The 72,089-nt window shown below is 43.6% G+C and overlaps 1 long non-coding RNA gene across 1 annotated transcript; it reads left to right on the top strand.

The window, feature by feature from the left end:
- The first annotated feature begins 14,419 nt into the window (after window positions 1-14,419).
- Window positions 14,420-49,685, top strand: LOC140685914 (uncharacterized). Its single transcript, XR_012059374.1, has 3 exons — window positions 14,420-14,492; window positions 48,193-48,648; window positions 49,432-49,685. It is a non-coding gene; the product is annotated as an uncharacterized lncRNA (long non-coding RNA).
- The last annotated feature ends 22,404 nt before the right edge of the window (window positions 49,686-72,089 follow it).

Here is a 72,089-nt window from a genome sequence, read left to right as displayed (position 1 = left end):
GACCCACTGCAACCATTGGGGTTTGCTTCAAAAATGATCTGAAAGTAACCCAGGGATGGCCCAGCCAGGCATCCTGGGCTCATGTGCACAAAACCTGGATCTTGGCGTCTTGTGACAGCAAGTCCCCGAGGACGTTTGGACTCCTCCTGGAGACCCAGGAAAGAGTCTATAGCAGCATCAGACAGGAATAGCTGACCTTTTTGTTTAAACAGGTTAAAAGTGTAAAAGATAAGTTTTTAAATCGGAAGAACTCATCTCACTCTCTAACACAATTTTTAAGAACATTTTTCTGTGAAAGTGTCTTATCTCTGTCCACATACATATACACCTTTTCAAAACTCTAACCATGGTAAAAGATACATTGAGTATCACGATTTTTCATTCTTAATATTATCCTAGAAATCATTTAAGAGTGTCATAATGACTATTTTTTATGACTGCACAGTGTTCAGATATATGGATGGCACCATCTTCCGATGGGGAGCATTTAACACTTAGATACAATTTGAATGAAATTTTATCTTTAATATACAATTTCAGAAAAGAAAAAAAAATGACATAAAGGGCCTGATTACTTTTGTAACCTTTGCAACATGTTGTAATATAATTTTCTAAAATTTATAATGTCATCAGAATATGAGTGTACACCTAACTTTGCCAGCATTGGTGATTCTCAATTTTTTGAAATTATGCTGGAAATTTTCTAAGAGAGTAGAAGCAGGTGCTCTCACCACACGTATCAAATGGTTAACTAACTTGAATGTGGTGATCCCTTTACTATGTAATTATTTCCTATATATATGTATAATTTTTATTGAAAAATAATGAAAAATTTTCAAAAGGAAAATAAATTTCAACTAAAAACACCTATTATCACTTATTTTAAAGATTTTAGCACACACAGAACGTGAGAAGTAAGTGCTTAACGGAAGTCACCAAACCCACCCATGAGCTAAAAACAGGCATTTGAAGAAACAGATGTTCAAGGATTAGAGAGTGAAGTCAGGGAGTTAATGAATTAAACAGGATGGAAATAGTTTCAGATTAAACCGAACCACCGCTGCTCCAGCTGACTTGGGCAGAGTAAACGACTCCCCCCTTCAGAGAAACAACACAAATGTCTGGCTGGATGAGAAGGATTATCAGTCCAATGTACTGGAGGATAATACATCAGCCTGTCATTTATCTATTATCTTCAGGGAACCAGATATATCATATAAATGGATATGGAACACAGAGGTGGAAATGCCATCTTCGTTCTAACGTTTTTGATCGAAGTCATCCTAACGATCCATAACACACGTCCTCTCCAAGCTCCGTCGCTTCTTAGCTCTGTTGCCTTGGGTGAGTTATTTAACCTCTCTCTGCCGTACTTCCATTCTCAGGAAAACAGGACTGAATCACCTCTACCTCCACTAGAGGTTCTGAATGTGAGATAAGTTAAGACGAGTAGAACAGAGCCTGGCGGTCAGCAGGCACTTAACGCACGTTAGTTGTTACCACTATCGTCATCATTACACGCAAGGTATTGAACTGAATTTGTCCGTTGCTAAGTGATTTCACGTTGGAGGAAGGGGGAAACAAGGGTTTGTGGACTTTGTTGGGTCTTATTTTGTTCATCTGAACTATGAGGGTTTGGACCTAAGAAACTCAAAGGACCCTACCTGGACGTGCCACGTGTTGTGTCTGCCCAGCACTGGTCACAGCATCCATTATTTCACTGGGCTGCTGCGCCTTTGCATCTTGGTCAGGGCGGGGGTGGGGGAGGAGGCAGGGAATTTGAGGAGGGTGGTCCTGAGGTTTCCCCCACCTCTTGCTCTGGCAAGAAGTGACCCCAGAGTGTTGTCTTCCTTGCTGGCGTTTCTTCTACCTCCTTTCTCAGCGTTGGTTGCCTCTTCTTGGTGGTTATGTCACCCCCACCCCCCCGCCGCCCACGCCAAGACTTCCTGCCTCCTTTTAAGTTGCCCTTTCTAAAAATATCATACAGCTTTTAACCTCTGGCCCACTCTAATTTATTAAAGACCTGGACATGATGGAGAAGTCACATATCAATCACATATAAGCTTATTAAATGACATGTATGTGTATAAACATATATTGAGTTAGTTGTATTTTTAGATTTATGAGATAGAAAGGGGGAGCTCTCTGGCTGAAGGGGGTCTTCAGCCCTGTAGACGGGTAAGGGATTAAAGATGGATGATCTGGTGAGAATCAAAAGTGAAGTCTATGAAGGCTGGGCTAACCTAGAGGGCCATTCACAGCCTTATAGAGACACGGTGATGAGACCAGAGATCAGGAAGAGACTGTCAGGTTCTTAAATCTTTGTAACCTCTTTGTATTAGTTAGTTTTGCCAGTTAAGGCTTGTCCAGAGGACATTATTAACACTCCTGCCCACCCATGTTACATGCACGGAAACCAGCTCTTAAAGCAATTGAGTTCCTTGTCCAATAATTGCTGGGCTGGAATGCAAACCCAGGTCTGACTGACATCAAGCTAATAATGATCTTTCACTCTACCAGGCAACCTTTAATATTCCCCTAAGGACAAGGATTCCACGCGTTTGTTCTGGAGATGGTGAGAAACATGGAGTTGGTGAGATGGCTTATTCTGTAGTCATTCTTGGGTATGCACGCCAAGGAATAGCGGGGGCGAGAGCAGAGATCGCTCTTAGTGAAAGAAAGAAAGAACAAGCCTACTTCCTTAGGGAAGTTACAGTAGGGGGATAACCAGCAAGAATTTTCTGGGGTACCTGAACACATTCAAGCCCCTGGATTGCAAAGAGAATGCTGGCTGCTTATGGGATGTCAGGGGCTGGAGTCTCTTGACTACTGCCCATCAGGAACTGGTGGCTGTGCTTGACATGGGAGGTTGGCCAGGAACTTGGATGCTTGATAAGCGATGCCAGTTGTCTATCCATAGCTTTGTTTCTAAAGGCAGAGAGCTCTACGTGCACAAGTAGAATAATAAGATCTTGACTGAGCTGGTTCCTGGTGGAAACCTTAACCTGGCAGGTAGTGCCAGGTGAGTCTGGAAGGTACATACTCCAAAACACCTGATGCCAAAGGAGCCAGTAAGGGCTCTTCTAGCCCAAAGGCTTCAGAGCTGAGTCCTTGCTTCTCTCTCTAGTTCATATTTTGCCCCCACCCTATTCTTTCCCTCCCTCTATTCCCTTCTTTCCCCAAATATTTATTGAGCACCTTCTCTGCCCCAGACCCTGCATTTATGATATAAAACTGAATAACACAGAGTTCCCTGCCCTCAAAGTTCTTACACTCTCTTGGAAACAATTCTCAAGTCTCTAGAGGTGCAAAAAACGAGGCATCATATCCTATGGGAGCACCAAGGAGAGGGTTCTAGTCTCCCCCAGGGGTGGTACCAAGCCAAGTTGTGTGGTATTAATTGGCTAGATTTAGCTAGAAGCAGATAGAAGGAGGAGGATGTCTAGACAGAAGGCAGAGCGTGGGCCAAGGCATCGAGGCAACAAAGCATGAGACCTCCAGGAACTACAGAAATTCATTACGACCAGCCTGAGGGATTGGATGCCATATTGGTGGGAGAGGTTATGGGTAGGGCCAGACAATAGAAGGAACTGGATCCTATTCTATAGACGATGGGGAACCAAGTGCACAAAGGAGGGACAATGTCTGATTTGCTGAAAAGATCACCGGCACTGCTTGTTTGGCAGCTGGATCGGAGGGAGTGCAAGCAGCCTGTAGAGTGGGAGTATTCCAGTGTGCCTCCTGGTTAGGGGTGTCCTTTAGAGCACACTGAGGCAACTTCTGGTGTGATTGCAGAGCCCAGGTAGTGAAAACATGGCCTAAAGCATCAAAATCCTTTTGTGGGACTTGACTTGCAGGACCAAGAAATCCATTTGCAACGGCATAAAGGCATCCTGGCAAAACAGGTGACCACAGTGAATGTCACCCCAAGGTTTTCAGGACTGAGCTGCCGCAGAAGTTAAGTTCGATTTACAAAGAGCAATTTTTTAAATGCATGACCTCTCTAATGCCCTAACTGCTTCAGGATCTCCAGAGGCCTGCCAGAGAAAATCTAGCAGGTCAGAGGCCCAGAGACATCTGATTACACCATGAAAGACAGGTATATGCAAAGCTTAGTTTTTTCCCAGGAATTCCACCTTTATAATTAGTATTTCTTTTGGCTAAAGCAATTACCCACTGAAGTGCTTCAGTGAGGTCTCAGGACATTGTCAGCTCCTGGGGTGCAGAGGTAGGTCCTTTACTTCCCTCTGCAAATCGTGGGCTCACTTGTCCTATGTTCAGACTCTATTTGCTACATGCTGGCTATGTGTCTAGGTGCTTTGCACACTGTCGTTTAATTCTTACTTGAAACCTCTCAAGATAGGTTTATCATCCTCATTTCCCGTTTGAGGAAACAGATCACCAAGGTTAAATCTCAAGTTCACAGAGACAGTGAATGGTGAAATCAGGACTTGAGCCCAGCGGGTGAGGCTACAGCCGGGGGCCTTCCTCACCACAGCCTGCTTACCTGGAGAGGCAGAAACACACTGGAGTTAAGAGTCTGGGGTGGGAGTCAGATGCTCCTGTACTGAATTCTCGCTTTGCCATGTATTAGGTATAGAATTTGCTCAGGGGATCACAGATTGAAGATTAAATAAAATGAGATGATGTAGGTAAAGTACTTAGCACAGGACCTGGTTCAAAATAACTGATTAATGCCTCCTACCATTATTAGTAAGAATTACTAACAGTTCTCTTTTCCAATGATGAAAATATTTCAGGTGCGTGTGCCAGGGTCTTTGGAGTCTTAGGGTCATTTCTTATGCAGATTTAGAGAAAGCACTTGTCAAATGCCAGACACTGTTCTAGTGGATTAATTCATTTACTCCTCAGCCAGGAACGATCCAAGTCAAGATTTCATCTCAGGCAGTTGACTCCGGAGCCAACACTTTACCCATCATGCTGCGCTGCCTGTCTTTGCTTTGTGCATTGGTGGGCAAGTTTGGGACAAAAATAACCTTATCGATGAGACATCGAACTTGGACAGAGAAAACTTGCGTCTCACTAATTTGAAGTTAGCTCAGAAAATGCTGGCCTTTTAAGGGATTGCTTTCCATGTAAGATTTCAAATGACCCACATTTGTTCTGAACAATTAACTTTGCAGAGAATGGGTAACATAGATTATTTGTAGCAATATAAACAAAAGCAAGATGTTAATTAAATAGCTACTTTTAAGAGCTATAGTCTTTTAATGGCTTAAAAAAACCCACTACCAGCTGCATTATTCTCTTACCACTAATTCAAAAATTTCTAAAGAGAAACATTGAAAGGGAATGATTGTCCTGAGTGTCGAGATGTATATAAACTCACCACTGAGCTAGCTCTTTAATATCCTTAAGCCGTATAAACTGCACTACAAACTCATGATTGTCATTACCATTCCCGTGGGTGAGGACAAGGAGGTTCAGAGATGTTCTGTAGCTTGCTCAAGTCCTCCAGACAGAAACAAAGAAGTGGGGACATAGAGCCAGACTTCCATGACTGGTAGTGTTCTGTCTACTTTTCCACATTCGAATTTGAACAGACATAGGGATGCTGAGATTAAGACCAGTGAACGCTCATGGTCTGAATCCCAACTTTCCCCACCTTGATAATGACACTGAGCCCATGACCAGCCATAGGCAAAAGACACCAAAAATCTACCTAGAAGTGGACTAATTCTCAAATAATTGCAGTTTGGAGTTATTTGAGGTCACAACAGGCAGGATGATGGGCATTCAGGTAAGTAAGGGACAGGAATGTATCTGAGGACAAGAGAGATTTACTATTCCAAACCATTAATAGGATCAGACACCAATAATTAGAGAGTTGGGATTTGAGCCTGGTTCTGAATTATTCATTGCCTTAAGCAGGAATCTTTTCTGTATTCTCTGCCAGGAGGGAGGCCAGTTCTTATGGTTGGACAGACTGGAGTGTATGAGCTTAAGTGAGGATGTAGCTGTACTTACTGAGCAGAGGATGAGAAGTTGTAGTGAAGGTTGATTCCAAGAGCAGGGCTGTGGGATGAGAGAGGTCAGGGCCATGGAATAAACCTCTATAACAGAGGCTTGTGGCATAGTTAAACTTCTCAAACTGGGCTGAGCAATAGAACTTTCTGTGATAATGGAAATTTTCTGGATCTGTGTTATCCAATACGGTAGCCACTACCTACATGTGACTATGAAATACTTCATATGTGATTAGTGTGAATTAACCACATATTTGACTGAAACACTGAATGGAATTTTTAACTTTATCAATTTTAGTTATTTTAAATTTAAACTTATATTGTCATGTGTAGCTAGCCACTACCATATTGAATGCACATCTCTATAAAGAAATTATGATGTTCTCCCGAGAAACTTAAATATTATAAATCCCTGTGCTCAGAAGCCACTCAGAACAAGATGGCAGAAACATCTCCCACAGGTTAGTTAGCAAAGCACCGATTGGGTCAAGTGAGAATTTATTTTTTGATGGATGAGACAACGTAAGGAAATACATATTATAACAGTAGAAAAGATAGATTTTTATCCCAAATAAATTCTATAAAAACTATTTTATTCTAAAACCCTGTTGGGTGATTCCATCTGCTGGGTGGGGGTTTTTGTTTTTGCTGTTTTTTTTTTTTTGGCGGGGAGGTGGAAGCTATTCCTAAGAAAGAGAAAGATAAATTCACATTTACTCCATTTTGGCAGGGGGTGGAATTCATCTCAAAAGAATACTTGAGCATTGTCACATTACATGAGAATAATTTCTTACATGGTTAACTTGGAATTCTCCAATTTCTCCAGTTCTGATCGTGAGCTCTAAAAGAAACAGGCAAATGCACACACCCAAATCCACCAAATACTGAACATAAATTCTGGCCAGTTCTCTGGTGCAGTTCAGTGTCAGCAACTCCATCTTGGAGGGGCCTGCCCCAACAGCACACATGTGGGAGTCAAGGTCATAGCCACTGTCTTGCAAAATGGTCTTCCTTGAGTACCCCAGTTGGCGATGACCCAGTGAAGGATGCCAGGGCATGGGGTGGGGGTTGGTTAGGGCTTCCCTAATCCTCCAGGGAGATGGGGTTAGGCTGGTTTCCTTCAACAGCAACCCAGAATTCCAAAGGCGGGAGACATGGCCGCTGCTCTATGGCTGATAAGCAGGGTTTTCATAATCTCACCTCTTCTGAAGTTTCCTCTGTCCTTGAGGCATTTTTGAGTCCTCCTTGGAAGACAAGTTTTTTCTGACCCTGTACATGGTGCAGCTCTTTCTTCTGAGCAGACAGAGTGACTTCATAGACCTATCACATCTTAATCTTTTTTTTTTATGAATTTATATCCTGGGGTAACAGTGGAGAAGGCATGATTTTATGATTATTAATTATTATTACATTATTACAGTTCTCCAGTCTGGCTCTTTGATGTTTACAAGTTCAGACACCATGTGATTTCCAAACTAGATTTCATAACCTTAAACTACCTTTCCATTTGGCTCAGGTCCATCCTATTCTGTTTTAGATCTTGTGTATGTTTGGCTTAAATGATGAATTGGCCGTGTTGTTTATTTTGCCACATGGCTCAGAGGCATCAGGAGAGACGGCATTTGGGATGCATCTGCACTGAAACATAGCTACAAAGCTTGGGTGTCAAAGCTTGTCAGCACCTGCCGGCTAGCTGCGCCCTGGGTTACCCATTGCATTCTGCCCCATCTATTGTACCACTAGCCTCATAACGGTGTGAGCTTCAGACCTACGGTCTAGATTGGCTGATCAAACTGGAAAGTCTCCATTTTACAGGGATATTTGGTTTCGGTAGTCACAAATATTAGGTGTATATGTGTGTATGGAATAACTTGAACTAAGATGAAAAAACTATGCTGGGTACAGATCATGAAGGCTCTTGAGGGCCTGGTACTTAAAATGTGGTCCCTAGAACAGCAACATCAACATTAGCTGGGAACGTGCTACAAATGCAAATTCCCAGGTACCATCCTAGGCCTACTGTATCAGAAACTCTGAGCCTGGGCTCATCAAGGTGTGTTTTCAAAATTCCTCCAGGTGACTCAGATGCACAGTCAAGTTTGAGAACCACTGGTGTGGGGAATGGGGAGCTATTGAAATGCTAGGCTGTGGAGAAACATAGTCATTCATGTATATGTTTTAGAAAAGGCTCTCTTGAAACAGGAGAGACATTGAAGCCAGTGGAGAATAGTAAACCACTTTATTGCCAAATTCTGAGCAAGGGCATGATGAGTGTCTGAGCCAGGATGTGGCAACAGGGCTAAAACACATTGGACTCATCTGAAATATGTCAAGGAGGTAGAATTTACAGTGCTTGGTCACTGGTTAATTATTGAATGTGAAGGATGGCTCCCAGCTTCCGTCTTAGGTGGATGATGGCATGCAACAAGATAAAACACAAGGTAAGATCCTTTTTCCTGGAACCCCAAAGAAACCAGAGGACAAAAATCCAACCTAGTTGAATTTGTATGGTTTTGGCCACTTGGCCAGAACTCCAGAGAAAGGATTCTGTTGAAAGGCGGACAATAAAGTATCAACCACATTGTCATGAACACAATGAGGCATATTGAAACCACATGCTTCATGGATCTGAATGCATGTTATGATGGTTCTGTCATCACTTCTGTTGGGCACCTGTATTTTTAGTGGTGAATGAATTGGCTGTGAAGATTCAGGCTGAGACTGAACACAGACAGGAGTGTTCTGTTGGCACACCAGCTTCGGGTGCTGGTTTATGTAGAACATGTCACACTCGTTAGCCACGTTGCGTCAGCCCTTGGACATGGGCAACTTTGCTGTTACTAAGGATATGGTTTTGGCCACGGTCTGCATGAATGCAGGCACCAAGAAGCCATGTAAGAGTAGCTAATCTGTGTGGTCACAGACTTCAAATGGCCAGAGTTCAACCCAGTCATAGCGTTTTACTGTGGAAAGAGACCTCAACTGTAAGTAGTGAATCCACTTATTTCAGAGATGGAAAAGTTAAGATCTGAGGAGAGAAATGATTCGCCAAAGGCCAGGGATCCCATTCAGGGCAGAGGGGGGATACTTTCCTGCATTATCGCTTCCTGGCAATGCTTTACATCAGCTCGCATCCTACTCAATAATAGTGATAAAGATGAACATGCTGAGTGCTTTTCTAAACCAGCAGGCACAGTGATGCGCATTTCCCATGAATCATTTCACTCAGTCTCCGTATCAACATTCTACATTGGGGACTGATATTGTATCCATTTAGCAGATGGGAAAACAGTCTTAGAAAGATTGAGTTTTTTTTTTTAATTGAAGTATAGTCAATATCGTGTTAGTTTCTGGTGTACAGCATAGAGATTCAGTTATACATATATATGTATTATTTTTCATTTTAGGTTATTACAAGATATTGAGTATAGTTTCCTGTGCTATACAGTAGGACCTTGTTGTTTATCTCTTTTATATGTAGTAGTTTGTATCTGTGAATCCCAAACAGAAAGATTGAGTCCTTGCTCAAGGTAATTCAATCAGCTAGTATGTGTTAAAGCATGATTTTGAAGCCAGACACCTGACTCTAGAATCTGTGGTTTCAACATTGATGCTATGTTTTTCCTCTTACTGTGAACCTTTCTGGAGCCCCTCCCCGCAAGAAGAGCTAACCTCTCCCTGTGTGTTCCAGCAGACTCCATGCCTCCTTCTCTCACAACCCTTCCCTCTCTTAGGTGTTATTATCCGCTGTCTCATCTGCACTGGCAGGAAGTTTGAGATTCTCTCCTCAGCACCATTGTCAAGCTTTACTTACAGGCTATCTATCTACCAGTTGATTGTAAGTTCCGAGGGGAAAGACGCCCCAACCATCTTGGTCACAGCCACGCACATGCCTGGCACCTAGTAAATGCTCAGTTAAATACAGTTTAAGAGAATGGATGTGTAGAGGGATGAGGACTCCTCAAGGGCAGGGACTGTGTGTTTGTCATATCTATTTCTCCTTCAAAGTCTACCATGCAATTGTCATGCCGTGGGAACCCATAAAAGGGTTTTAAAGCAGGAATCAGGAGGAGGATTTGTCCCAGAACATAGAACTAAGATGGGTCACAAGTGACTTCAGGAGGAATTTGTCCCTACAGGAATAGAGGAGGCAGCTGGTATAAAAAAGAGAGTTTGGAGAATCCCAGGGACAAACTTTGGTGACCTCATGAAACTTTTCCACGTGTGGAGCACTGCAAGTCTAGAAGCATTCTTGACAGGGATGAGGGAGAAGGTGAGACCGAGGGCTACCTTTGCTTAGCCTCCACGTTGTCAGCCTCCAGTCCTCCTGTCACACAGCCCACAGGGGCCACAGCTCCTGCCCTTCAGGTTGAAGAACTGTGGCAATGCACATAGTAGACATACTGTAAATGTCAAGTGAGTCACATTAGAAAAACACCGATAATCTTCCTTAACACTTATTAAGCACCTACTGCAAACCAGTCTCTCTAAGCATTGTGTGTGGGTCATGTGTCTATAAGGTATATATGGATACAGAGCTTTACCCTCAGTTTCTCATGGAGAAAACTGAAGTCCCAGGAGATAGAATTTCCTGCCTCTGTGGACACAGCTCACAGTTGGCCAAACAGGATTGGAATCAGGATTAGCACACTTCCCCACCATCTTCGACCAGCGGTGGGGGGGATCGCTGCCGCAGCCCTGATCCGAGTCACACGCAGGCTCATCCTCAGGAGCCCATCTTTCTCTGACTGCGTATTTGGGGCGAGGCTGGGAGCTTAGAGCAATATACCATTAGGATGGCGGGAGCACGGAGGGAGGGATCCAGGTGAAGGCGTGGACAGAGGCCTGGGAATCGTGGGTCGGGGTGGGAAGGGACAGGAGGCAGTTTACTTCCTTTCCTGTGGGTGACCTGTGTCTTCATCGCCTGGTGTCCCTAAAAGATGTCCCAGAAAGTCCTGCCAGTATGAGATGTGCTCTAGACTAGACAGTGGCCCTTTGGAGACCTTGAGGATGTCATTCCCTGGGGGAGGAGAGGGAGCTGGTTGGACTGCACTCGGAAGGCAGAGAATCACAGAGCCGGGCGTGACCTCAGACCCCCCTCACCTCTCCACCAGGAAATGGGGCTCAGACATTGTGGGGAGCTATTTCTGGAACCACGGGGGGAAGGCGGGCAGGGTCTGAGCCTCGTCCACTGGCAGCAGCGGGCGTCACCTACTCCGTGGGCTGCCTTGCTGTGTGGTCCCAAGGCAGCCCTTTAAAGGCCAGGCCTTTTGTCTGTGGAGAGGTTGGTGATAATGCAGCTGGGCTCCTGGGGGCCCTGAATGAGAGTCAGGGATTGAAAAGAGCCGGGCAGCCGCTCCGATGGGAAGGCGGTGACAGTGTGGTTCCCTGCTGGATCTGAGCTGCCATGAAAGCCTGGCTCCCCTGACCCAGCCCTCCGGCCACCACATCGCACCAGCCTTGCAGTCTGGGCGCGTGTGCGTGTGTGCAGGTGTCTACAGATGCTCGGTGGTTCTGATCAGGGAATGACTTCTCTGGAAATGGCCTTTGTGGGTGTCTCTCTCCCCTGTGTAGGATGGATCTGCCCCTCCCCCTCTTCTTCCTGCCTTCCACCCTGTGATCCCACCTTTCCCTGCCTGGGGTCCAGGAGATGAGCTACATCGTAGGAGCAAGGTCTCCCCTCTCCAGTGCGCTTGCGTGAGCATTTCACAATCCACGTTCTTGATATTTACCAGGAGAAGACTCCTTGAGGTGCCCTCACCAAGAGAAGGAACACTTCTTTTGTTTGTTTTTGTTTAGTTGCGTTTTTGGGGGGGGGTGGTAATTAAGTCTATTATTTATTTACATATTAGTTTTTTTTTTTAATGGAGGTGCTGTGGATTGAACCCGGGACCTCGTGCATGCCAAACATGCACTCTACCACTGAGCTGTACACCCCCCCCCAAAAAGGGAACATTTCTATCATGAGAACTAACTCTCCACCAGGCAATGTGTTGATCACTTTACATTAGGACCTGTAGTTCTCAAAAGTCATTTCGAGCGGGAGACCCTTCATGCCATCTTGCTGATGAAGATATTAAGGATCAGAGACATTGAGTGAAATATCCACACTGCACAGCTGGCAAGTGGTAGAGTCCATGGTCTTTTGTTATCCTGTCAAGACTCCTGAGGCTGACCTGGGATGCTCCTGAGCCCTGCTGTCTCCTCTCAGCTCTGGGAGGGACTGTGGGTCCTTCCCCCTTGTCGGAGCCTCAGTTCCTAAACCTGGCTTCTCTATGGTGAGTCAGTTCCTGTGTTTATTCTCCCATCTCAGCTTTGGCCAAAAGCAGACAGCCCACAGAAGTAATAGGCTAGGGGTTCTGTTGCCTGGTGTGTGTAACTGTGTGCCAATCCCAGCAGGCCTCAGTTTCCCCATCAGTGGCATGGGATCCTTCCAGAATGATATTTCAGGGTCTTCCCAGCTCTGACTTCATTTCATTTCATCGCTAGACACCCTCCCAGCGCTGAAATCCCACTGTCTCAGAAGGCTTGATCCCTTCTGGCTAGTCTGTCTTAAGGTATAGCGCCACCTTCTGGTGATCAGTTTACTCCGATTTTTTTTTTTCCCTTTGGCCAGTTCGGATTCTCTGCTTGGTTCCTCCCTTTTCCAGAAACTAGACTGAACACCTGATGACTAGGCCGAGTGCCCTGGGTGTGGACATCTCTCTGCAAAGCTGCAGGCATGGTTAGGGGTGGGTTGTGGCTAGACTCAGTTTCCTGCACTCAGGATGGTGCTGGTGGCTTTCCCAGTGCCAAGATCCCTCTGTGAGCCTGGGGACTGGCCACCAGGGCTCGGAAACCAGAGGGCCTTGGGTGGCAGCAGCTGAATGTCCCAAATTCATGAGGGACATGTTCCATCTGGAAGCCAGGGCGTGAATGGACGAGGTCCACGGCACATTTCCTCTTCCCTTTTTACTTCCTTTTGTTACTGTTTTTCTTTTGAAGGCAAAGAAGGAGGCTTCAGGAAAACAAATGGGTGGTCAAGTTTCAGAGACTCTATGAGTTTTGGGATTTTTTTTTTTTTGGTTGGGAAAAGGGGACATGAGAAGAGTGTGCGTTTAGAATTTTTCTTCTCTAAGGGAAATACAAAAGGTTTCTCTGAGTATGTGGCCTTTGTCTCTCTGATGCCTGTCCCCTGAACAGGTCTCGGGAGCCACCCTCCCCCACCTCACACCCAGCTGTGGGGGGCTCATCCCCCAGGACCTGTGGGCCCCCTCATAGTGAGCATAGGGTTTGGACTCATTTCCAGCTTGGAGAAATCCGACTGCCTCCACACAAGACAGGCTGGGGGCGGCTTTAAATTCCTGGAAGTGCACTTAGTGTTTATTTGGGGATATTTGCTGAACAAACTCTGGCAGGTAGGCGACCGGATTCCAGAGTCACCAGGAACTCACTGCTCTGTGAGATCTTAAGCAAGTACTCCCCCCCCTGAAGATGGCAGTTTCTTCTTCTGTAAGGAGAGAGTAGCCATTCAAGGTTTTCAAGAATTCCAAGCTCCATCCCATCTCATTATTCTAGGAAACCAGTAGTTGTGATATGCATTTCCTGCCGACTTCGCTCTTTCCTGTAAACCGGGTAACCTTTCTGGCGCTCACCGCGTTTGTGAGTTTGGGTGTCATCACAGAGCCCTCATGTACTGGAGGGGGCAGTGGGCAGCGGTGGGCAGGAGGCTTAGCTTACCCCCTTCCTGTCGACTCTCCCTGCCTCCAGGGTTGTAGGAGGTACAATGCTCAGCAAAGCATCCCTGCTGGGGATAAAGTGGCTCAGCACACACATGGGCGCCTGGGTCTGCATCCTGCTGGGGACCTGCCGAGAAGGCAGACACACCCAAAGCGTTGTATAGGATCCGGTGCTGAGAGTCACTACTGGCCCTGACATGGCTCAGATCTCAATTAAAATAAAGGAATCATCAGCCATTTGAAGAGCCATCTAAACAGGAATCCAAATTGTCTATGTATCTCTTTATCTCCATCCAGGCTGGTGGTCTGGCTTTGTTTTGTGCCGTGAAGCACACATGTGTACCTGCCCTGGCACATATGTTGCTTATGCACACGATGGAAAGGGCTAAACTGAACCAGGCTGGGAAGGTGATGCCCAGCTGCCAGGTCTTAGCTCTGTGGGAACCGGCAGGAGACTGTTGGTAAATCACTTGAGATTCTGCGGTACAGGCACGGTGCTCATTGAAAATATCATTAACGCCTTTTGTCAGGAGCCAGAAGCCCACAGTGGAGTCCATAGATGCCTGACTTAGCTTGTCCGGTAGTGAAATTAATGTAATAAAACTCAGTTAACAGAGATGCTCCGAGTTTAATTAGTTCCTTAACAATTGAAGAAGAATTATGAGATCTTGAACATTCCGTCTTCAAAAGCAATTTGGGTGGATTGATGTCACTGTCTGACATCGCTGGCGAAATTCCGGGCTGCCTGAGTCGATCGGGGAAATTGCTCATCTTACCCCGCATCCAGGCAAGTGCATACACTTTCCCGCCGCCTTGAAAGGAAGCACTTCCAGGTAGCCTCACAGTGGACTCCTTCTCAGAGCCTGAGGCTAAGTGGGTGAGGGTAAGGGCGTAAGTTCTGTCTTCAAGGTTCTGGAACTTCTGCTTTGTAGCGTCTGGCCTCTCCTGCCTCTGTGCTCACAACCTAGTGCCCCCGCCCCATCACCCCTTCACATCTGCAGGCTCTGAGCAGACAGGGGTGGTGTAGCAAGCGCCCTCTCATTCTTCTAACTTCCTGTGTCTAGTGTGTCTCTCCTGAGCCTGTATTCGATGCTATAAAAGAGACTACAGCCATCAGACTCTTTGTTTTTGGCTGGTGGAATTAGCAGGGCTAACCCTCCGCGGTAGGGAGAGCTCGAGAAGTCTGGGATGCTCAGTCAGGAGGCTCTCTGCTGGCTGGGCCTCTTACTTCTCTGGTTATCTCAGTCCTCATGGAATCTCTTTCACAAAGCATCCTCTTGGCAAGAGGCTATCTACAGGACCTCGGTCTCCTGACCCTGAATCAGGTGTCCTTTAGCATCTTGCTACTGTGGTCCTCGGACCAGTAGCAACTGCATCATCTGGGAGCGTGTTAGGCTGCAGAAACTCAGGCCCCACCCCAGACCCACTGAATCAGAGTCCGCCTTTGAACGGGGCGGCCAGGCATCTTGTACGCACGTGCTTGTTTGAGAAGGGCTGCTTTCTAACACTTTGTGACAAACTCCTGTGCAAGACGGCTCCATCTGGGGCTGATCTAGCTGAGGAGGCCAGGCTCTTGCGGTAAGAACGAGGTTCTTGTTGCTACAGTTGAGGTGGGGCAGCAGCCGGAGCCCTGGCTCTCTCCTACCCCAAGGAGCCCACCCCCACCCCGACGCCCACCCCTCTCTGCTAGTGGCATTGTCCTTGAAGCTTCCTTCCTTGGTGGTCTGATTTCAGCATCTTGCCACGCCAGCGAAGGCACCAGGCCATCCTGACAGATGGCCCAAAGTAGGACAGACAGGAGAAATGTATGTTTATCAAATTGGGGTTGAAAAGACCGCGTTCCCCCAGCATAGGCTATCAGACAGCTGTCGGTCAGGACCATATGGCCCAGCGGTGAGAGGGCACAAACGCAACTAATCCCACTCTTACAGAGATTAGCTCTGACGAGTAATAAGTGAAGAAAGTTGCGCTGTCGCCAGGGCGCTGCCTGGGCGGAGCGGCTGGACGGCCCGCACCGCAGTTAATTCCTGATGGTTCAGATGCTTATCTCCCAAGGAGACGCGGATGTAACATGACGCTGATCTGAATAACACGATGACAGTGATAATAATAAATCTGCCATTTATCAGTCACCTGCTCCGTGTTAAGTGACACATGAGGTTATTTCTACTATTTTATTTATTCCAGGTCTTGGTCCTTTTGGGGACTTACTGTCTCTATGTTGCAGATGAGGAAAATAGATTTCTGAGATGCAACTGTGGGTCCCCAGGTGGTGATGGTCCCTCCAGACTCGGGGCAGGTCAGATCACACTCCTGTGTTCATCTGCCCTGTTCCGGCTCCCACGGAGGAGAGATGCTGACATATAAAGCAGAGGAGGGGGTAATGCCTGTGAGCACACACAAAGGTGATGCTGCCTGGGTGCAGTGGCCTACATGGGCCAGGGTCTGCTGACATCGCTGGAGAGTCCACCACTGCGGAGAGTGGGACAGGCAAGCCATGCTCTCTCCGGTTCAGCTGGAGTCCATGGGAGATGTGATTCGTGGTGCCTTCCTCCCTACACAGAGCTCCACACCTCAGCATGCCCTCTGCAGTGAGAGACTAACTAAGCTGAGATTTCAAGGGCAGGAGTGCAGACTTACTGAGCATCTACGGAAAGCCAGGCCTTCCTCTAGACACCCATCAGGGAGCCTGGCCAGGGTGTGTGGCCAGGTCCTCGCCTGTGGGAAGAGGGACTGAGGAGAGGTGGGCTGGTTCTGACCAAGCCACAGCGAAGCAGCCTTTGCTGCAAGCCCACGAGAATTCCCCACGGCAGGCATCTCAGGGTGCTTCTGAGTCCTCGAGCAAGGCTGTTCTTTAATGGATGTGTGTATCTCTCACCCTGGCTAGGAAGAAAGCTGAAGGCTTGAAACATGGTCCCCATTGAGCACCTAGAGATTCTGATCTAATCAGCACAAGGGAGAGAGTGCTGAATATAAAAGCATATTTAATTGTCTTATGTGTTTGGAAAAAGATTATGCAGGTCATTTTTTAGCCAAGTGTTTGCAGGGTTTCCCTGAATGACCGAGCAGAGCTCTTATTCCCTATAAAAGCAAAGATTTCAGTTCACTGAACGTTCATAGAGCACAACCTTGTGCCAGCCTTGCCCCCCGGGGAACTTGTAATTGAGAGGGACAAACAGGTAAGAGATCACCTTTTCCAAAGTCTTGGCTTTGTCACTCATAGTTTAAATTATTATAAGAAACCCCAAAGTTCAAGATATGTGCTTTCTTGTCACTTCCTGGGCCATGTGGTAGGCAGAATAATGGCCCCCTAAAGATGTCCACCTAAAACCAAGCCTGTTGAATTTGTTACCTTACATGGCAAAGAACAAACAAAACCTTTGCGTACGTAATTAAGTTGAGGCTCTTCAGATGGAGAGATGATTCTGGATTGCCCGAGTCAGTACAGTGTTATCACAAGGGTCCCTATAAATGAAGGGAAGGAAACAAGAAGAGGGTCAAAGTCAGAAAAGGAGATGTGATGATGGGACAGAGGTCAGAGTGATACAGGCCATGAATTAAGTCCTGTAGGAAGGTTCTAGAAGCTGGAAAAGGCAAGGAAATGGATTTTCTCCTGGAACCTCAAGAAGGGACACAGCCCCGCTGACGCCTCGGTTTTGGTCTGGTGAAACCCACTTCAGACTTCTAAACTCCAGAACTGAAAGCTAACAAATCTGTGTCATTTTAAGCCATGAAAGTGGTACTAATTTGTTACAGCAGCAAAAGGATCCCGCTGCAGGACCAGGGTGAGTCACGCACGTGAGAATGGTGAGAGGGTGTGTCACCAGAGTGGTGAGTGACCAGGTTGACCACGGACATCTGCACACCAGTAAGTGGTACAGCCCTGCTTTGTCCTCGTGTCTGTGGGAACAACCGCAGAGTCATTTTCATGACATTTTATGGGGAAAATGATACACCAGAATGATAGCTACAAATTTGGCAGGTTGCAATACTCTCAGATCCGGTCCTGGGGAATGTCCGGGCTCTGCTGCCCAGGTGAGTTCCGGGCCCCGAGGAGGGCATCTCACCAAGCTGGGCGAGTCAGAGAAGACCCCCTGGAGGAAGGACCCCGTGCTGGGTTCGGAGGGGTCACAGCCAGATGACTGTCGACAAGGACGAAGGAAGCTGCGTGAACAAGCGCTCAGAGGCGATTGAGGGCACACGAAGCAGGAGGCTGGGACTCTGGAGAGGAACCCTGCTGCCTGACCGTGGAGGATGCTTCATGCCAGGGAAGGGATTTACCTATTTTGTCAATGACAAGCCATCAAAACATTTTAAATACAGAATAAAATGATCGCTCTGTGCTGTAGAAACTCATATGGGCCTATCAAGGTTGGATGAGAGGGAGCAGAACGGAAGTCTAATTAGAAGAATTTGCGAGGAGAAGATGAGGGATTCCCTGGGAAAACGTTATCACTAAGATGCTGTCTTTTCCTTCGGAACTAGCACATTTCCTGGAGCCTCCTCGTGTATGTGTTTAGCTACTTGAATGGACTTCTCCTGCAGACCCCTGACCGCTCCAGAATAATGAGGCCCGTATCTTTTCCTAGTTCAGGTTTGGGACGGGCCCTGATGTAAGCGCTCACAAACACTGTGAATGATTTAAAGAATCCAGGCCCAAGTCCATCCTATACTGGAGGTTTAAAAGCTGCTGGAGATTTTGTCCTGGAGCCCATGTTGTCAACTGTCGAAAATTTCCAAGTGACTAAGAAGTCTGTCTAAATACTGGGGAGTGGTCTGTTTTTTTTTCCACAATGGACAAAATCAAGAATTCTGTAAGCTATGGATGGAAGAGACGGGTGTAGATTTGCTGCAGGATTCTAGAGCGGGTTACAGAGCAGACTTAATATTTTGAGGAGAGTTCAGTGATTACAAGTGTCAGTTCACCAGTTCATCAAGAATAAGATCTGCCTTTCTATCCCCCAAACTCTGAAGAGATTAGATCTAAGAATAAAAATCCAAAGGACCCACCTCCTTGGCTTGCAACAGCAAGAACAGACAAAGGAGCGTTTAATTTGAGGCTGTTGTGTGTTGGGCACAGAGTGGGTACCAGTCCTGAGAGATGTCAGGCATGGTCCTCAGAAGCCACAACCATCAGGAGGATCCTCAGGAGGGAAGTTCTTTGCTTGCCCCACTTGGGTGCCTAAAAAATGCTGGATAATCTTGCTTTGGAAATGAGCCCAGGGAGTCAGAGAGAAGGGAGGGTAGTGGAGAGATTTTAAATAAGACCTGGCGACCAGAAATGTTATAAAGATGGATAACATTTTATTCTGTGATCATATTATCACAGAATATTAGAGCTGGATCCTCTGGATGGTCCATTCTCTTGTGTATTTAATGATGTGTGTCTGAGTGACTATTGTGCACCAAATCCTGTGTCGAGCATAGAGGGTACAGAGCAGCCTTCTCTAACAGATGTTTCCCTGGCAACTGGTCTCAAGGTAGAACAAGAAACAATGATAAACAGTAATTTTGTGCCTGGTTCCTTTTCATACCTTAAATCGATGCTTCTGGTAGACTCAATGTTGCAACTTGCAAAGATTTCTCAACAACTCTTTGATAGTATTTGGCTTTGAAAGGTATTTATTCCACTGTATTGCATGAAGATGTAGTTTGAAAAATATCACAACACTGGTTTCTTTTTCAGACAAATAAAAAAATTAAGAAATTATTAAAAGTTACACCAAAATTCAGCCTTATAAGAAATCTTGGTATCTTATTCTCAATATGAACCCATACGTGTTCACACATGATTTTCTGCCCCTGAAGGAATTAGTTGAAGATTTCAAAATATTCCCAAGATATAATTCACTTCCATTATTTGAAATAATGGAAATGGCATTACTTGTATTATCTGGGTTTTGAAGAATCAGTTTTGATCGGATCCTTTATTTCAAGATTTGAATGAGTATCTCTTTCCTACACAATCAGATTCTTACCAAATATGAAAAAAAAAAAAAAACAGAATGACCCGTTTTCACTATTCCCTTAAGTCCTAAATCTAAGTCAGCGGACATACCACTGACGTTCAACTGAGGATCAGCACAGGCTGGGTTGATACTCAGGTGTAAACTTTGATTTTCACGGGGTCAAGCCCTTAACTGTGGCACCTATGGTCAGCCTTCTGCCAGCTTGGTATCTCCATCACAGCAACAGGGGGAAAAAAACTAACAGGAGACAAAAATCATGTACCTGTAGTGTGGTTTTCAGCTGTAAACACAAGTCAAAGGACACTGGGTCGCTGTGCTATACGCATGCTAAGAGCTCATTCAGCACCTTCCTCTGTGCGGTAATAATCACCGTTCTTTTGCATCGTATGCGTCTGAGATTATCATCCATCAGTATCATTTCCAAGTAAGTTTGCTGCTTTCTCTTTCTCTCTCTCTCTGAGCGCAATGTTTGTCATTAACTTTGTGGGTGCTTTCACAAGCCCCTTGGCAACTGTGTAATTGTACCTGATTTTGTGCACTATTTATTTAACTTTGAATAATGCTCCTTTGGTTTTCATATTTACAAAAAAATTTGTTCTGCATTTAGTGATACAATTCATTAATTTCCTATCGGGAAATATTTTTATTCAGTTTTCTCTGAAATGTTCAGATTGGCTTAGAAGAAATATTAACACACTTTGATCAAAACGACTGTATGATACTCTCTGAGTAATTTCTTATTAAAGTGTTCCAGGAACTAAGGATGGATGGATCCCTTATCCCCAAATTCCAATTTCTGAATATATTGTTTTACTTATTGGCCACATTTCCTATTTTTGGCTGCTTGTGCAAAAATCACCCATGGCAGTGTCCACACTCCACCATGTAAGGAATCATGTTGTGTATTTGATCCAGAATCACGTTCGCACGTTCATTTCGGATCTTGCTCTGAGTTGTAATATTTACTATTACCAACACAACCTTTATACTTTCATAAGCTACTTTTGAGCCATTGGTTCATACTTTGGGGATTTGGAGAATAATACATCAATAGAACAATAACATAGTTACATCTCATAGTGTGTACAATAGCACGGAATGAGATGAAGATACAATAAATAAGATATCCTATTAATACAATGTCGTCTTCCCTGAATTGGTAACATAATCCTTGTAGGACATGTGAAACCTTGAGTTTGATAATGATTATATAAAAAAATCAAATAATTTTTGTGATTTGAAAAAAACCAAAATTTTAAATTTCAACTGTGTGAATTTGTCGGCCAACATCGTTGTTTCAACGGGTTTTCAGTTGAGAGTAGGTGATGAATATATGTTTCCCGTCTGGGAGGTACCAACTGCAAAGCCAAGATCTCTGCCTTCACAGTCACAGGGAGACTCTGGTGCCCCAGGGGTTGAAGGCCACCAGCCTTCATCACAGGCCCCTCCCCAAGGTTGATTTTAGCCCAAGGGTCTGGGCCAGAAGAAACGCCAGCTGTCAGAACTTTGTGATGTCCTTACTGGTCCCTCCCTCTCTAATCCTGAGAATTCTCTCCATCTGAGTTCTGTGTCTGCCTCATCTGCCCCCAGGGAGGACTTCTACTCCAGCCCCACTGTTGAAAGGCCAGAGGGTGGGGCTTTGCTCCTTAGGGGCATAGCTGAGGGGTCAGCCTCCAAGAGTTTCATTGTCATCCATCCCAGGAGGTTCTTTGGTCCCATCTGCACATAAACCCCCCTGAGTCTGTTCCATCAACTGTCCAGATATCTCTGCACATGACCGAATTCGCAGTGAGGACCTCACTTCCTCCTGGCCTTTGAGATTCCACTCCGTGACTTCACTTGGAGGGCAATGAAAATGAACACAGGCTAGGGAGTGTTGCAGTTAAAGGCATGATGTATCTCCGGCGGGTCCCCAGTGCTTACAGAATCAAGCCCAGATCCTGAGTGTCGCATTCTAGGCACCTCCAGTGGGTGGCTTCTAGTGTCTTTACACTTCCCGGCACTGGCTCTGCTTCCAGCATGCCTGACCTCGGATTCTTCCTCAGGTATGATGTGCTATCAAGTCTCCAGACCTTTGCCTCCAAAATCATCTGGCTCCTCCTTCTGGAACAAATGTGCCTTTGCTGGCTACCCCCAGCTCCAATGCCATCTTCCGCATAAGGTCAACATAGATTCTTACCAGCACGAGTTTTAACGTCCGATAGACCGAGTGCAAATTCCACGTCTGCCTCTTCCTTACCGTGTGACCTTGCACTTCTCACTTAACTCTTCTGTGATTTACCTTTGCCATTGGCAAAACAGGGCCATGAGTCCTACCTCGGAGGGAAGTTGTCAAAAATCAAGGCAACGTTGTCTGAAAGTCCTTTGCCCAGATACCTAGCTGATGGGTTGCCCCCCGCCCCTCCCTCCCTCCGATTCCTTCAACATGCTGATTTTACTGCCGTATTGGCTCCATTTTAATTTTCTTTATAATTATTTATACACAAATTTGTCTTCCGCCTTAAGCTATGAAGTGTCTAAGATCACAAAACATTCTCTTCATCTTCTGCTTCCTCTCTGTGCCTGGTCACAATAGGTGCTCAGTAAATGTCTGTTCAGTGGAACTGGATTTTCTGTTCAGTGACTTTGGTTATATATATTCTATATGTGTGTAATTGATGAATTCACCTTGGAGGCAATGAAAATGAACACAGACTAGGGAGTGGCCGTTGCAGTTAAAGGCATGATATATTTAACGTGTGCCTGGCACAGTGCGGAGAAGGAGGAGGAAGTGAAACAGCTTCTGCCTCGCAAGAGCAAAACGAAAAAACAGGCAACAAGATGGACAGGCATATTGGAGGAAAAGCGAGTGCCATTCAGAAACTTCTCACTCCATCTCGGCAAAATATCAGTGTTGCTCTGGGCGAGGAAAAGGCAATGGTGCCAAGTGGAAACACCACTCTTGCAAGCTTATCTCAGTTATTAGGGGGTATAAAGGAACACACACACACACACACACACACACACACAACTGTTTTCTCTTGCAAGATTAGCGATGCATTTGCCCAAAGCCTGATTCTCCAACCATGTTCCTACGCTATGATCTCCGGCCACACACAAGACTGTCATTGTATATTCATTCATTAGAGATAATGATTTTGAGTTTCTGTCCCCACTGACCTGTGGACAGATGGCTAGCATGAATGCCACGTTTATCTGGACACCAGCTCAGCTCCGCAGACTTCCGACCGGGCTGATCACCCAGTGGCCACTGCCTTGCCCACCTCCTCTCTTCTCCTTTCCTCCTGGGGGGCTGCCGATGGGGTCCCCCGTGTGGTAAACTTCTGCAGAAATGGGCCTTTTGGTCATGACCAATTTTGCTTTCTTTTCATAACCACCTGATAAATGTCAGGCCTGCTTAGAGCTAATCGTTTCAGATTGGAATAAAAACAGTTTGAAGCTCTAGATTGTTAGAAGCATGATTCCCTTCTGAATGATAATCGCTCCCCCCACCCGTCCATCTCTGTCTGTCTGAATACACAAGTGTTCAAACAAAGCAGAAAAAGTTAAACAGAAGCGTTGCATTTATGAATCGTACCTGCCAAACTTTTGGCTGCATTTAAAGATCCAATGGCAGCGAAGTAAAGAGGGATGGAATCTCGGCTGGAATGATGATGGTGGACTCGCTTAGGGAAAAACAGGCAAACCACTAATTTGATCACATTAGACAGATTGTTTTCTGTGGCAATTACTCTCTTCTTACAAAAATTATTTCTCTTAGCAAAAAGACCTAATAGCGTAGTTTTAATGAACGGTTTCCTGTATTGCTTTTAATAAGATATTTCAATGTACCAAACTTTTAGAATTAGATTTTGATAAATGAATAAAGTAGATCCATTTTGACATGACCACTGATTGCGAGGCCTCTTTCAAGGATAGTTACACTTTGAACTTCTGACAATGGCTATTATTTCATTAATTCATTCAACAAACAGTTTCTACTTATAAGTTTCCAGAGCGAGATTTGACCTCTATATGTCAAGACAGGTTTCCCTCTTCTGGGGAAGACTGACTATCTCTCAAACTTTACCAGTAAGAAAAAAAGGGTAATGTGAGTTCAGAAATCCCCAGGAGAGATTTTAGAATTCACTTCCTCCCATTAACATGCTGCCAGTAAGTATCTCCTCTACAACATTAGTGTTTTAAAACTAAGTCCTGAGTATGTTGAAAACCTTTCGCTGGAGGAAATCTCCTTCTGCTAGCCTACCTCCTGCTCCTTTTTTGTTACCTCAGAGACCCAAAATGTTTTCCCCCAGCTCGATTCAATATAAGAAAGCCCCCTAGAGCACAGTAAAGCTAGGGCTCCTTCTAGTCAAATGGCACGCTCCGTTCAAGACCTTACATCATTGGTATTTTTCTAAATTCCCAGGTGGACTACCTCTGCTTCTAACCCCCCAAATTATTTCCAAGCTTTATGACTCATCTCAAATATCCTTCTTTCTTATGGGTGAGTTGTATTCCATGACATATATACATGCTGGATCTTCTTTATCTATTTATTTGTTGGTGTGCATTTAGGGTGCTTCCGTGTCTTGGCAATCGTAAATAGTATTCTTGTTAATAGCTGGGTGTTTGTATCTTTTGGAATTAATTCTTATTTTGTGGTTGGCTTTAGTCTTTTGATAACCATGTAAGTTTAAAAAGCTAAAGCTCTAAATGTTCTTAGAAACAATGAACAGTACATATGTGTAAATTCTTAAAAAAATGTGCAGTTAAAAAAAATGTTGTATTAGTAAAAAAAAAAAAAACTCATCTCAAGGACCATTTCCTCCATCCCCAGTCCCCTCCCATCTTCTCCTGGCACTGGATTCTTCCCTCCTCACTGGTCCTGCATCTGTCCCTCCTCTATTCTTACAAACCCTTTCCTCCAGACAGCAAACTCACACTGTGTCTTTCTGTTATCTCGCTGCTCCTCCCTGCATATCCACATGGGATCAAGTTCATGGACTGACCTGACTCTGTCTTCTGACTTTATTCTTTTTCAATTAATGTACGTAATTTTTTAAGAACAGTTTTAAATGTAGTTCCAGGTTTTTCTCACATACCCTGCACACAGTTTCTTCTCCCATTAACATCTTATATTAGTAGGGTATACTTGTTACAAGGAATGAACCAGTTTTGGTAGATGATTATTAACTAATGTCTGTAATTTATTCCAACTTCCTTTGTAATTTATTCAGATTTCCTAATGACTTTTTCTGGCCAAGGATGCCATCCAGGATATCGCATTACACTTAGTTGTCACGTCTCCTTAGGCTCTTCTTGGCTCTGACAGTTTCCCAGACTTTCCTTGCTTTTGACAGTTTTGGAAACACTGGTCAGATGTTTTGTAGAAGCTCCCTGTAATGGAATTTGTTGGGCGTTTTTTCTCATGATTGAACTAGTCATGGGCTATTGGGAGGAACACCGCAGAGAGCAAGTACCGTTTTCATCACCACGTCACATCAAGGGTTATGTGCTATCAACATGACTTCACACCATTGATGCTGACTTTGATCACCTGGCTGAGCTAGTGTTTGATTTCTCAACTTTAAAGTTCCATTTTTCACCATACCTCTTTCCATACTGTCCTCTTTGGAAAGAAGTCCCTGTTGACAGCCCACACCTACGGAGCGGGGAGTTAACACCTCAACTCCTTGAGGGTAGCATACATTGGTGATTTGCATAGATGATTTGCATCAATTGATTCTTCTACACAGATTTGTCTCTTCTCTTCCTTGCTCTTGGCATTTTCCAGGATCATTCTCAGTTTGATATCCCCCAATTCAATCTAGATGCTCGGTTCGGTATCAGCAGCCGGCCCTCCCCGGACATCTCTGCCCTCCCCTTATGCACAGTTATTCAGCTCCACAACGCCTCTCTCCTCTGCTTGCAGATAAGCCCCTCTGCGCTCTGCCGTTCCCACCTTCCCTTGCTTATCTCCGCTCACTTCCCTACCCACGCGCTGTCCTTGATCCAGACCAAATGAATCATCGTTCCCCCCAGAGCTCCACACTCTTTCAAATCTATGTCTTTCCAAATACTATTCTTTCTGTCTGGAAAGCTCCCTTCCCTCCTTGCTCACCTTCTAAGATTTAAAGGCAGCCCAGCCTTCTCAATCTCCAGGACATCTCCCTGAACTAGTCAGAGTTAATCTCTCCTTTGTGCCATAAACCTTCTCGGTAGATTCCTCTAGCACTACACTTACCAACTGGTATTTTAATTACTTGCTCATATGTCTGCCTCCCTTTGGGATTCTGACTTATTCTTCTCTCTGCTACCAGTGTCTCGCACAGTATCTGACATTTAGCATCTGTGGAATGAATGACTGGCTGAATTATTATGTGACTTTTTACGCACATACCTACAACTCTCCCACTAGCATGGTGAGCTCCAGGAGGGCAGGCAGCACAGCCCACTCTTCCTGGTAGCCCTGTACAGTGGCTAAGGGGTCACCTACACCTGGCAGGTCGTGAGCTATGTGTTGGTTGACTAATAGGTAGAAGTCCTGGGGGTGGGCTCCGCCTTGAAGGCAGGTATGTTCCACATACCCCAAGAGCTGCCGCTTATAAACAAGCCATTGAAGTAAGTGGCTGCTTCATCTGAAAGTTAGTTTTGGTTGCAGAAAAGTGCTGACCATCCTTTAATACTGAGATGGGAAAAGAGGCATCACAATCAAACATAATTGGAAGATTACAGGGGCTCAAAATTACCCTATAGTGGAATATTCTCTTTCATGCTAGGCAGAGAAACCTGGTGATTGATATTTTTTCTCCCATCTTTATGTGAGGAAGTCTCTTGCAAGTGATCAGATTTCATTGGCAAGATACAATTGCAGATTTTCCCATTAAACAAATACCTCAATGGACATTCAAAAAGACCTTTGCAGTGGTGTCAGAAATAACAGAAAATCCTTGTTGGGATAACTTGGATTTGTATGCATCTGAATTTGCAAGACTGTCATGCTGAAATTCATTTACTTCTGGATTTTTTCTTCCTCCTGCTGCTTAGGTACAAGGCCTCCAGGTGTGTGGTCGTAAGTGGGCCAAAATATCCCATAATAGACCAAGAGTCTTTCTAAAGGCGTGGTGAACTGAGAAATACACATTCCTGCATTCACCCAAGTGATCGTATAGTCTCTTAAAAATATTATATCCTCTACATTCTCATGTGGGGCTATAAATTACTACAGCTTTTGTGGAAAGCAATTTGACAATACATTTTAAATGAGTTCGAAACACTCATACCCAGTAATTTTATTTCAGGGAGCATATTGTTTATTTTTTTTTAAACTTGTCATTATGGGAAATTTCTAAGCACTACAAGAATAGAAGGAAATAGTGAACTCCCATGGACCCAGCCTCCACTTTCAATAATTCTCAATTCATGGCCAACCTTGTTTTAACCATTCCTTGCAACCCCTCCCCCAATGGATTCTTTGGAAGCAAATCCAAGACATCATATGATTCATATCATTTCTTCCATAAATATGTCAGTGTACATCTTTAAAAAAGATGGCATTTATAAAAGTAGTCACAAAACTATTTCCATACCTAAAAAAAAGTCACAATTCCTTAATATCACCAGGAATTTTTGTCAGTGTTCAAAATTCTCTGGTTATCTCATAAATAGTCTTTATGTTATGTTTGTTCAATGTAAATTCAAACAAGATCTGCGCACTTCATTAGGTCAATAGGCCTCTTAAGTCCTTCAACTTTTTCATCCCCCCCCCCTTTTGTTCTCCCTTGCAATCTCTCTGTTGAAGAGACTAAGCGCTTTGTACTATAGTTTCCCACATTCTATATTTTGCTACTTTCTGTCTTTGTACTTTTGATGTGTTTCTCTGCCCCCCCTCCCTGTGTTACCTAGACACTAGCGGTTAGATCCGGGGATCTTAGCAAATCTAGGTTTGATTTTTCACGAAGGATAAACTCAAGAGCCATGTTGTATACTTCTGTTGTCTCTCCCTTTATGAGGTTAAAATGGAGCCGTGTAGTCAAGTGACTCAGTCACTACAAGGCCTACCAAGAGAGTGGTTTTAGCGGTCATTGATGGCCATTGCCTGGATCCATGGCTTTATGAGGGGGTATGTAATGGTGATATTCCCACGTGTTATCCTTTCATAATTTATCTGTTGGACTATTTCTTTAAAAAGAAACTTTTCTTCATCAGCTCTTTGGCTACTCCAAGGTACAGTTTGTAGAGAAAAGACAGGATAAATAGCTCATCCTTTACCCACCAGTTTACCTAATAATTAATTGGCTCCCTTGTACCTTATAATAAAGAATGGTTACTAGAAAAATGAATTCCCAATGATGTCCGTATCTTAACTCCCAGAAACTGTGAACATGCTACCTTATGCGGCAGAAGGGACTTTGTGTATGTGATTAAGCTTAGGGATCTTGAGATGGGGAGATGATTCTAAAGTATCCTGCTGGACCCGATGTAATCACAAGCGATAGTATAAGAGGAAGGCAGGAAGGTCAGAGTCAGAGAAGATGTGATGGCAGAAACAGTGATTAGAGTGATGCAGGGACATGAGCCGATGAATGTGGTCAGGCTCTGGAAGCTGGAAAAGACAGGAAATAAATTTTCCCCTAGAGCTCCCAGAAGGAGCAGAGCACTGAAGACCCACTTTGGACTTCGAAACAGCAGAACTGCATGATAATAAATTTGTGTGTCTTTAAAGCCACCAAGATTATGGTAATTTATTACGGCAGCAATAGGAAACTTACACAGTGACTCCATTTTTAATAGATTCGGTACGTTTCTATCCATATTATTTTTGATGCTCAAATTATTCCATTGGCTTCTGTGTCTTACAGACAAGACCACTGTGATAACTTTCTTCCTTTTTTGTATGATAAGGTATCCCGGGTTTATCTTGTGCATTTTCTGGTGTGAGCCATTTCTTCAAGGAATCCTGGTTCCCTTTATTGGGAAATGTTATTGAGAGACTGCAGTTTAAGTGGCAGGGATGATCCCTGCTATGGGGTCCGCCATTTTTTCCCAGACCTTTCCAGTGCATAGAGCTCAGAAATATATCATGAAATCACACTAGTCCTTCGGATTCAAATTTGGAATTACTGGATTGTTACTTCTTTGCTGTTATAGTGATCTCTTTCTCTCTTTTTTTAATGCTGAAAATCTTAACAAATGTATACAATTTCATTTTTAAATACTTCTTCTGTGACCCACTTGTCTCCTCTCTCTGTCTCTATGTATACACAATTTTTTCCAGTATATTATATATTTGGAATAGATTCCTGGAAGTAGGGTTACAGGGTCAAAGGGGACACACATACGTAATTTTGAAAGTTTGCCATATTGTTTTCCAGAGAGCTTCTACCATTTCCTTTCCCGCCTGCAACTTCTTGTTTCCTGCAGATTCAAAACCTTTTGAATTTTACAGTTGGTATCTCGATGTACTTTTAATTTACATTTGTCTAATACTAAGTAAGGATGAGCATTTTTTCATATGCTGAAGGGCAATACACCTTCTGTTCTTTGTGCACTCTCTGTTCTTATCTCACCAATTTTTCTACTGTTTTATGTTTTCTTTCTTTCTTTGTAAAACCTTTTATTTAATGGGGATATCTGTGGTATAAGTTTCAAACAATTTTTTTCCAATTGGCATTTTGTCTTTTGACCTCTTATGTTGTGGTTTTTACCATGTAGTGAGGTGTTTTTGTGTTTTTTTTTAACATTTAAAAATGTTTGTATAGTCAGATGTACATATCTCATATTTCCTTTATTGCTTCCAGATTTGGGGAAATAGCTATTCCTAACTCTCGAGTTTTTTCCGCTCCCAAGTTATAGAGGAATTCATGCATATTTTTTGTACTATTTGTGTGTTTCCATTTTATTTATGACTTAAAATTATAATTAATTTTAAATTTTTTACATTTAAATGCACCCTTGCTGTACAGTGTGAGAGGCAGGTCTTATTTTATCTGTGTCCATAGAGCTACTCACCCCAACAACACTTACAAAAGTCCATTTTTCCCCCATAGATTTAAAACACCACCTTTATGATGTATTACATTTCCACATGCAATGGGTCTACTTCTGGGCTTCTGTCCTGTTCCGTTGGACTGTCTATCTAGGCAAGTTTCATACTGCACTGGCTTTATTGTAGGGAGTCTAGCAGTATGCTTTTTCTAATGCTTGTCTTTTCCAGGGTTTCTTGTTGTTATTGCTTCTTTATCCTTTCAAATGAACTTTACAATCAACTTAGTTATGACCAGGGAAAAATACAGACCCCTCATTATTTTTTGTTGAATCAAATCAAATTTAGAAATAACTTTCTTCTTCTTAAATATATGGCATATCTTTCACTTGTTTAACTTTTATGTCTTTCAGAAGGTTATTCTCATAGATTTTTCATGCATCTGAAGTTTGTGCCTATATTAGGATATATAATTAGGATATATAATATATTATGTAATATATATTCTTCCATTTTAAAAAAGGAATTCTTTCTGATTGTGTCTTAACTAGCTTTTTCTTTTAATATACGAAGTAGTTAATTTTGATGTGTTGATTTATTTAATGTGTTGATTTATTAATTATTGAGTTATCTTATGGTTCACAGTAGTTTTGAATTGATTCTTTGAGTTTTCAATGTAATTGATTAAATTTTGTTCATATTATCCAATTCTTAATCTCCAATTTCTCCTAATTTCTTTAAAATTTTGTTGAGGAAGAAGGTAATTAGGTTTATTTATTTATTTTTAATGGAGGCACTAGGGATTGAACCCAAGACTTCATGCATGCTAGGCATGTGTTCTACCACTGAGCTATAGCCTCCCTCTAACCTCTAATTTCTTATACTGTCTGTTTACATTGGTTGACTACTCAAACAACTGTAAAAACTAGTGGAGAAGAGATATCATGTTGTGTTCCTGAGTTGAGGGAGAAAGCCTCTAGTATTTCTATATTTCCTCACTAAGTAAGACGTTGGCTTTTGGGTTGAGAGGTGTGTGTGTATGTAATCATAGTATAATTGTACTCAAAATTATATTTTATCTCTTATTTTATTGAATAATTTTCCCATAAATGAATTAAGAATTTGAGAAATATAAATGGAAGATAAACATATTATTTTTTTTCTTAGCTATATTTACATCATGGTTTTCACTAATAGAGTTTTAAATATTGAGCCATCCTTGCATTCCTGGAATAAGTATCACTTTGTGTATTTCATTTTTAAATTATTTGTCTGTGCTAGTGGATTCTGTTTGGTAATGTTTTGTTTGATATTCTCAAGTGAAATTTATCTCTTTTTTTGATGAAATTTTTGTGAGGTTTTGACATTAACATGACACTATTTTAATAGAAAGAAATTAAAGAGTTTTCTAACATGACACTATTTTAATAGAAAGAAATTAAAGAGTTTTCTTTGCTTTTCTGTACTGTGAAATCCTGCTAGTTTTATCTCTAAAATATATCTTGAATTTGTACACTTTTCTCAGTTTCTAGGGACACTGCTCCATCTTCAGGCCAATATCGTCTCTCACTTAAACTTTTGTTATGGCATCCTAATGGATTTACCTGCTTTAATTCTTGTATCCTTCTAATCCATTCTTCACTCAGCAACAACAATGCTTATGTCATTTGCCTGCTTAAAACCTTTTATAGAGCCCCCTCAGCAGCTAGGATGATGGAAGTTGCCTTACCATGGCTTGCAGGAGTATGCATGATCTGACTCCTGTTTATATTCCCTTTTCTCATTACTTTCCACACATCTTGTCCCTTTTGTTTGCTTGCTTTTCCATTTCTAGGACACACCAAGATATTTGTGTCAGAGACATTGTTACTTTTCCTCTACCCAGAATGAGCTTTCTTCTCACTTGTCTTGCAATTAACTCATCCATCAAGATTCAGCCTAAATGCACTCACCTTCTCAAAGAGCCCTCCCTTAGGCATTGATCTAAAGAAACTCCTCTTCCCTTATTCTTTGGCTGTTTTTGTTTTCCATGGTACAATTATGTTTGTGCATAGAGATGGACAAACTGGTATTAATTCTTTTTTGTTTGTGTTTTTGTACTCTTTCTCTGTTACTAAAATGTTACTTCCATGAAGTCAGGCTCCAGATTTATCATAATTGATGTTGTATTCCAGAAACTAATGCCATACCTGAAACATAATTCATCCTCAATAATTATTTTATAAAAAGTAAATTAGTATTTGCTGTTTTCAGGTGATGAGAAATTCTTTCAGCTCAGGGATTTGGGCCTGTGAATCTCTGTATCCACATTGTCTAGACAATAACAAGTGCTCAGTACATGCTAACTAGATAGAAGGCTCAATGGATGGAAGCATGTAATAGCTAACATAAGATATAGAGATAAATTAGTGGATGAGTAAGTGAGTTGATGAAGGCAAGTATCACACTATGTTTCCTTAGCTTATTTTATTTAAATTGGTCTTAACTCTGAATACTTGGCAGAATCACAGCAAGACTGTTGAAATCCTCTCTTGTTCATGAAACAGAAGCAGGAAAAAAGTGGGAGACTTGGAATGTTTGATTCTCACGGGTGCAAAATCCAACCATGTCTTCTCCCCGACTCCTTGGCCATTTTGAATCTTGCTCTCTTTGAGTCAGGGTCCTGGGAGCAGTGTATGTGAGGTGGGGTGTGCCTTACTGAACTTGACAGTAGATAGTTTTTTGCTTTTTTTTTTTTTTTTTAAGCTTAAAGCAAACCTTGGTGGAAGCTTTACTCCAGTCCCCTTACTGGGCTGTTGAGTGGTTGGGTTTGAAATAGCAAGAATGCTGTTTCATTGAAATTGATGCTCAAATTCTTATCTGCAATCTCAGCCCTTTTTTCTCTTCTGTCACCATTCATTTATTAAATCTATAAAGATATACACTCTGTTTTTCATATTACTATAGTGTCAATGAAGAGCAATTAGTTTTTTGACCATCTACATTGTGCTAAGTACTTTATAGGTATTATATATTAAAGAACAAAGAAATAAAACACACACACACAGATACACAACACTCATCTCTTCTAGAGTATTGGAGACCCTCCCTGCCTTCATGGTCAGTTATTTGCTCTGCTCACTTCCAGGAGCCAGCAAGTCAGGTCTACTGTCCTCAGAGCCCTCTCACCATTCCTCCAGGCTTCCCCCGTCCTTGGCCACAGCTACTTAATGTCCCTACCTGGAAAGATGAAAGACTTCAAATCACAAAAAAAGGGACAGAAAGCGGAGGTAGAAATGAGGATATTCTGGGTAAAGAACTGATTTGGGGACATGGAGAAGAGAAGAAGGAAGGAGCAAACTCATTAAGCACATCTTTGCTGTGAAGTGAGATCTTTGTGTAGGTCTCCTGGACATCAGTGATTAAAGATTTATTCTCAAAACAGGCAGTATAGCCTCTATTCTCAAATGAGAAAATGAAAGTCAAGACAGGTGTTTTGCCCAGTGGCTAAGTGGTAGGGTGAGCCTCTAGTTTAGGCCATGGATTTTAAATCCAAAATGCCTTTCTTTTCACCATGCAGCTTCCTACTCCGAAAGAAGAATAAAGATATAAGCATATTCAGATCCGACCAGAAGCTCAGACTTAGAGGCAGTGCTCTGATCAGGAAGTGAGGAAAGGCTTTTAACCATTTAACCTTCTATGAGCGGAAAAGGAATTGCCATTAAAAGATATGCTAGAGTTAATATTGAAACATGGGGGTTATTGAGAATAAGTGGAGAAAAATTGGGAGATATTCACATCCTAGTGATCTGATCTAGTGGTCTTTTTTGAGCTCTTAAAAAAATGCTCTCACCCTTCTTCTTCTTGCCTTTTTGAGGAGTACTGATCACCATGGGACTGAGAGGCCATGCAGAGAAGGAAAATCAATGGCTCTTCTGACACAATGGAACTCTCAGGGCAGATGGTCACCAAATATCAGCAAGGAGAGGTCTCTGAGAATGGGCTGGTACAGATTTCATGAGTGAAGAAGCTGAGATTCCAAACCACTGCTGGTCATTTATCCATCCACTCATTTATCTATCCATTTGTTTGTCATTCATTTATTTATTTTTTTAAAAATGACCAAGTGTCATCTACTGTCTTCCAGAGATGGTGTGAGGTGCTAAGAATATAGAATTGAATAAGAGTAAGACTGTTTTGGAGTCTACAGTGAGTGAAAAATAAAGAAATCAAATTGTCACAAAATGATGGAAGAGGTATTATAATAAAAGTTGTATTAATGGTTGTGAGAACACATTGGAAGGAACAAATTTTTCAATGGATAGTTTTGCAAATTTCCACAAAAGAGAGGATATTTGATTTTGGTGTTTAAGGATGAATAGGTGTTTGCCAGGAAGATACATTTGCAAAGTGTATGTGTGCCTGGCAGTGAGCAGTGAGAACAGCAGGTACAAAATCAACTATACTTTAATTTAAAAAAAAAGAATCAAAAATAGATATTTAATAAGAAAAAACACAGAAGTATTAATGGACCTTAGTGGCTGTGGTGGGATCAAAGTTGTCTGTGTGTGGGTAAAGGGAGGGCGGGCCTTGAGTGGGGAGGGAAGAAGACTAGAACAGATCTTTGGAACGAGCTTATGAATGGCCATGGATGTCAGGCCCAAACATACACATGTCATCTGTAACAATGGGGAGCTACTAAAGTTCTGCTCAGACATTGATCTCTGTATTAGCATCATTTACTAAGCTCATCAGTTCTGATTAAAGTTCCTCTGGAATTTGTTCCTCACATCTGCTGACTAGTGTGATTAAAACATATTCGTGAAAAGAAAAGAAAGGAAAAGAAAAAAAGAGAGCAGGGACCATGTTTGGAAAGTATAAACCATTTATAACATCTTTCTAGTGCATAAGTTTATTAGAATGAATCATCCCATCTCAGTCCCATCATAACACCCTGATTAGTCTTAGGGACAACTAAACATAACATTCCTGTGATATAAACCAAAGGCCGATTCCACTGTTGGGTTACACTGACTACATTTGGCCATTTGGGCTCCAATGACTCACTGAGCACATAAAATATGCTTTGCCTCTTATATTTATTATTATGTTGTAATCCTGATATGATCCTATGATACAGGTGTTTTTATCCCCATTATCCACGAGGAGAAATTAAAGTTCAGTGTCATAAAGTCAGGACATAAAGTTCAGTTCAGTGTTACACAGCTAAAAGATGTGGCCCTGAGATTTAAGTTCAGGGGTGTCTGGTTTCAGATCTAGTGTCATCAGGAGTGGAATAAAGAGGTGCTCTTACCCTCTTCTAATGAAAGGATTCACAATGATTTTAGACGATGTTGTCTAGATTCATAATTCCATTCAGTACATTTTATTGAGCACCTTCTATGAACCAGGAACTATTCTAAATCTGGAAAGATAAGTTAAATAAAATGCAAAAAGCAAAATGGGAAAAAGTTTGCAAACTTGTATCTGACAAAGGACATGAATCCAGAATATATATCAAACTCTCATAATTAAAACATAAGAGAACAGACAACTCATAGACAAAAGGCTTGAAAAGTCACTTGAAAAAAGAGAAGAAACTTTACAAAAAACACATGCCAAGGTGTTCCACCTCAATAGCCACCAGGAAACTGCAAGTTGAAAACAATGAGCTGCTACAACACACACTCTACGTTGGCTAAAATGAACAAGATTGACAACAGCAACTGTTGATAAGGGTGTGGAGTAACTGGAATACTCAAGACACTGCTGGTGGGAATGTAGAATTGCATCCACATTGTGGAAAACAGGTTAGCAGTTTTTTAAAAAGTTGAACACATACCATAACATCCACTCCTAGGAATTCCCCCAACAGAACAGAAATATGTTTACAGAAAGACTTATATTCAGATGCTCAAAGCAGCTTTGTTTGTAATAGCTGAAAACTGGAAACAACCCAAACGTCCATCAATGAGTGAACGAGAAACAGACTGTGCACATCCTTACAATAGAATGCTTCTTCTGCAATTAAAAGGAATCAACTACTGATACACACAACAATTTGGATGGATCTCTAAATAATGTGCTGAATAAAAATAGTGAGGCAAAAAAGAAAGCACATTCTGGGTGACGCCCTTTATATAACATTCTAGAAAATGTCAATTAACCTATGATGAAAAGTGACAGAAAGATAATCAGTGGTTTTCTCTGGCCAGAGATGAAGGGAGGGATGGATCACTAAGAGCCAAGAGGAAACTGGGAGGAATGATGGAGATGTTCTTTGCAGGTGCAAAGCCGAAGTCATCAAACAGTCAAAGTAATTAAATGGTGCCCATTACCCGTTAGAGGTTTATTGTATGTAATTATACTTCAATACAGAAGGTTAAATGAAGTAGAGAGACAGGCAAGTGAGAACAGGGTGGTGCCTATACTGGACTACAGTTCTGAGCACGTTCTGAGAGCTCAGAGGAGGGAGGAGTCAAATCCAGGTCCCATTGGTGAATCTTCTCAGCTTGGGGTCCAGGCCCAGGGGATTTTTAAGAGGGGCCGTCCTGTCTTAGATCTGAAAGTGCTCATCAGCAGGCAGTTCTTGCTTTTCCTGTGTTGGATGTGTCTTGCTTTTCAGAGACTGTCACCTAGAATAAGAAGGAATCTTGGACTGGGAGTCAGCAAAGAGCAGCTTTTTTTTTTTCCCAGAAGCTTTTTGCTTGATTTTGCATAATGAGCCTTTTCTCCTGGGGCCTCAAAATTCAAATCTACAAATTGAGGGAACTGACCTGGAGCTCATGATGATCAGAAAGGTTCTCTATAACCTTGACATTTTAAAAACTGTTTAGCTTTTTTTTTAAATATATAAAGTGATTTTTTTCAGGAACATATTTTTCAAAGATAATGAGGGAATTCAAAGTCCTTGACATTAAACCTAACCTGCCTAAACTTCCTCTCTGCAACCCCTCCTGCCAATCCCTTCTGTTCATCTCCACTCCTTCACTCACCGTTTGTACCATGTGCTCTAGGCAAGTGGAGTTCTGTGCCATTTCTACCAGATTGCAGGCTCTTCTGGACTTCTGTGCTTTTGTACATGTTCTTCCTGCTGCTGGGTCCCGTTCTGTCGCTAAGGCTGAGAGGATGAGTGAATCACAGGATCTCATACATGGCAAGAGGTATCTGTTCGGCAGACGTTTTTTTCAGTGCCTCGTATGTGCCAGGCACTTGCTTGCACTGGGTACGCAGTAGAGAAGAAAACAAATTCCTTACTATCACGCCTCTTTTTTTTCGGTAATAGGGAAGAACGAATCATCTGTTCCTTTAGCTCTAACTCTGTGCTCTGTTTCCTGTGCTTAGTCATGATGGTTCTGTATCTTTTGTGAAAGAATGTTGCCTATAACCTGAAATCAACAGGACAGCCCATTCTCAAGGCTCTGACCTTTAAGGGTGTAACACTTTTCCATTCATATAGAGATAAAAAGTTGCAGAACAGAGAAGAGCATTTGTCTTTTTGGAGGTTTACAGGAACATCATGACCTGACCAATGTGGATTCTGACACCAGGAAGTTTTCAACAATCAACCACACCCCCACATCCCCTTATAGTATAAAAGAAGCCTGAATTCTAACTCAGGGAAGATGGTTCTTTGAGTCACTAGTTCTTGGTGAACTAGATTTCCAAGTAAAGTTGCTATTCCTTGCCCCAACACCTTGTCTCCTGATTTATTGGCCTGTTGTACAGTGAGCAGCAGGAACTTGGACTTGGTAACACTTCCAGTGGGAAGAAACATAACCAACGAGATTGATAAGTATTCTATTAAATGGTGATATGTGCTAGGAAGGGCACCAGTGTATGGTGGATAAAGCAAGTGGGTAGGGGTGAACTATTACATATCAGGTGATGGGAGAGGGCCTTTCTGCCTCTCTAACAGAGAGCAGAGGGAAGTGAGGGAATGAGCCATGGATATCTGAGAAAAACTATTCAGGATAGAGGAAGCAAGAATCACATCTCTGAGGTGAGGACCTGCATGGAGTTGTCAAGACACGGCAAGGACGCCAGTGTTGCTGCCGTAGGCGGAAGGAGGGAGTGTGGCAGGAGATGCAATCAGAGGGCCCATAGGGTCAGCTCACATCAGCTGTGGCAAGGAATCTGATTTTACTCAAAGTGAAATAGAATAATGCTGAAAGATTCAGATCAGAAAATGAATGGGGTCTGATATTAGATTCCGAGGGCTGCCAAACTTGATGGTGTAAAGCAACAGAAATTAATCGTCTCACGGGTTCTGGAGTCCAGAAACCCCAAACTAAGGCGTCAACAGCTCCACACTCCCTCCAGAGGCTTCAGGGGAGACTCTTTCCTTGCCTCTTTTAGCTTCTGGGGGCTCCAGGAGTTCCTTGACTCATGGCCTCATCTCTCTCATCTCTACCTCTGTCTTTACATCACTTCTCCTCTATAGGTCTGTGTCTTCTCTTCTGTGTCTTCTAAGAACACTTGTCATTGGACGTAGGGTCCACTTGGATAATCCAGGATGATCACATTTCAAGATCTTTAACTTAATTTCATCTGCAAAGACCCTTTTCCCAAATAAGGTGACATTCACAGGGCCTGGATATTAGGACATAGGCATATCTTTTTGAGGGTGACCATTAAGCCACTGCACATGAATCATTCTCTCTGCTTATGGAGAACAGTTTGTAGGAAGACAAGGATGGAGACAGGGAGACCAGATAGGATGCATATGCAATTTTTCAGGTGAGAGATGCTATGGTTTGAGCCGGGATGGTGAAGTGGAGGTGACAGAAGTTGATGCTCCTATTTTAAACATGGAGCCAAGTTTGAAGGAGACTGGTGAAAGGTGGACAGGAGCCTAGGATTTCTTCCAAGATGGAAGGAAATCGACATTAACAGAAATGAGAATAATTGTGGGAGGAACATTTGGGGAAGTGAGGCATAATCAAGATTTTGGTTTTGGATACTGACACATATTTTTTCCCTGTTGGACATCAAAGTTGTGATGTTGAGTAAGTTTTGGATATGTCAGTCTGGAGTTCACAAGAGAGGCTGTTGCTTTAGATGTACATTGGTGAGCCATCAGTGGGGACAGGATGAGATCATCCATGAAGTGAGGGTAGATGGAAAAAAGGAGGTCAGAGGATGGAACCCTGGAGCTCTCCAGCATCGAGCAGTCAGGAGAAAGGGTGAGAAACCAACCAAAGAGACAGAAAAAGCAGCTACCGGTTGGAAAACCCAAAGCTGGGATTTGATTGAAATCTTTCCGAACCCAAACTTCTTTTCCAACACCATATTGAGAGGAAGAACTGTGAATTAGAAATCTCTGCTTCTTCACTGGCTCTCACAGGACCAGCAGAGAGCAGATGTCAGTTACGTACTGTACTTGCCTTGTAATGAGAAGGATCCCAGATGTGGTACCGTGTAGGCTGAAGACTCTCCGGGGGTGATGTTCAAAGTGATTGGTGAAACAGGGTGGGAAGAGGGCAGTGAATAAGGTAGGATCTTGACTTTCCTCCACCAGCTGGAGAGAACCTATTCGTCAGGTTGGCATTTTAGGAAGTCCTCAGCCATCCCGGGCAGTACCAGACAGAGAGGCTAAAAAGAAAGCCAGTTAAGTAGAGGCTATGGCTGTCTAGTATGTGGGCATGGGAAGATATGAAAGGCAGAAAAAATGGGACAAGAAAGAGGAGAAGGTGCGATCATGATGAAGAGAAGAGTGGGGCGCAGGGGCACAGAGCTCCCTGGGTGCCTGGGAGTGGTGTGGCATGGCATGGCATGGCCGGGATGGGGACTTTTGCTGCAGTCACAGTTCTACACATTTCCGCATGTCAGTTTTCCCATCTGTAAGTGGGGATGGACCCTGCTCACCTTGTAACTTTGTGAGGAGGATCAAACAAGAATATACAACTGAAACATCTTGCAAATGACGAGCACTGGGACCGGGGAAAGGATTCATTTGGAAGGAGAGGTCAACAGCAGTAGCTTGGAAATGATAATCTGTCATTACAAGCATGTTGACTCTTACTGTGTCCATCTAATTAAGTACAACAGATATATATGGAGTTCCTAACCTGTGCCTAGCTCCGTGTCCATCTTTGGAGGAACACAAAAGGATCAGACAAGAGCCTCACGCTCAAGGGCTTCTTGACCAAGTGCGGGTGGTAGGTGGGGGAAGCCAGCTTGGCTTGTGCACAGTGAGTGTCTTAATTCTTTCTGATGCTTCTTGAGGGCTTCCTATGTCAGTGGTCATCCTATTGTAGGCTCAGAAGAATGAGCAGTGAATAGCAGCGTTATCTGCATATTCCAGGTTAGGGGAGGATGTATTCATAGAGGTAAAGGAAGCAGTTTGGGAGTTTATAGCATGCAAATTCTTGGGCCATTCCCTAGACCAGCTCTATCAGAATCTGCACTTTAACACGATCTCCAGGTGACTCACGGGCACATTAAAATTGCCGATGCACTGACACTATTGACATTTTGGGCTGGATACTTCTTTGGGGGAAATGCCCTGTGCTTTGTGGAATGTTTAGCAGCACCCCTGGCCTCTGCCCACCAGGTCCTAGGAGCAGTCGTGAAAGCCAAAAATGTCTTCACACATCCTCCCGATGTGCCCTGGGAGGCAGTCACCCCTCCGTTGTGACCACTGGGCTAGAGCAGGGCTTCTCAAAATGTGGTCCTAGACTGACAGCATCAGTAGGACCTGGAAACTTATTAGGAATGTAGATTCTCAGACGTCACCTCAGACCCACTGAGTCAGAAACTCAGGGGGGGTGGGGCTGAGCGACCCGTGTTTTGACAAATCCTCCAAGTGATTGTGACAAACACTGAAATGCGTTGGAACAGTGAGTCGTTCTCATTCCTGGAGGCACAAAAGCTTAGAACAGTAAATAACGCCCAGGACCCACCCCAAACCAGCTTCATCAGGTCTCTAGGAGTAAGTGACCAGGCGATTCAAACGCCCAGCCCAACAAAACTCAGAACCAACCCAGACAAATGCAGGAGAAGGGATCTGCGAAAGCTCACAGAGGTAGCCAATAAGAAGAGACTAGGACTCATGTCTCCTAACTCCCCGGTCCAGGGGCCTTTCCTCCAGGAGGATGACAAGGTGACAGACAGCCTCTTGAACTGGCTCCTGAGGAATTCCACACTCACAGGGCATGTTCAGACACATCTTGGATCAGAAGTCTCAGTGCTTGCAAAACGCTCTCATGTCTGAGAAGTTCCGTGACACAAACTGCCCGGTGGCGTTCAAAGAAGGAATTCACTGTGTTCATAGCTTTCTGGATTCCAGCTAAGAATTCTAGGCCCCAGATCTTCCTCTCTGCCTGCTGCCCCGCCCCTGACACCCTGCGGTCAGAATGTTTGCAGACTTCTTTCCACAGGGCTCCCTAGGTGATGTTGTCCTCTCCGGCAACACCAGAAACGTCAACACTCATATAAAAATGTTTGTCACAGGTGATAACCCACATAGTCACTCAAGTACCGCAGGACAAAAATAGGCAGAAGGAGCTTTTGAAATTCTTTGGGGAAGATAGGCAGTAAGTGGGTTTCACACGCTTCCCTTAGCATCCTCGCGCGCTGTTAAAAAACAAGCTCAGAAGACAGCACCTAGGGAAGCCAGACACTTTCTATGAAAGGCTCTCATGTTTTGTCGTGACCTGAGTCCAGACAGCTCCTGGCCGGCTCACAGTCCTCACCTTCACAGTCGTCACGACAATTCTGAGGACAGGGATTTAGCTCCACTTTGCTGCTCTGGAAGCTGAGGCTCAGAAAGTTCTCGCTGAGTGCTGACTACTGAGCTCTGTGCCAGCACTGGGAGGGATGATGGTTTGGCCAACCTGTACAGAGCCTGGACTTGAACGAAACGGTCAAGAGATAAACAATATGCCACGGGGTTGTGCTGATGATTAACTTTGGTCTCTTGGCCAAATCTGCTCCGTAATCTGCTCTGTGATGCCGGGGCTGGGAGTCTGTGAACCACATTTCCCAGACTCCTTTGCCAGCTGGCTTCCAATTAGGTTCCAGCACCAGGGGAGGTCAAGGAGGCTCTCTTCCTGTTTTGCCCAGTTCTTCCAGCAGCAGTGGGGAGCTCCCGCCCCTCAGAGTGTGTGATGCTGCAAACACGGGCTATGCCTTTGGGCTGCCCTCTGAGCACCACCATCCAAGCATCGAGGTCTCAGTGCCACCTGTGGAAAAAGTCCCAGTGCCAGCTGGACACATCCACAGACACATAGCAGCCTCTCAGAGGTCAGAGCCCTAGCCCCATGGGCCCCTTCTCTGAAATTCTAGATCTTGGTGACTCTACCTCTTCCTGTTTAGTCTCCACACCGAGGGCCAGTGATGGCGCCCTGAAGTCAGGGATCTCTGGGTTAACCCAGTGTCAATTCTTAAAAACCTTTTCAGCTTTTCATCACTTGGGTAACAGCCCCCACCCCAGATTAATCCCATCCATTTGGAATCACAGTTTCCAGGCCCTGGCTGGACCCTGACTGATTCAGGAAGCTAAACTCGGGGAAGGCCTTCCTGAAAAGTGACAAAGCAGCGAGGTGGAGTATGAATGCAAGGTAGGTGAGTGAAGAGAGGAAGGAAAGCTGTGTCAGAAGATGTGCAAAGGCCCTGGAGTATGTGAGAGGCTCAGAGAAGAGTGGAGTGTGGAGTGAGTGTGGAACATGGTGAGGCTGGTGAGGGCTGCTGAGGCCATATTTTGAGGGTCTTGCAGACAGGGAGCGGGCTGTGAGCAGCCTCTCCTCCAGGATCTCATGTGACGCCCTGGCTTGTAAGTCGTGTGAAAGATGCTGGGTCTTATCTCAAGGGTAGTGGAGGATCATTAAATGAGTTTAAGCAGATGAGGTACCTAATGTTATCTGTATTTGAAAAAGGGTTACTTTATTAGGGTGTGGAGGATACACCGGAGAGAAGCTAAGGGGAAATAAGAGTCCCATGAGGAAGTGGTTGTAGAGGTTCTCCAGGGAGAGAGAGGAATGGGGCTTCAGTGTGACGTCACTGGCTTTCGAACCAATGTTAGTCACCCCCTCTTACTGCTCAACCATCTATAAAATGAAGGGGTTAGCCCAGAGCAAGGATTCTTCAGCTGGGGTATGAGCGCAGGAGACCGTGGGTGGGTGTTGGAGGTTGCACATCCTCTGAGATTGTTTACACAAATGGTTGGACACATGTCCGCATACCCCTTTGTCCACGGGGAGAAGTTCCCTGGCTTTCACTGTGTTCTCGAAGAGGTGAGGAATCCCAGAGTTTAAAACCCTATCCACACATATTAGTTAATATCTGCAGATTCCAAACTTTCAGTGTATCCCTTCCCACCCGTGTGCCCCCCGGTAACCCCAAGCTTGTTTCCTATGTCTGTGAGAATGTTTCTGTTTTGTAAATAAATTCATCTGTCTCATTTTTTAGATTCCACATATAAGTGATATCATATGGTATTGTCCTTTCTCTTTCTGGCTTACTTCACTTAGAATGACGATCTCCAGGTCCATCCATGTCATGGCAAATGACATTATTTTATTCCTTTTATGGCTGAGTAGTATTCCATTGTATATATACCACATCTTCTTTATCCAGTCATCTGTTGATGGATATTTAGGTTGCTTCTATGTCTTGACTGTTGTAAATAGTGCTGCTATGAAGGTCCTACTGTACAACACAGGGAACTATATTCAATACCTTGTAATGGCCTATAATTAAAAAGAATACAGAAAGGAATATATATATATATTATATATGTATAACTGAATCACTATGCTGTACACCAGAAATTAACACAACATTGTAAGCCGACTATACATCAATTAAAATAAAAATCCTAGCTAGAACATCATGAAATGCACTTGCAGCTCAAACTGCCAATGATTTTCAGTCCTGTGCCTTTCCAGGGAGGAATAAATTCTTAGAACGTTCCCACTGGCTGTGAAAAGTGAGTGAGGAAGGGGAGGGTGCCCAGACCTGATCCTGGAGGCAGATGGCTGTCCCAGTGGAGCTGTTCCAAGCACAGGTGTGGAGAAAATGCCCATTACTGGGTCGTTGTCTGAACAGGAGGTGGGGGGTCACCATTCCACTGGAGCATCACAACGGCCAGAGGTGAAGATGAGGGGACCGCTGCTGACACTGTTTCGTCAGCTTGCGCAAAGGCCCCCTGAGGCCCCCTCCCTACCCTGCCGTCCTGCATGCGAACGAGGGGCAGCTGCAGGGCCTGGGGAGCTCGTCCTGTTCACCTTCCACCGCTTTCCCTAGCGATCCATTTTTACCTCCCCTCTCTTCCAACACCACTGTGATCTCTCCGGAAAAACAAAATCTAAAATCAGACTCATCCCCTGTCTGATGAATTGAGGTCACTGGGTCCCGTCTCCAAAGGGAAATGTAGCTTCATGCTGCAGCGAGACTGGAAATTTTGTTCCTTTTTGTGAAAGTGGGTCAGGCACAGACATTTACGGGGCCGGGTTCTTTCTTTCCATGGTGGCCTGAAGTCCCAGCAGGCAGGGCAGCAGCTGGCTCCTCCGTGTGTGGACCCACCCATCCTGCCCAGACAGCCTGCGGGCTGCATCCTTCACCCTGGGCTCATGGCAGAGAATGCAAATGCCTTTCCGATGACTCCCACATGCCCCATCTTGCTGGGATTTTTCAAATTTCTCTGCGGAAGCTCTTTACGGTCTGTGACCCTGGCCGCTGCAGAGCCGAAAAGACAACAGATTTATGGTAGGCCTGGAGAGCCACAATCCAAGGATTGCATTTTCCCTGCTTTCAGTCCGTAATTTATTTTTAAATGATCTTTCGGTTATTTATGGATCTCGGCGACTCTGATGATCGGGGTGAACTGCATCTTATCAGACTAGCAAAACTAACCGGATTAAAGGGAGGCTCGCACATTTCATCAAAAGGAGGATGCAGAGGGCTGCTGGCCAGTGCAGCTGGACTGGGCCGTCTCCTTTTGTCCTTGAACAGCTCTGTGGCTCAGGGGAAGCGGCTGGGCCTCAGAGCCAAACCCTCAGGGGTCAACCCTCAGCCGGCTTGCAGCCTTGTAAAGTGGGGCTCAACACACCCGCAGCAGGCGCTTCCGGTGATGATTTGGGGAGACCATGTAGAACATCTGGCAGGTCTACACCCAGTAAATGCTACGTATGTAATTGCTCTTCCCTTCCCTACCTTGCGCTCAGCTCCCCTCTGGACACACACAACTCAAAGCCCAGGATGTAAAGATGATCATCTTTACCTGGGGGTTTTAACACATTCAAAATATAAATTCAAACAATAAAGCTGCCTGGAATCCCAGACCCTGATGTTCAAATAACATCCCAAGGTAACGAGGCGAGGGTGGCGGTTTATTGCTCTCACTGAAATGAAGATCCCCTTCTCCTCCAGCATAATTACAGTTTAGCGGGGCCTCGTCTGAGGCTGATGATTTTCGCAAGTACACAACTGTCTATTGTTCACCCGTAGCTCGTTACCATGGCGATCTAATTAAAGCAGCATCCGATGCTGCCGGTCCATAGGTAGGGGAGGCATGTGCAGCTCCTAGTGGCTGCGGGGCATGTGGCCTGTCGGTCCCAAGGCCCTTCCCCAAATTCTGAGATGAGGGCTGGTTGTCCAGGATGTGACCCAGAAAAACGCCTTCGTTTTTTGAAATGGACTGCGAGTTAGATGCCACTCCCTCTGTGTTGTCTGATGTGAAGATGCAGAGCTAGGTACTGCAGGCTTGCTTTGTGACCTTGGGGAAGTTGCCTAATCTGCTTCGTCCTCCAGTTTCTCCTGTATAACCAGGATGGCAATAGCTGCTTTGCGGATTAAAGAATAGGTCTGTGAAAGGGCCATGTACAAAAATGCGTCGCCCACCTTTCTGTTTTATCTCTCCCCAGAGGCAGGAGCACAGTGGGGTTAGGATGAGAGCACAGACCTTAGGCTTAACAGACTCAGGCCTACATCACGGCCTGAAGAAGTGGGTGAGTGACCTCTCAGATCTGCCACCTAGCCTGTGAAATGGGGACCACGGTAGCCAGGTCAGGTGATTAGGATGAGGCAATGAGATTATGTCAAGTGTCTGGTGCGGGCCTGGCCTACAGTAGGTTTTTGACAAACACCAGGCTGTCAGAAGGACAGTTCAGTGCCGGAACCAGTGGCCACCTTGATGGGAACAGGTGCACCATGTATCAGCGTAGGCTCTCAACCCACAGAGGAATTATACAGAGTTGAAATCCTAGTGAGTGGGACCCGGGGCAAGTCACTTAATTTCTTTATACCACCAGTCTTTTCTGTAAAATGGGACTAATGAGTGATGGAACTGGGCCTAATGAGGAATGAGAGAAACGGTACATAGTCAAGAGAAAGGCAGGGTTTTGCCCAGGGCACAATGGCTAGTCAGGAGGAGGGACAGGACATCAATGTCCCCCCAAATTCAAGGGCACATGATCGCCTGTACACCGGCCTGTTGATCATCGCTAGTACTGGCAAGCTATCCGATTAGCCACCTGCCGGCGTCTGCCCGCTTGCCTCTCCTCCCTGCCTGCCCTCACACTCCCGCAAGTCGGGCCGGGTAGCGCGACATGTGACCCTGACTATTGCCGGGGCTCATCAAAGGCCCAGTCTCTCTCTTTTCAGCTCAACAATTCGTCCACCCACCACAGCCCTCATTTCCTTTTTATGAAGATTGAGGAGCAAAAACATTTCAAAGCCTCCTGATTAAATGAACCCTGCCATGCCCATAAGCGCAGCACACCTCTGGAGAGCCGGGCAGTTGTAGAGGTAGCAACCGACGGCCGGGAACGTGTGGTCTTTATAATCCTGCAGTTCCTCTCCCGAGATGTTAGCTATTTTCCTTCAATTCTTGATGTCTGGGTTCTGCCCAATCAGCCCAAGGAACAAGGCTCTGGCTCCGGGTTGCGCATCTACTTGCTCACTTAAGCCTGACTGTCCCATATCCCTTAAATATCATGAAACTTTCCTTTCTTTCCATCCCATCTCCTCTGCTTCAATTAAGACTCACCATCTTCCCTCTGGGATGTTACAGCAGTCTTGTAAATAATCTCCTTTCTTCCACCAACTATAACATCACCCCACCCCATATGGGGTCACCAAAGGGGTCTCCCTAAAGCAGATAGGTCTTTACCACCATATTTAAGGTCCTTTAATAACTCTCTGTTGCCCACAGCATCCCTAGGCTGGCTTAGAAAATCTCTATGATGGGTTCCTAGCTTCCCAGATCTGCTACTGTCTAACTTAACCTCTTCAGTCCAGCAACGCTGAATAGTATGAAAGTCCCTGTGTCCACCAAACCCTTCTCACCTCCGTACCTTTGCACGTGCTGTGTACCCTGCCTGTGATGCCCTTCCAAGCCCTTCACACCATTATTTCCATTTACTCTCTAACACAAAGCCCAGGTATCACCTCCAAGGGATGATGACCTCATGGCTACCCAGGTTCCCAAACCCACTTCCACACTTCCGTACACTCGTGGGCCTCCTACACAGCACGTGTTGTCTTATACACTCGTGATCTGATGTCTCATTTTTTCTCCTCCGGCAGACGACGGACTTCTGAGAGTAGGTGCTATACTTTGTTCATTTTTGTTGTTCTAATGTCTCAGTAGTTCACTGGCTCAGAGTAGACACTCAATAAAAGTCTTTTTAACGAAGCCAAGACTGAGTTGGCTCGGGAAGAAAGGAACAGCTGGCAGCCTGGGGAAAAGATCTTTATCATTTTGGGCTCAACTGTGTGTTTCATTGATCATGAACAAGAAACCGAGTGGGAAGGGTATAGCTCAGTGGTAGAGTGCGGCCTTAGCCTGCACGCGGTCCTGGGTTCAATCCCCAGTACCTCCATTTAATTAATAAATAAGTAGTAAAATAAGCAAATCAATCAATCAATAAACCTAATTACCTACCCTCTACAAAAACAAACAAACAAACCGATAGAGGAGTCCACACATCTCTGCTTCCAAGAGGCTGGTGTTTGATAAAACAGCAGTGTGTGTGTGTGTGTGTGTGTGTGTGTGTGTGTGTGTGGCTTCTATCATCTGAACCTCTCCAGAATGGGCTGAGTCTTGCAGAATCTGGATTACATGCCTTAATGCATGTCTCAGGGCTAGAAGTGTATTCTTCAACACGCCCGTGACTCACCAGAAGAATGCTGAAAGGAAGAGACAGCATTCCCTCGGGCGACAGGTTTGGAGTGCGCAATCCATGAAATCAACATATAATGAGCCTCTCCTTTGAGCCAGGCACAGGGGAAGGTCCTGGGGAGACAGAAGTGAGTCAGCCTGGTCTCTGTCCAGAAGTTCATAGTGTAGGTGCCAGGTCGGAAGATGGTATAGATGATCATAACGCGGACATACCTCACTTTATTGTGCTTTGCGGATATTGAGGGTTTTTTTTGTTGCTCTTTTTAAATTGAAGGTTTTTGGCAGCCCTGCACTGGGCAAGTCTCTTGGTGCCCTTTTTCCAACAGCATTTGCTCACTTCATGTCTCTATGTCACATTTTGGTAATTCTTGCAATATTTCAAACTTTGTACTATAATTATATTTGCATGGTGATCTGTGATCAGTGATTTTTGACATCACTGTTATAGCTGCAGATGTGATGGAAATTGCAAGAGAACTAGAATTAGAAGTAAAGCCTGAAGATGTGACCGAATTGCTGCAATCTCATGACTGATCTTGAACGGATGGGACAGGCGTTTGCTTCTTATGGATGAGCAAAGAAAGTGGTTTCTTGAGATGGAATCTGCTCCTGGTGAAGATGCTATGAAGACTGTTGAAGTGACAACGAAAGATTGGGAATATTATATAAACTTCACTGATAAAGCTGAGACAGGATTTGAGAAGATGGACTCCAATTCTGAAAGAAGCTTTACTGGGGGTAAAACGCTATCGAACAGCATCACAGGCTACAGAGAAATCATTTGTGCAAGGAAGTGTCAATCAGTGTGGCCAACTTCGCCGCTGTCTTATTTTAAGAAATTGTCACAGCTGCCCCACCCTTTATCAGTCACCACCCTGATCAGTCGGCAGCCGTCAACGTTGAGGTAAGACCCTCCACTTAGCAAGAAGATTAGGCTCAGATGATGGTTAATGTTTTTTTAGCAGAAGAGTATTTCTAATTAAGGTTTGTACGTTACTCTTTTTTGACATTATGCCATTGAACACTTAATAGACCACAGCATCGTGTAAATGTAATTTTTCTATGTACTGAGAAGTCAAAACATTTGTGTGCCTTGCTTTATTGCATTATTTGCTTTATTGTGGTGGAATCCGCGATCTCTCCGAGCTCTGCTTGGATATGGCGTCGGTGCTCTGATCAAGGGAAACCTGAGAGGCGGCAGGAATCCTCCAAGTCAGACTGTGTGGTCTAGAGGAGGGGCTCCTGCACTTATTTGCAAAGGGCTGCTAGAAACAGGCTGGGTGCTGTGTGCCGTGCTGCTCTGAGAGGCCACAGACTGTCCAGGCTGCCTCGTGCATGCAGAGATAGGTTTACATCTTCCAGTGGCTTCTGAGTTTCTCTAAGAGCCTGGTCTCCAGGCCACTCTCTGCAGCACCGTCACTGGTGATGCTCATCCAGGAATCACCCTTCGAGGCATGCCCTGTGCTCTTAAAGCAAATGGAAACATTTTGCAGATGTAGCTTGAGTTGCAGAATGATGATTGGTGGGGGGCTACCCCAGGCATCCAGTGGTCACTCGGTCATGTATGAGCTATCTGACTTTGATTAAGTCTCCCTCACCTCTCTGAGCCTGTTTCCTCATATGCATAGCATAGTCTGACTTCTATGGCCTTTGGGGAGATCTGATTAGAATCTTCTTCTTTCTACAGGAAACCTCCCTTGCTGGGCTGGGCATCAAATCCCAGCTTGGGATGAGAGGAGAGCCTGAAATTTTGGACATGGGGTCTGAGGACTGGGGTGGGAGTGGTCATACCTGAATTTGCTGTCCTGGGCAAGCAGGGCTTCGACTTGGTGGGAGCCACTGCCACTTGGACAGTCGCTCAGACACAAAGCCTCAGAATTACCCTGCAATGCACACAGGTCACGAAGCAATAAAACGCCTTTTAAAATGTCATCTGCTGAACCGCCGATTCCCACTAATAAATCCCCGTGACCTGGAGGTACCTGGAGGTCAAATATTTGCAACATGCCCCGTGCCCTGGAAGATGAGCCCGATTTATAAGCTCGCTGCCTGATGGTTGCCATAGAGGCCAGCACATCCTCAGTGGATGGGGGCTGTGGGGAGGGGAACAGAGAGACTCAGCAACATCTGGTAATTAGCCCAATGTCCCAGTGAATCATGGTCAGCACCCACAGTTTGGGAGAAAGTGGGAGCTGCTGCTCTCCAAAGGACCAGCTCTGTAATCTGTGAAACAATGTGATCACCATCTGGGCCAGGGGACCTGGAGACAAGGCTGGCCGTGTTCTTGAGTAGTAAAGGAAAGGAAGGGAAGAAGAGATAATGCCAGATAACAACAGGGAGCAAACCTGTGGTACCTCTGATGCAGCTGGAACGCAGCTGAGTCATTCACCTATTCACCACCTTTCGCTAGCTCCTGATGGAGTCACCATGGCTCCCTTTGCCAGACGATGGACATGAGTCTTGAAGAGCTCATTTCCCTTTCCCAGGGCCAACCGGAGAAGAGGTAGAGCAGGGACTCCTGTCTGGGTCTTTCCAGCTCTTTCCTCAGCTCTGCTCCTCCTTTCCTATAGGACCTGCCAGTGCACCCGCCTTTCTTCTCATGCTCAGAACAGTCCTCTGGCACAGGGCAAAGGAAGGTCATCCCTCCCATTTTACAGATGAAGACGTGGAGGTTTGGTGAGGTGAAGGGGGTCATGTATAAGGCTTCGTGGAGAGGGGATGACTCGAGACAGCCTTGGAGAGATGATGGGGCATCAGGTAAGCTTAGAGGGGAGACACCTGAGGTGCTGGGGCCAGAGACACAGCCCTTTGGCTGGAGCCCTGGTTTCCACGGTCTTCCAGCAGGAGCAAGTCTCTTGGGCCTGCGGTACTACACACAGAATTTCAGGGTCTCATAAAATCACCCTCATGGGGCTCCCTGAGATGAACCAAGTCACAGCTTCTCTCTCTGCAGACACTTCCTCTGCTGTGCCCCATGGCTACGTCTCATCATCTCACATGTAGCACCCCATTCCTTCTGCTGTGTCTCTTCCTCTCACTCTTCCTGCTTCTGGGGGCCCTGGCGAATCCTGCCTCATCTTCAGAGCCTAATCCAAGCCCCAACGCCTCCAGGAAGCCCATCTGGATTGACAAATTTCTGAGTCTCCCCACATAATCAATGGCCAAATCAAAATAGCCCTTCCTCTTTTTCCAATAGATACTGAGGCTCATAATAATAACACATATCAATTTATATATGATGTATCTAATTTATACAGAAATGGCTTTCTTCTCTTAACACACCGTTCTTCTTTCCTAAATGTGCAATCTCTGGCATATGCATACATAAAACGCAAGGTCTAGATCCATGGATGCTGCTATGAAGACCAGGAGAAAGGAGAAGGAATATTGACCGCATCTCTCAGCTTGGCGGTTGACTGCAGAAAGTTATGGACTCAGTCCTTCCTCTGGTGTTTGATTGTTCTAATCTAATGAGGCCTCAGAGATGGAAGCTCTGGTTTATTTAATCAATCGTGGCTTCATGGAATTCTGGAAGACTGTCAGCATCTGCGTATCTGATACAGGATAACATTCACAGCGCGTACTCTTCCGTTTTTCTGCTTCTTTTCTGATTGTTGCTGCTTCAATCAGACCTACAGCTCTTCGGGCGCTGGACAGTCAGCCCGCATGCGGCGTGTCTCCCCTGTGGAGCAGCGCACGCTCCAGGCACTCCGGAGTTCTCTTTCACTGCTGCTACAGAAGAGGACTGAGAAAAATGATCGCAGTGGCCCTTGCTAGAGGAAGTGACTAAGGGGTAGGGATGCATTGCAATTTGTATGTAAATACCTGTGGCTTAAAGCTGACTTTGCCACAGGGAGATATTGATGGAGCCTTAAAAATAATGACCCAGATCATTAATGGTGAATTATAACCAGGTTCCTGGAGACGTCCTGAGGACCTTTTCACTCCGAGCATAAATAAGAAATGGGCAAGGTTGATTAGCTGGAGTCAGGCTCTCAGCGTCTGCTCCAGGAGCTGGAAACACAGGTGACATCCCCTCCGTCCGCCGTCTGTGACTTTCGGACCTTGAGATCATCAGGCACAGGATGTGCGATCCCAGACAGAGCACCACTCTTCAGAAGTAAAATAAATGGGCTGGAGAGAGTCCAAGATTTGGGGCCACGAAGACCTATTTCTTAGATTAAGGGCTGACCTTTAGCAGCTTCCTTAACCTTTATCATCTCAGTTTCTTCACCTGGAAAATGGAAATTCAACTGCCCACCACACAGGGTTGGGTGAAGACGAACACAGAGAGCTTTTTAAAATGCTTCTAGCAAACCACAGGTGCTTAAGACATGTTAGTCTACACGCCAAAGCCACCATCATCACCAACACACATGTGATGTAATTTCCAAGATCTTGTGGATCCCTCAAATATTTATTAAGAGAGACTCTGGATTCTAAACACATCACTAGCTGTCTGTCTTTAGAACTGGATGACTGATGGCTTAGTTGCAGGATTTTCAAGATCTGATGGAGTCCAATGTGGCGAAGTCTCAAAGGAAGGTCCGCCTCTTCCAGGAAGCTTCTCTTATTGGCCCAGCCCACCCTGAGCTCTGCCCTTCCCTCATCTACGTGCATTGCTTGTGTGTTTTCAGAAAGACCAAAAATCTTTTTTTTGAACTTGGATTTGATGTTGAAAAACTTAGGTTCTAGTGAGTTCTATTCACTGTGACATTGGACAGGTCGCTGAAACTCTCTTAACCTCAGTGCCCACATCTGTAAAATGGAGGCAATACGGACTGCTTTGCTTTGTTGTGAAGATCAGAAGTGATCATAGGCTTATTTCAAAAACCCAGCGATGGATATAGTAGTTACTCCTGAAGTGCCTTGGGACGACTCCCAAAGCTTCTCCCGGGAGAGCCCTGTCCTAACTCCGTAGTCTTCCCTCTGTCTCTTTTCCAGTGTTCCAGAGAAATCGCACTACCTTGCTGTCTTTAAACATCTTGTATTCTTTGCAGACTCCTCTTCTGCGTTGTTGCTGGTCCTCTGTGTACCATGCCCTTTCCCATTTTACTAGACTTCACCTAAACTTGGAACCAGCTCAGTCCACCCTCCGTGTGGAAGGTCACCTTTATCTCGCTGTCCCTGGAGACCTCTCCCTTCATGGACCCCCCACCAGGCACTCTCCTCATCCTGCAATGAAGCGGGGGGTGGAGGTGGCGGATGTTAAGCTTGGCAAAGGGAAACCTCACGGGGCATAGGAGGTGATAGATAATAAGAACCTCCCATGAAGTGCTAGCTCTGTGCCAGACTCTCTGATAGGTACTTTATAAACATTTAATTATTATGTGAAAACCCTGATTTGATGAAGAGGAAGCAGAAGCTTAAAGTTAAAATGACTCCCCTGTTTGTCGCCCATGGAAGGATGGAGCCAGATTTTGAGTCCAGGTCTGTCTGGCTCCAGAGATCCTGCTGTTCATTCAGCTGTGTGAAATAGGACCGAGTTTGTTGAGTGGGCGTGACAAGAAGGCATCTTCTAACTCGACAGAAGGATGCTCTTCCTGACTGCGAGAGCTGCTCACCACGGGAAGGATGCAGCCTTCTAGGGTGGCGAGTTGCCCAGCCCTGGAAGGCACAAGCTGGAGCTAAAAACCATGGCAAGAGCTGCTGTCCAGGAGATCCTGGGCTCTTGCAATCGAAGTTAAATGAAACCGAAAGGAAAGCTCTCTCTTCTTTTCTGGCCTTGACCGCTTCCAGCGTTGCATTCTCTCTCTGATTGATGCCAAGAGCCAGCGAGCTCAGTGGCTAAGAATTGCTCCCGCCGTCACTCAGCCTCCGTGTCTCCACAGCAAAACTCTGAAGCCAACAGAGGGGCACCTGATGTGGTTGTGTCCCCAGCCAGCCCACCTCCAGGATTCGAGGTCTGGGCTCTCCAGAAAAAGCTGCGGCTAAACCAACGGCCCTGGTGCCCCCTGCACCCAGGCCCCGAACACCCACCCGAGTGGGACCTGGGGCCCCCCGCCTGCCGGAGGGCTCCGTCTCCGGAAGGGTCCCCGTAAGACGGGCCCCACCAGTGGAGGCTTTGGTGGGGGCCTGATTGCATGACAAACACCACACATATTGAAACACTCTGGCAGTTTCCCGTTGCCCCCAGTCAGAGCCTGACCCCTGTGACCTCCAACATCTTATTAAACCCCCGGAGCCCCACGACTCTGCGAGGGGGAGAAGGAAGCAACTCCTGGATTCATTCTCTTCCCTAATTCATTCAAGTGAGCCCGGCTGAGTGGGGCCTGGGCCTTTGATGTTAAAGGCCCCTAATTGGAAGGAAGAGAAGTGTTAGCCTGTCAGCCTTTCAGCCTCTCATCAAATACTTTAAGAGGTATCCGCACAGTGGCCGTTCTCACACTGGTGCCGGGAAAGCCCGGAGTGGACTGCTTTTTGTTAGAATGTTTAAACTTTGCATCTGTCTAACAGAAAGTTCCAGACAGATGTCACAGTTCCCGGTGGGGTCTTGCTCCCCCCCTTCCCCCTCCCCACTCCTGCCTCTGGTCTGGGGAGGACGCTGGTGCTGGGCCCGCCCCAGCCCACCGAGAGGAAGGTGGCGGCAGGGGCTAATTACGGACCCCAGACGCAGGCCTGTGAGCTCCTGGTTGGGGCCTCCCTCTGCTGAGCCCCTTTGATCTCCCTGTTTGGAATTGTGTCACTCCCCAGGAATGTTGCTCCCCCCACCTTCAGCTCTGAATCCCAGAGTGTTCCAGTCAGAAGAGACTTCCAGTAACCCTTTAGTCTCACCTCCTGGTGTTAGAGCCGGACACTGAGCACAGAAAGGGAAAGTGACCGGCCCAGTGTCATTCAGGGAGCTTGTGGCAGAGTCGGGCTCATAACCCAGGCTTCATGCCCCCCAGACAGTTGGATTCTGCACAGATCTCTGGGCGTTTCTTGGGGGAAAATAAGGCAATGAATGGCACAGTTGAATTTGAGAAACTGAACTTATTTATAAGGGATTAACTATGTCCGGAGTTGGGAACCTCGATGAAGCCGTCCCAGTGGCCAGATGCTTGGGGCCTGAGGACGAAAGGGTTGGAGGAGGTTCGTGCCCCTAATTGGGAGACAGAGCATGCTCAGAGAGACACTCCCCACCTCTGACTGCCTGCTCCCCGCTCCTGACACATCACCAGAGAGAAGGAAAAAGAGGGAGGAAGAGAAGAAGGGAAAGAGAGAAGGAGAGAGCAGAGGAAGAAGACAGAGCACTCGTCCTCAGACAGAGAGCAAGCGATCAGAAATGGGCCACGTTGCCAGGCGCAGGAGGATGGAAGGGGGTGCCGTGCAGGAGGCTAACCCGCTGGTGGAGAAACGGGGCCCAGAAGAGCAGGGTGTGCCTGGGTCTGGAAATTGCAAATGGCCCCCTTTATCCAAAGGGGGATAAAGTGAGGGGGGAGTGGTGAGGGGGCTTCCACTGTCTGTGAGGCACTGACCACCTAGGGCTTTGCAGACAGGGGGCAGAAGCAAATGGAGGGGCTGCCAGGCCCACTGCAGACCGGATGCGGGGGGCTCCTGTGCACTGGCTTTATGAATACTGTAAGCTTCTGACATCCTTTGAGATTGATGGAGAGAACAGCAAAATTCCGGCCTCGTGGGGCCCTTGGGGGCCCCACGAGGGCCATCGTTATTTGATAGAAAGCATTGAACACCTAACAAATACCAACCAAATGTCAATTCCTAACCCTGTTTTGATTCCTTGCAGTTACATGATAGACACTGGGCTCTGGTGAGACCCTGGTCGGAAGTCTGGTGTTTCTGTGTCACGAATGTCTCCATAACAGAGAAAGGGAAGAGTTGACATTGCTGCTTTCAGAGTGGGAATTGAAGTGAAAAACCAGGGTTGTTTTCCTCAGCGGGGACCGTCTGATGGATGCTGGGCATGCCCACCTGCCTCCACCTGCCTGGAGGCAGTTTCCGTCTCGTAGGCCATCTCTGCCCTGCGAGGCTCCCGATAGTGCAGTCTGCCTGGGCATAGGAAGCTCTGAGGAAGGCCTAGCCCAGAGGCCAGAATCCTGGCTGTGGACTCCGGGGCCCGGGCTAGTGTTGTAATAAACCAAACGCTAGTTTCTAAGTTTCTTAAACCCTTTGTGCATTTAGAAAATGATGCTATTAAACCAGATTAGGTTTAAGATCTGTTCCAGAGTGAATATTGCATGATATTATGAGAGCACCAGAACACATGGAATAGTTTAATTATCATTACTAAATATAATAGTCCCCAGGTTGCCAAGTATTTGAATAAAAAAAGAAAGAAAAGGCTTCATCGCCTGAGCCTGCTTTTATAAAGTTCTGTGTCATTTTCAGATTATTCAGTTTCATCTGAATATTCCATGTCAGTATGACCTAACCTCTGTGTGGGCTCCTTGTACTGATCCTGCAGAGTTGCCCTAATCATCCCTTTTCCTAACCTCAGAGCCAGACACCGCAGGTCTGGGGACCAGAGTCCTGACCACCACGCCATGTTGATGGAAGCATCATCCCCTGGCATCTTGACTAAAGCCACGTGGGTGTTTTTATGTGGGAACTAAGGGCAGCTGCCTTTTCATCCATATCATATCAGATTGAATTTTTCATTTTGCATCCGACCATTTGCAAGTCATGCATCTAACTCCTTCGAGGCACAGGGAGGGTAATGGTACAAACAAACTACGAGCTACTCTTGTCTTCAGGGTGGTACCGAGAGCCTGCAGGGAGTTCTTGGAGTTCTGATTCCATGGAAATACTTTAATCACGTGGAGTCAATTCACCAGTAGCTTCTGCGACTTGAATCAAGCAACATTTTTGTGCTAAGGCAAAACCAAACAAACTAAAGACGAAAAATAGCCATTTCCAATCACCCTGACTCCCCTCTTAAAGCACGTTAGCTGGGAATCTTCTCTGGCCCTTCTCTAATTGTCTAATTAATGCAATATTAAATTGACACCAAGCAAATGGGCGCCGAATTGTGTGCTAACAGTTTGGGCAAGCTGAGAAGAATGTAATTTCAGTGAGGAAGCCAGATGGGAGGGGAGAACAGGAAGGGATGTATGCGTGCTAATTTGCAGCTTGACGGACTCTCTCTGTAAAAATAAACACTTTTGCAGGAGTCTAAGGAAAGCAAATGTCATCCATTTCGTATCACACAATGCCTACTGGTAGATACGGAAAACGTGCTCATTTCCAATTGCATTTTGCACTAAGGGTCACATCTAATTAAAGCAGAGAAGCTTGCTTCTTTGTAATATCACTGCAGTATTGGCTGTTAGATGCAAAGAGAGTTGAGCTGAGCAAAGAGGTGTATGCAGCATTGTGCTGGGAGTCGATGCCCCAGGTTCCTTGTTCTGGGACTGGTCAGAGGTCCAGGCCATTGAGCAGTGAGCCAGTTTATCGTGTTTGTAGATGCAGTCTGCCCACTGGAGACCTCGCCCAGGGAGGGAGCCCTGTTCTGGCCAGCCTCCTTCATCACGTCTTGAAGCCTAGTCGGAGGGAGAGGGAGGACTTGCAGATTCCATCCCTGAATACCCAGTGGAAGCTTTAACAGAACTGAGAGTTATAATCCAGGGACAGTGAGTCCATAGCACTCCAGGTGCACATCCCTGTCAAAGGCAGACCCTCTTCAAGAAAGGACTTGTTGCCCCCACCATCAGGAGTGAGGTCAACAGACAGGGCGGCCTCAGGGACTCACCTCGTGCAAGGCCACACCTTTGGGGACAGCCCCTATCAAGTGAGTGGTCAGACAAGAGGATCATGGAGGCCCAGCTGTGTCCCCGCTGCATGGGGACTCTGAAGGACCATACTCCCTCCAGAGATCCCCTCCGGGAGGGTGGAGGCTTTGCCCAGCCTGCATCCCAGCTCAACTTCTCCCTCTGTCCAATCCTGCAGCCTCTCTTTCCCTTCACAGGCATCCATCCCTAATAAACATCTTGCTCTCCAAACTCCCTCTCAGCATCTGCCTCTGGAGTACTCAGCCTGGGACACTCGATTTCCTTCCTGTTTTGCCCTGTCTCTTCTCTGTCAAGATTAGCGACAATTAGCAACAAGATCCTGTACAATAAAGGAGTCCTTGTGTTGACTTTTAGGGACGTTGGTGAAAGTGGAGAATAGTTTGTTCTGTTAGACCCCTAGGAACGTGAAGAAAGACTTGAATTAGGGACCTAAGTGAGTGACCCTCAGCATCCCTTTAGCGACATGAACCATGGGTTTGTGTGACTGTGCCCCTGGGAAGACCAGACTGGTGTAGCAGGGAGTGAGCACGGGGCTGTCGGCAGGAGCCCCACCACTCAAGGGGTGGGGACGCAATAAGATTAATTTAGATAGCCCAGATGATCATTTCCGAGTGCACCGAAATAAGCCCAAAGGCCAATTCACGGCTGAAAAGTAGCCTGGGTACTTGCGTTCTCACAAACAAACAAACAAACAAATCCTGTTTCCCTTAGAAAGCATCAGCTCCCCAAGATGGAACTGAGCCCAGAGATGCCATAGCAAACTGTTGTAGCAGATGTGGTCCTAGACTGTGGCGCCATATTGTAGGAACATCACTGGGCTTGTCAGTGAGTGGGAGTGGTGCTTTCCTAGAGAGAGAATTTTTGGAAACACAAGACCCCCAGCACAATTGGTGTGGGGTGAGCAGTCCCCAAACTGACCCTGCGTAAGCCCCCCAGAGTCCCAGGGGACCCTCTCCAGGACCCCGGTTAGGATATAAGATTCAACTGTCCGCAAGAGATTAAACCCATCACACCCAGACAATTTACCAGGACAAGCTCGGGCCTTCTCTAGAACACGAGAAGGAGATGCTGTGGCTCAGTGTTTACATGAAGCTAATTGTTATTTTCGCTTTATTCATGGCTTAGAAACAGAGCTCATAATGAAGGCTGAAGTGTCTCAGCTACCGCCGCTATGGCAGAGCTTCAGACTCGCATGGAGGAAGCACATTAACTCAAAACCTGGCAAAACAGGAATTTTTAGAAAACATACTGGCATCTAGTGATTAGAGGAGAGTGGACCCTAAATTGAGACCAGGAGACAAAACCACTATGGACTTTTTCTGCAAACCGCAGGGTAGGATGCAATTTCAGCTGAACTGAAATGAGCAAGACTTAAGAATGGAGGAAGATTAAAGATAACTCATTTAGGGACGTTCCAATGGTCCTGATTTGATACTTGATGGTCCATTAGAATTCTTGGAAAGTATAAAAGGAGAAATGCATTGCTGCCAATTTCCAAAGGGTTGTAGGGCAAACACCTTCTGGCTTGCCTTCCTGGTGGCCATTCTGTGTATGGATCTCAGTTTTCTCAGGGGCCCTCCTTAGAATCACGAGATTCTACCTTAGAATACAAGAAAGAGAGGAGACTCCAAGATGCTCCCTTGCCAGAGGTGAGGAAACTGAAATCTAAAGGGGGTAAGACCTGCCTGAGCCCACACCACTAACTCCCTGGTCCCATGCAGGGAGCAGGCTTTCCATCTTCTAACCCATATTCTTCCTGCAGAGCTATGTTGACTTGTAATACTTACGCTCAGGATTTTTCAGAAGCCATGCAAAGAGACTCCTGTTACACCCCTGAGTCTTCTCTGGGGTCACAAAACATAATCCAAAACTTGGGTCTTGTTGAGCTCATGACATCTATCTGTGGTCTCTCACGCACTCTGCACCCTTGGAGACCACCCCAGACCTTGTCTTAAAAAGAGCTCCATCCAGGGAGGACATTTGTAGACTATGACTTGATCTATTTTGGATATTGTTGAAACAAGTCTGGTTGGTTATTTGGGGAAGCACAGCAGGAGGGAAGAGGAGAGAGCCTCTCTGTCTACTCAGTGGCAAACAGGTGGATGTGGTCGAGGGGGACATCAGTGACGGCTTAACCTGCCCTCCTGTCTGCTTTCCCAGTCTCTTCCGGACAACTCTGGTCTCACCCTGCCATGGAGTTATGAGGAGGCTGGGGTAACAACAGGAATTCATCATCACTCTAGGATTGTCACAATGGACATGTGATATATAGACACAGGCACCAGAGAGCCTGCGGTTAACAGCTCAAAGGAATTAGTGTGTTAGGGACTGACTGTGATAACTAAAGCGTGGCTTGGGGTATAGTATCCCCCATCATCCTCCTTTCCGGTAGTTACAAGTTGTTTTTACAAATTACGAAGTTCCTCCTAGTACAAAGTACAAAGGACCTAGTAAGGACCTCTTCAATCCTTTCCTATAGAGATTGCACAGAGGCACAACTTCTGAACTACAGCTCTGCACCATGCCACAAACCACCACTCTCATTCAGCATTACGATGCAGAGGGTCTTAACTGTGACATCAAAAGGAAAAACAAGAGTCTTGCCTGCTGATTTTGTTGCACTGACACTTGACCTGAGGTACTGTACTAGTTGGTGGTTTAAATGTTTCTATGTTTGTCTGATTAGGTTAGAAGGAGGCCATAAACTGATCAGAATGTTGAAAGTTCATCAAAGCTGAAATATACAAGACAGTGGTGATACTCAAACTCTCCGTCTGAATTTAAGAATGGGGCAGGAAAAGACGGATTGGCAGCTGTGTGTAAATGAGGAATGAGAGGCTCGTCAACTTGGGGCTGCTTTTAGGGTGATCCTGTTGCGTTCCTGCTATTTGGTAAAACAAGTTCCTTATCCTTGTTCTTTTTTAGAAGTATCCTGACTACTTTTAAGCCTTTAACTCTTTCATAGGTATCAGCTGATCAAAATTCATTTAAAAACATTCCAGTCGTGATTCTGATTGACGTGGATTGACTGGGGATGACTGCCAGTGTTAAAACTGTCTACTCATGAATATATCCATTTATGTATGTTTCTTTTAATATCTCTTTGTAAATGTTTAAAAATTTCTTTATAGAGGTCTAGAACTTCTTTTGACATTTGTAGCTTACATAACGTCTTCTCTTTAATTGTTCTCAATATGTTTCAGCTCGTGCTTAGAATAGCGGTTGAAATTTTTATGATGATTTTGTATGCATCACCTTTTGCACTCTTTGTTTCTAATCACTTATTGGTAGGTGATAGTTCTATTTCCAGCTTTCTAAATTTTCCTTTATCTTTTCTTCCTTCCTTCCTTCCTTCCTTCCTTCCTTCCTTCCTTCCTTCCTTCCTTCCTTCCTTTTTCTTCCTTCCTTTTTCTTCCTTCCTTTCTTCCTTTCTTTCTTTCTTTCTTTCTTTCTTTCTTTCTTTCTTTCTTTCTTTCTTTCTTTCTTTCTTTCTTTCTTTCTTTCTTTCTTTCTTTCTTTCTTTCTTTTTTTCTTTCTTTCTTTCTTTCTTCCTTCCTTCCTTCCTTCCTTCCTTCCTTCCTTCCTTCCTTCCTTCCTTGTCTTACTAAACTCTTCAATTCAGGGTTGCCTAGATATGGTAACAGAATAATGTTTCTCTCATTCTTAACTTTAAAGAGAATGCTTCTAACAATTTCCCACTTAGAGTGATGTCTATTTTAAATTTTTAATAGACATTGTTTACTGAGTTAAGAAAATTTCCTTCTATTCTTAATTTACTAAGAGTCTCATCATGAATGAGTGTTGAATGTTACCAGATGTTTTTCTGCACCCATGAAAATGTTCATATAGAGCTTTTCCCTTTTGTTCAGTTTTAATCAGTTGAATGTGATGAATTACATTTGTAGATTTTCTAATATTAAACCATCCTTGCATGCCTGGGAAAAACTCAACTTAGTTGCATCTGATAATTATATTTGGCAATATTTTGTTTAGCAGTTTTGATTTTAAGCTTATGAATGACATGGTCCTGTAATACTCTTATCTTCTAGCATGTTGATTTTGTATTAGGGTTATACTGTCTTCAGAGAATAAATAAGGTCATTTAGGGCATAGGCTCTCCTTTTATGCTATCTAAAAGAAACAATATATTCCTTGAAAGATAGTGCTTTCCTATAAAACATCTGGGACTGCTGTTTTCTTCTGGGAAAAGTTTAATTGCTGCATCATTAATTTAATAGTTATAAGACTATTCATATTATTTTTTAAATGTAGTTCTGATAATTTATATGTTTCTAAGTATTTATTTCACCTAAGTTTTCAAAGTTACAGACAAATAGTTATTATAGTATTTTCTCCTTCTTTCTAATTTCTTATTTATCTGTGTTTATGCCCCAAATTTTGTCCCATTTTTTATTTATTATTTAATTTGTACCTTTACTTGATCAATCTTGACAGAGGTTTGCTTATTTTGTTTTTTTCCCCAACTTTTGGCTTTATCAATCTTTCCTGTTTTATCTTTGTATTTTATTTTGTTGATTTCTGCTCTTAAATGAATTTGCTCTTTCTTTTGCTTTCTATGGTTTTATTTTGTTTTTCTCATTTCTTAAGATAAACACTTATCACCTTAGTTTTGAGGCTTTCTTTCTGATATTATTTATGCCTTATATTAGAAAATATAAGTTACTGTATCTCACACAAGCTTTGATGTATTTTGTTTTCCTTATAATGGAGTTCTAAGTATTTAAAAATATTAATTATAATTTCTTCTTAACATGCAGGTGTTTTAGTATTCATATTAAAATTTCCAAATGAATTTTTAAAACATTTTTAAACATACCTTAATTATTTTGTGCTCAGAGGTCATGGCCTGTATAACTTTTTTGAAATTTAATTTATCAAGGCTTCATTTCTGCCTAATACCTGATCAATTTTTCTAAATGACCTATGTATAGTTGAAAAAAATGTCTATTCACTAATTGGAAGAACTCTAAGTTTGCTCATTAGTCAAGATTCTTAACTAAGTTTTTCAGATCTTTTATATTCTTTGCAATTTTTTTTCCTGCTTGTATTATCAATAATCAAGAAGGATATGTTAAAATCTCCAAATACAATGGGGAATTTTTCCACTTATCTTAATATATTTTGCTTCACATATGTTGTGGCTTTATTAGGTTCAAAAAAATTTTAAGTTGCTGTGATTTCTAAATTAACTCACATTTTTATCATGTGACCCTCTCTCTCTTTTACCTTATTAATGTAGCGAAACCATCTTTCTCTTAGTTAACATTTGTCTTATATTTTCCATGTCATTTTATTTTCAACCTTATATTTTAGATGTATCTTTTGTAAACAGCATATACAGGGATTAATAAAACCTAATCCACCTAATTATATCTTTTCATGTATGAATTTCATCCATTTATTTTTGCTTAAATTATGCATATGGATGAGCTAGTTTCTTTCATTTTAGTAGATTATTTCAGCATGTCCCACTATTTATGACTAAAAAATCCTTTATTATATTTTGAAAAGCTGATACCATATCAACTTACATAAGGTAAGAACTTAGCAGCTGCTCACATTCCTTAGCTCTCCATTCATACTCACCAAATTGATATTGTCTAAATTTCAAAACTCTGGATAAACTCTTTTTCTTTAATACTCAGTATTATTATTTTATTATCTTCTTGCATCAGTGTTACTGTTGGAAAATCAAATGTTGTCTAATTCTTGTTCTTTATATATAATCTGTACTTTTCCTTTGGAAGATTTAGAATTTTCTCTTTGAATCTCATTATGATATATCCAGATATAATCCCCACCCCTCATCTCTCCTCTTTCAATCTGAAGTCTTTTACTCTTCTTCTAATTCTGGGAAATGTACCTCCATTACTTTTTAAATATTTCTTTTTGATGATTTGAGTCTCCACTGGGCAAAACATCCTTTTCTAGGTAGGATCAGGAAAATGGAGATGAACTCACTGAAAATAATCCCGAGTGGCATAATTCAAGGCTCAGATAGTGGAGACCTTTTTTCCCCCACTTTGAAAACATGTTGCCTGGGAGTACCTCTACTACTAAATGGTCATAGTTAAACTTCTTAAATTTATTTCTGCCCTTTTAGTTTTCCTATCTCAGTCCTTATGATCATATTCCTGTCTCAGCCCTCATGGCAACTCTTGCTTTTAACCTTCTGCTTCTCCTTGGAGGATCTTGTGTGTATAAAGTTTTCATATTGACGATATCAATAGGTTGCACGTGGGAGACTGGAGTGTCTCCGATAAGTAATGAGTGTGAATTTAATGAAAATTTTTGCTTGTTCAGAGAATCTCTTGCTTCTTCCTGGCATAATAAATAAAGACATTAATTTGTGCATTTCAGTAAAGGAAAATGAATTTTAAGACTTTTAAATCTATATATGGGACCATCATCAGTGTGACTGCTGCAAAGTCATGGAACATTGATACAGCCTTGGACTTGGAATCAGAAAATAGAGGCTATTTAGGGATGGGGAACAGGGTGGTTACCAAGTGACCTGAGAAACTTTCTAATGCTGATTATACAGGTCTATGAGACCAATTTGACTTTCAATTCTGGCTTCCGTATTATGTCATCATGTGAGTTTGTACAAGTCTCTACTTCTCAATCCATATAGGAGAATTATTTTGAAAACCTCTATGGTCCCTTCCAGCTCTGAAAAACAAATTTTCCCAGCTGGAAGGAAGTTGAGTCTCTTGTAGTTCTATAATACTATAGTTTGGAAAAACATTTGTGATAAACTACAAAGAAAGTCAGAGCCAGAGCAATTACCACCTGCCCAAGTTGTATGTTTCAGTCCTTAGTTACCTTGGCTTCTCATTTTCCAATGATGTCAGACGTGATCTTGCTGCATTGACTAAACTGAGTATTTGGAATTCAATCTAAAGCACACAATAACATCTCTGTGCCTGCTGACTTGATGCTAACCATTATACACACCAGTGTTTGCCATCCAAAGATATATAGCAAAGTGGTAAAATACATAAACATTTCAGTGTATGTTGTTAAAAATTTACAGGTCTACCTTATGGTAGTGTTACCAAATCCAAACTTGTTCTGTTCACTGCATGACAGGCCAATAAATCTGGAGACAAGGTGCTGGGGTAAGGAATAATGACTTTATTTGGAAAGCCAGCAGATGGAGAAGATGGGGTGCTAATGTCCCAGAGAACCGTCTTACCCACGTCAGAATTTAGGCTCCTTTTATACCAAAAAGGAATCAGTGCGGTTGGTTGGTGTAAATTTCTTGGTGTTGGAATCCTTTGTTCTTGCAGCTGTCCACATAGGTCAGGTCATCATGTTCCTGTAAACCTCCAAAAAACAAACGCTATTCTCTGTACTGCAACTTTTTAATCTCCATATGAATAGAATAGAAAAATATTATACCCTTAAAGGTCAGAGCCTTGAGAATAGGCTCTCCTGTATATTTCAGGCTCCAGGCAACATTCTTTTACAAAAGGTGCAGAACCAGCATGACTAAGCACAGGACACAGAGCCCAGGGTTAAAGCCAAAGGAACAGATCGAATAGGGAGTCAGACTTGTTCTTCCCTGTTATAATAGAAAATTTTAAGAATTAATTAATTTATTCATTTATTTATGAAATAAAACAGAAATCATATTGAGCACACTGAATTTTCTATCAGGAGTTAGCTTTTATAATACAGAATTTTTGCAGGAAAAATTTTCAAGGTTCTGAAGGTCATGATTAATTTGTAGATAACTATGAGAAATATTATTTAATACTGCCAATTAAAGTTTTTATATTTTCTAGGTCAATGTTTTTTCTCTGATCATACTTCAGCGTAAGAAAAATTCCTCAGTCAAATGAAATTTCATGGTGAGTTGAAAACTGACATTTTAGGAAGTACAACCTGTCAGAAACAGCTGCAAAAAACAATTCCTCTTGGTTTAATAGGTGATTAAATGCATGCATATCAGTAAAAGAAAATAACATTAAAAGAAACTTTCAGTTTAGACACACACATCATCACATGTATGGATCTTTGAGGAGGAATGGATATTTATTAAAAGAATATTGATAGAAAAGAAAAGGTATTTCTTCAAGCATTAGAAAGACTGTGGGAAAAGGGAAAGATCAGGGACACTTAGCTGACAAACCACAGATGATTTGTGTAAGTTACAATTTAAACCTTCTGGTCAACATGGTTTGGGATGTCCACTTGGCAGCATTGTGACAAGGAGGGCAATGTTTATGGAGGAGAAAGGGCCATGGTCCAGTTTGCATAGTCCACTTGATGTTGCCTCAGGGAATGCTTGTGATTCACAGATGAGAGGAGACTTCAAAATAAAAAAAAAATTAAAAAAATTGAAAAACAAAGAAGACTGAGCTCATGTTTGGGAAGGCCTGGGTCAAGATCATGTGCACATAACTCCCCAAAATCTTTGGCATTTTTGTCTCCTCTTTTCTTGACCTCATATGTATCTATACATAGGGGGTTGTCTTCAGTACTTCTTAAAGGGAGCATCGTTGTCCTTTTGTAAAAGCAATTCCTCTGTGTGCTGGACTTGTCTGTGGGTTGCAGGATGTTTACTATCTCCAGCTCCCTGCCCAGAAAATGCTACCCACCTCAGGTATTATGGCAGCTAAAAATAACTCTGTGCTGTTGGATTGCCCCCTAGAGGGCGGTACTTCCTCTGCTTGATTACCTTTGGCATCTGATGATCTCTGTGGTCTTTTTCATCTCAGAGAAGTGTGATTTTTCTCTATGTGTTATGCATTTTCACTGTATGGAAGAATACAATGGGGTGGAGGGGGAGAACCCTTTATATTTTGGAAGGCTTCTAAAGTACCATTCACTTTTTATGGCTTGGATCCACTACCACTGCCATCTGGAAGATTTCTTTGATCTTGCCAAACATAGGTGATTTCTCCCCTGGGATACCCTAGACCCCACTTATCCTCTGTTACGGCAGTTGCCATATTGCTATCACTACCTGAATTTGTCCTCCTCCTTGACCGCCGGCTGTGAGCTCTTTGAGAACACAGACTGTGCCTTATTTATTCTCTATCTCCAGTAAACAACATAATTCTGGCATATCACAGGCACTCTATAAAATGTTGCCAAATGAATAAATGGATGAGGGAATAGCTAAGTTGAATCCATCGCATTTTCACATGAACATTTTCTCTCCAAAGGGATTTTCATTATATTTGCAGTGTAATGAACAGAAATGAAGAGTTAAGAGATTGTCAGATTGATCATAACAATAAGTAACAAAAATATAATAAGCAACAGTAAGAGTAAGTCACAATCATGATTATATCGTTACCTAAGATCTTACTATGTGCCAGGCAATGTTTAAACACTTGAACTTTACCTTATTTCATTTAATCCCTGCAACAGAGCTGGGACTAGGGTAAGGCAAGAGAGGCACCCAGGATGCAGAATTTGGGGAAGCTTTCCTTCTACCACTGACTTGGCACTGGTCTGACCCTGAGAGAGTGCTTGCCTCACCCTAGTCTCAGCCCTACCCCCCAAAAGTTCTCTTAAATGTTTTTAATTCTCATTTTACAGACGAAGAAACTGAGTTCAGAGAGTTAAAATAATTTGCATATCTATGCAGGCAGTAAGTGATGGAGCTGGAGTCAAACCTGAGCCTATCTGATGCTGAGGCACATGCTTTTAACCACTAGGGACAGGGCTGGTGCCAGATTGGGAACTTGTGGTTACTGGTCCCCACTAGATGAGTACAGAACCAGAGAAAAGCATTTAGAAACTTCTAGCAACTTGACACTGCTCCTACAACCACGTCCATGATCAATGTACTCATTGCCTTGGGGAAAAAAAAAAAGATACAAAAGTATCAGCACACTGTGGACTCGGAAAAACAAATGAACAAACAAATTGATCCTTTGACCCAGATTAAGAAGTACAGCATCAGGAAATACTAGAGAAATTAAGGCATCTTTTTTTTTTAATTCTTTCTTTGCAGTTATGTGACGAATTAAAAGACAGGGTACTGAGTAATGTAATAATGTGAAACTTCTCAGTCTTTTTCATTATATTTTTAATTTAATTTTTATCTTTTAAAATAGTTTTGGCACCTCATGTACGTGACTTGAGTTGTATTCATCATAATCTGTCATTAACAATGTAGCCTCAACATCATGTGTGAATGTCAATTTATTTATTGATATTGATATGGTATAGTGATATATTGAACATCCATGGTTCACCACTCAAGCCAGGAATCAGACCAATTTCGTTAACTTACAACTACCCTAGCAGTCCTCCATAATTCTATCTGCTTTCCTCTCCCCATCCTCAACGTTATGTCACTAGGAGTTACCTATGTTGCAGCTGTGTGGTTTTGCTTCTTCTTCTTCTTTTTTTTTTGAATGGAGTTGTAAGTGCGTCATTTTCATGGTGTTGGTATTTCATGGTATGAATATCTTCATTTCTCCTTGATGACATTTGTGTTGTGTGCCAGCCATCAATTTGTTGCTTCTCAGCTCCAGAGTCACCCTTCATTGCCTGTTCTGTGACAATGGAGTTGAGCCCTGTAAACATTTTATCTTTATCAGTAGTGGGCACTGGTTGGGGTGGGGGGGACACAGGGCTTCTTTTCCAGTTTCCATGTGCTCCTCTTGGAGGGATTCTGCCACATGGATGGGCTTCTCTGGTGCCAGGCTCTTACAGTGCATGGCAGCCAGTAGCCCCTGGGGGTCAGCAGCATGTGGAACCTCTCTGGGGGGCTCCTTGTGGTACCACTTAGACTGAGTGAGTTCTGAGGCACCACATGTCCCTGTGGACAATTTCCACTTGCATCCCAAAGAGTGGGTTTCTGTTGGGTCCACTGGCATGACACCCTAGTGGACTTCTGTACCACCCAGTGAGCCATACTGTTTCCTCTCCAGTGAAACCTGTGTCTCAGCCTTGAGTAAGGGGCCCTTTTTTAGATATATTCCTTCCTTCAGTGCTCTAATGCAGCTCTAGGGGTGGCGGTTGTTCCTTATACCTATCATTCTTATATTCTTTGGTTTTCTGTCCCTTATAGCCAATTCCCTTTTATTCTAATCCCCTATGAGAGTTAACATTTTATTAATGTTTAATGTTTTCTGTTCAAAGTACTATGTGATTTTATGTCTTGAGTGGACCATGACTGACGTAGCTTGTTTCTACTTTTTTTTTTTGCTGTTATATACAATGCTTCTATGAACATCCTTATATAGTCATGCATGAATGTGTTTTTCTTTGTACATGTGTAAACATTTTCCTATGGTATAAGAATGTCATTGTACAACCATAAAATGTGCAACAGTTAAACTTGATAACTTTATAAGGTAGCCCCAAATTGTGGTCATTACTAGCAGTGTATGAGGGAGCCCATTGCTTCATATTCTCTCTACTGATTTTATTATCTAACTTCTCAGTTTTTGTCAGTCAGAACAGTGGAAACTGATACACCATTGTGGTCTTGATTTGCACTTCCCTGATTAAGAATGGACTTGAATATATCTTTATATTTTTATTGGTCATACATTTCTCTTCTTCTCTAACTCACCTACTTATGTCTTTGCTTATTTTTCTATTCAGTTATTTGCATTTTTACACTTTGATTTTTATAAGTTTTTTGTGTACATTTTTTCCTCCTTTGTCTGATATGTCATGGCAAGTTTATTTGTCCAATTTTTTGACTGTCAAAAAACACTTTTTTCCAGCTTTATTGAGATATAATTGACATAACATATTTGTGAAAGTTTAAGAGGTATAACATGAGGACTTAATACACATATATATTTTGAAATGATGACCACAATAAAATTAGTTAACACATCACCTCCTGTAATTACCATTTTTTTTTTGAGTGGTGATGAGAACTTTTAGGAGCTACTCTCTTAGCAACTTTGAAGTATACGATACAGTGTAATACCGTACAGTATAGAACAATACAGTGATCACCATGCAGCACCTTAGATCCCCAGAATTTATTCATCTTACAACCCTAAGTTTGTTCATCTTTCCCACAATTGCTTTGGCTATTCAGGGTCTTTTGTGGTGCCATACAAATTTTAGGATTGCTCTCTCTATTTCTATGAAAATGCCATTGGAATTTTGTCAGGAATTGTATTGAATCTGAATATGGCTTTGGGCATTTTAAACAAGATTGATTTTTCCAATTCACAAACATAGATATCTTTATATTTATTTGTATCTTCAATGTCTTTCTTCAAAGTCAGTGTACAGTTCTTTAACCAGTGTTGGTTCAATTTATTTCTAAATATTTTATTGTTTTAATGCTATTGCAAACAGGATTGTTTGGGCTTTATTTCTTAAGATATTTATTCATTAGGGTATAGAAATGGAATTGATTTTTGTATGTTGATTTTGTATCCTGAAACTTTACTGAATTCATTTATTAATTAACAGATTTTTGGTGGAGTCTTTAGGGCTTTCTATATATAAGATCATGTCATTTACAAATAGGGACAATTTTACATCTTCCTTTCCAACTTGAATGCCTTTTCTTTCTTTTTCTTGCCTAACTGATCTGGTTAGGACTCCCACTTTTATGTTTAATAGGAATGGTGAGAGTTTCCTTGTCTTATTCCTGATCTTAGAGGAAGAATTTTCAATATTTCACCATTGAATATGTTGTTAGCTATGGGCCTGTTATATACGGCCCTATTACGTTAAAGTATGTTCCTTTTATATCTGATTTACTGAGGGTTTTTATCATGAAAGGGTGTTGTGCTCAACAAATATTCTCATTCCACAAAGATACTGTAAATCACTTTTCAGAAACAATGGACAGCTTGGCCAATGACCTGGTCAAGCAGATATCTCTGCTCCCTCCAAAGCCCTTGATAACAATATACTATTAGCTGTAGTTTGGGGCAGAGTTTGTAGCTCTTCACACTCCCTAGTCCCTGGCAGTGGATTCCATCTCTGTTTTTTTCACATAAAGAATCTTCCTTAGCACAATTACTTGGATGGGGTAATGGAGATGGGAATCATTTATTCATACTATAGTGTGAATGACATCTCTAGGAGCTAGACAGTGCACTACTACTTGGTAGTCATGCTTGTCCTGGACTTCCACACTTACCCTGAATGCAAGTAGTTCTTGGCCATTTCTTTATGTCTCTGGTTCTGGAGCTCCATAAGATTATATTTCAGCTCTCCAGTGATATATTTCTACCATTTATGGCCCATTTATGGAGCTGATAGTATTACTTTAAGCATGAGTGCCTTTTGACATATTTAAAAATCTCTGGTCTACTACAACATGTGTCTGGAGTGCAAGCTGGGATGAGGTGGTTTGTTTGGGAATTCAAAGCCCCATCTTGACAGAAAGCCAGCATTCATTTTAACAGTAAAAAATCTGAAACAGCCTAAATATCCAACATGGTTAACATGTTTAACTAAACTATATTTACTTTCATAGTACGGATTTTATGCAGCTTTTCAAAGTTACGTTTTTGGAATAAGTTTAATGATATTTGAAAAATCCTAATTTTAACTGGAAAAATGAGATTTTTACAAGTATATGTACTACAATATCAACGAAGTAAAATGCTTATAAAAAGACTGCAAGGAACTAATGTAAAACCAGAGCTACTGTGCTGGGTGTTGCTATGAGTTGTTAAATTGCTAAATAAATACTTCTATAAACTTCAAGTTTTTTTAAATAACAGATACGCATTACATTGATCAGCAGAAACAAGTGACTAGTATAATAAAAGCAAAAGGTCACTCACTGTGTTGGGTTTAGCTTGAAGAGGCGCTCCATCACTTCTGTGTGTCTCTCCTGTCTGTACCCAAACCCAGGGACTCTCAGACTCAAATGCTGAGGCCAGTTGGATGGGATGGCACTCAGGCTCCTAGGATCTCCACTGTCAAGCTGACGGGTCACACTGGACTGCCTCTTTTTTTTTTTAACACTCTTTGTACATCTGTATGCTGCATAACCAGCACATCATTTCTGCCTTGTTAAAGAACCTCAAAGTCTACTTGTCATCTCAACCACTATATGCGGCCCAATACTGTCATATACCATGTGGATCTAAGAGCTACTGCATACAGCACATGCTTTGTGTATCTACACTGAAATCCCCACCTGCACAATGACAGTTCTGCCTCTGCCCAGGATGAAGGAAGCATGGAAAAGTAAAAAGAGGTAGTTTCATAAAGTCATAGGGCTCTGTGTAGTTCTAGTTTTTATTTTAAAATTTCTATTTTTGCTATGAAAATGTCTGGGGCAGTAAAATAAGATTTAGTATGAGCTCTTTGATTCTTTTGATTCTGCCATTTTTGGGGCTGTGGTCAAGAGTCCTAAAGATGTAAGTTCAAATGCTGGCCCCTTCAGCCCAGTGTGGCCTTAGTAAGCCACGTCACCTCTCCAAGTTTCACATCCTTAGCTGCAAAATAACAATAATCATCTGGGCTTTGAAAGGTCGCTGTGAGCTTTGGTCATGGTCACCTATATAAAGCCCCTTTTTCATAGCAATTAATGAGAAAATTCTTTCCTTCTACCCCCAATGTAAATCCAGGTGGGTTTGTAGAGTAAGACCACACTGAATTCCCTCAATGGAGTCTTTGCTGCTGCTGAAGG

The sequence above is a fragment of the Vicugna pacos genome, chromosome 15 (assembly GCF_048564905.1).
Source record: "Vicugna pacos chromosome 15, VicPac4, whole genome shotgun sequence".
In the NCBI taxonomy this organism is placed as follows: Eukaryota; Metazoa; Chordata; class Mammalia; order Artiodactyla; family Camelidae; genus Vicugna; species Vicugna pacos.
Note: the sequence above shows the minus strand (reverse complement) of the source record. Positions and strands in the feature narration are given on the sequence as shown.